This window comes from Pholis gunnellus (genome assembly GCF_910591455.1).
Source record: "Pholis gunnellus genome assembly, chromosome: 12".
In the NCBI taxonomy this organism is placed as follows: domain Eukaryota; kingdom Metazoa; phylum Chordata; class Actinopteri; order Perciformes; family Pholidae; genus Pholis; species Pholis gunnellus.
Genome location: NC_136539.1, coordinates 20,237,314 through 20,309,402, shown reverse-complemented (window position 1 = coordinate 20,309,402; position 72,089 = coordinate 20,237,314). Strand labels below are relative to the sequence as shown.

The following is a 72,089-nucleotide window of genomic DNA, read 5'->3' as shown; positions in this document are numbered from 1 at the left end:
GGTTACACTGGCTCTTGTTTCTGTTGGCTTCTGGGCTTCCTATCTGTGTGAGGACAGCATGGCGGTATAGTGTCCCGTGTATCATTGTGTATCAAATACTCTGGACTGCACATAACATGGAACTCTTACTGCACTTGGCCCCAGTGTGTGCAGGTCAATGGGCATGGCCTCTCGTGGAGCACAGGACTCACTTCAAGTCTCATTTAAAGTCAATGGTTCTCTGAATAGCCAGCATATAATACAGTGAACATGCGGCTTTTAAGCCCACTCAAAAATGTGTTTTGCTGATTGTGACTTGTCATGTTTGGCCTTCACGGTTCAGGATGATGAAGTGGTGTTGAAACCCGCAGCGCGCAGACACTGAAAATGGAGTGTTTTTGTCAAACATGTCTTTAAATACGTTATTCTCCTTCCTATGGACTTATTATATCTATATATTCGGCTCCGTCCTCTGCCCTGAATCTCATCGTCTTCTTCTTCCCCTCACGTCTTCCCTCATCTGAACCGGATGAGCCGCTGCGCTCACTATCTGCAGCTCTGACGTCGAGAGGAATTCCCAGATAACATTAAAGCACCCACAACCTAAAGTTCAATTATGCCTAATAGTTTCACACTAAAATGAAGTCATTCTCCTTCATCTGTTAAGATGTAAATAGTGACAAATTATATTTTATGCTTTAACTTGTGTGCCGCATCAACACCAACAGAAACTAGTTTTAAAAGGCAATATGTTAAAAATAAAAACTCCTCAAACATTGTAAACCTGCAAAAACATGCTGATTTAAAAAGTCTTTTAATAAATGAGGTTGTCTGTTACTCTCATAATAAAAATCATTTAAGGATTCAGTACGATACTCACTTTCTTTTAGTCTAAAACAACTCGTTCACCAGCTACTCACAGACTTTGTCTCCCAGCTGCTGGACACGTAGACTTCAGTGGATTTTTCTAACAACAACAAAACGGCAACAAAAACATTAATATTCTCCTGCAAATGACAAACCCAGAGCATTAACACATTTTTGTTGCAAACTTGAACCTCATATGCAAAAGGAAAAGGATTTAAAAAAAGAAAAATGGAGTCCAACTGCGTCCTACCGTTAGAAGCTGTGTCTCATTTATAAAACACAGAGCGGCCTCAGCACCCAGCTCTAAAATGTTCTTAAATGTCAGCAGCCCCCCCCCCCCCCTCCTCCTCCTCCTCTCATTTTTTAGGCAAGTGGGGGGAAAAAAAGTGAACCTGAAAATTCAAAAGAGCTCGTGAATAAATTAAAGGCGTTTTGGTTGAAGTGGTTGTCAGTCCATCAGACCGATGCAGCCACCTGTGGTTGTGATAAGGAAATATAACTGTCGAGCACAAAGCCTGCAGGCACCGCTGAACGATCCCACACTCATTTCGCACAATGGATGTCAAGCGAGCACAATGAAATCCTCCATCAAATGCTTTCTAAAGTTTAGAAGTTGTCGAATGATTCCGGCACCATAAATGACCAAAGAATTTCAGTGATATTATAAGCGTCATTAGTCTCCCATTTCACACCCGGTGACCAAGTGTTCATGGAAAAGGTTTTCACACCAACTCAAATCTGCATATGACAGGTTTTTTGGGTACATGTGCTCAAAAACTGCACCTCAGATCAGTGAAACACAAAAACTGCCTTTCTTAATGTTGTAATCTACGTTGGGTTGATTGGTGGATGTCTCCGGGACAGGTTGTAACCACAGACCGTGTATATAAGAAGTGGACGTAGTCATCGTGATGTCACCCGTTGGTTTGTGGACTGACGTTTTGAAGCCTCGAGTTCGGGGGAATTCGCCGTCGCCATCTTGGATTACGGTCGTCACCGTGTTGCTTTACCCTATTTGGAATAAGGAGGAGTGACGTAGAGACGCCGTATACATGTCTATGGTAGCGTCAGCGACCCGTCAATCACAGAAAGACCACCCTAAAGCATTATGGTCTGTTTGACTCTAGATGGACCATCATTTACTAAATGAACATCATGCTGTATTGAAGAAGACTTGAAACTAGAGATTGAGACCATAAACTCATGTTTACAATGTTTACTGAGGTAATAAATCAAGAGAGAAGTAGAGTCATTTTCTCATAGACTTCTATACAAGCGCAGGAGTCGCCCCCTGGTGGGCACTAGAGAGAATGCAGCTTTAAGACACTTCCACATCGGCTTCACTCGGCAGAACCAGAGGTTGCCGCCTGTTTGTAACATCGGGGTGAAATGTTTCGTGGGGAATCTGACATTTGATCTGCAGTGTCGGCATCCGTGTCCTTTCTGTCTTCTTCTTCGTCATACTCCTCATCTCTTTGTCTACAGGCGGGAGATGGTGAAACATACAGGCTGCTGAAACTTTGTCTATCTTTTTGCTTCCTGTGGAAAAAGCTGCAATGGCCATGAGGATGAGAGACAAACATCTGGAAGATGAAGAGTCTCCCTGTGACCTGAGCGAAAAAAAGCTAGAACTGAGATCTGACGGTTCAGGTTCAATTAAAAGCATATGGAAATATTCTATATTATTATCATTGTCAATGAAATCCATGAATCATTAGTCCATCCCTCAATACTTTCTAATATGCCCGTCCTGTCTGTGGCTCTCAGCCTGAAGCAGTTTGTCATGTTTGTCATGTTACAAATGGGCTACAAGTGAATTTCTGCATCCCTGTGTTGCATAATGACAAAAGATAGTCCTTGAGTCCTTGAATCCTTGAATCCTTGAAATAAGTTTCTAAAGCTTTCTGCTTCATCTGAATACAAAGAAACATGGACAGTGAAAACCAGAAAGCTGGACTGAAAAAACAAAAGAATCCTGCTGTCAGGTGTTCTGGTGTGAAGCAGCAATTTGGGACTGAACGCTTTCCTCCTGCTGTGGTTTGAGCGATGGGCGAGATGCATTAACAGCTTTAATGGAAAGCACTCTTCACACATGTAGAGATAAATAACAATCATTTACATACATTTCTCTGAGCCCAGTTTGTACAGCACTTTTCAGTCAAAGAGATTTACAAGTATTAAAGTAAGAGGGCTGAAGGAAAAAGCATGTTATATTAAAGTAATACATTAAATAGTCAAGTTTAAAAAGGAGTTTGAGAAAGGATGTAAAGAAGGAAACCGATTTCCTCTGTTCTACAGCTGAAAGGCCTCATCACTGCACATTGTACCATCTTCTTCACTTGTCTATTTTAACGTACAAGGCCATCGGCAGGTTACCCATATGCTTTAAGTTTGTACAAAATACAATATCACTCCCTCCAGTAAATACACGACGCCTTGGTTCTCTCAACTGATGGATTTATTCTTCCTCCTACTTCTCCGTCCACCGTCGAACTGTTTAAATCACATTTAGACATACAAAACAATCAGACGTTTACATTACATAAAAACACAGTTTGCGCGCGAATGTGCGCAATGGCGAATGTACATAAATAACGTACCTCACTGGCTGCACACAACTGAGAGGGAAATGAGTCCACTTGAAACACGAAAGATGATCCCTTGAAACTTGAACTGAAAACTTAGTTGACTTACTTTACTTTGTTTACTGACTGACTTACTGACTGACTGACTTAAGACGCTTCGCGCCCTTCTGCTGTCACTGTGCCACGGTCAAACACGTCCCGGTACAACACAGCAAGCAACAATAGTTCCCCCCCTTTTATACAAACAAAAACCCATTCGCATTAAAAACAAACCTTACAAATAACGACATGTAAACAAACATACTAAACAATGACATAAATAACCTTATGGCAGTTAAACTCCCACCAAATCAAAATTTTTGGGATTTAACCTCACAAAATAACTATCAAATCTATTCTGCTTCAAGCAGTACAACTATCTTTTGTACAGGTCTATCAAGATAGACTGGCTTAGTGGTGCGTTTACCCTGGTTATCTAAGGTTGAGTCACTCATAAAAAGTTTCACCTTACTGACTCTTCCATCAGCGCTAGGGTACACCGTTCTCCCACCATAAGAACCTCAGGTAGTCTTGGTCTTCAGGCCTTACATGGAACTGATGGAACATTCGCTCCACATCACACATAATAGCAATCGGGCCCTTGCGAAACCTACAAAGAACTCCCACCAAGGTGTTGGTGAGCTCTGGCCCAGTAAGAAGGTGGTCATTCAGTGATGTGTCTCGGAACCTTGCTGAACAATCAAAGACGACACGTATCTTCCCCGGCTTTTGAGGGTGGTACACCCCGTGGTGGGGAATATACCAGACTGGTTGATTGTTGAGTTCTTCTTCTGGAACCCTCTCTGCATCACCACGAGCAATGATATCTTTCATGAAGTTCATGTAGTCTGAGCAGTATTTCTGGTCTCTCTTGAGCTTCCGTTCCAAGCATATTAGACGCTGAACAGCACATGACTTATTATTTGGTAGATTTGGTCTGTCTTGTTTGAACGGTAAGGGCATTTCAAAATGACCATCTTGTTTGTGTTTGATTCCATCTCTCAGCTTAGTCATGAAGTGGAGATCTTCCTGAGAGACGGTTGCCTCTTCTTCAACCTTTTCACTGAAATCAGATTCTAACACCTTAATTACATCATCAGGACTGATCATTTCTTTGATCTGGGTCTTGTAAACATAGTGAACTTCACTTTTAAGCTTGACTGTTGGTTTGGGTTCAGGCGTTACTTGCCTTACAATGATGCGGTGACTTACTCCAATTGCATCGCTGTAGTGATCTTGTGGTTCGCCATAACTCACGATGCTCCAACCTAGATCTGTTTTCTGAGCAAAGGGTTGGTTTTCTTCCCCACACACAACTTCTCGTGGCATTAGTGCTTGTGGGCAATTGTACCCAATCAGCAGACCAATTTCACACTCTTTTGGCTGCGCAATGTGTTCTGCAAGATGCTCCAAATGAGGCCATGCCTTAGCGGTCTCTGGAGTTGGAATATGTGTCCGATTAGCAGGGATAAATTCACGAGTGTAAGTTGTTGGCACTGTGATCTTCTTAGAGGAGAATAGCCCTCTTATTTGCAGGTTGTTTAGTCTTTTACAGGTTACAATGGTTGCTTTTGATGACATTGTAGATAGTTTTAGCTTCACTTGTTCTGTGTTCGTATCTAGAACGTTAGCCACTTCCTCAAGAATGAATGAAGAGTCACTTTGTGAATCTAGCAGAGCATAGACAAGAACTTCTTTGCTTGAATCACCTTGTGTTGACACGTAGACAGGTACTATCGCTGAAGTCTGTGTACTATTGCCTTCTTGCACAACTCTGTTAGATGTGGTTTCCTTGATAACTTCTTGTCGTTGTGTTGACTGTGGCTTTCTTTCTTTGACAGAACTTGGTTGCTTAGGATTTTCTCTCCTTGTTTCTTGATCTTGGTTTGAACGATCTTCGTGTAGGCATGTGGGATGGCGTTTTGAGCAGATGTCACAGACCATCCGGCTACTGCAGCTCTTGGATTGATGGCCAGGACTCAAACATCCAAAGCACAGTCTCTCACTCAGAATAAACTTGACACGGTCAGCGACTGGTCTTTCAATGAGTTTGCGACACTTGTGAACACTGTGTCCAAATTTCTGACAGAACACACATGTGACTATGTTTCTTTCACTGGTGTTCGTTGTGAAGATCTTGGCACCTACAGTTTGGTTCTTGAAGACCACTGTGGTTTGGTTCTTGAACTTTGCTTTATCAGATTCACCTTGTCGTAATGCATTGTAAGATGTTATAGGGTTGCAAACAATACTAGCTTCCATTGATAGGAATGTTACAAAATAACTAAAGCTAGGGAACCTTCTGTGTTCCAGTTGGTATTGTGTGGCCCTTCGGTTCCATCTGATACTTAACCAATCGGGTAGTTTTGCAGTCAGCCTTTGATTCTCCATATCGTCATTAAGAACCTTTAAACTCTCATTGTGAGCAATAGCAGATTCACAACTACGTAAATAGTCCACAAATTCTCTTAACTCAGCACTCTCCCTAGAGGCTATCTTTGGCCAAGCATGCAATTTGTCTCGGAAGGCTTTGGCAATGACGAAAGGCTCGCCATATCGTTCGTTGAGCACGTCCCATGCTGTGCGATATGAATCTTCTGAATCAATCAGAAAATGACCTTCTATAGCCTTTTTAGCTGCTCCTCCCACGTACTTCTGAAGGAAGAAGATTTTCTCTGACGTTGGAATGTTTTTCCTTTCAATTAGTGTCTGGAAGGAAGACTTCCAATGATTAAACTTGAGTGGATCCCCACTGAAGATCGTAGGCTCTGGAATGGGCAGCCTATTTGCTGATATAGCCTCAGCCAGTACTTTCACAAGCTCTCCCATGTCGTTTTGAAGCACACCTCTTGGAGCCACATCTCTTAGTGGTTGTGGGTACTGATACACAGGGTTCACCTGATTACTTGCTTTCTCAAGCGGAGGCAGCTCAGACTTATGTGGTGTAAGCCTTTGGTCTGGATAGAAGTCCTCTTCATCATAGACGTGAAGCCTTGCTCTGGCTGCATTCAGTCTTTTTAGCTCTTCCAAACGCACAAGCTCTCTTTTCAAGTCCTCTTCAGACTCTTTTCTTGCAGCATTTTCTTCTTGCTGTTTCCTTAAGAGAGTAGCTTCTTGTCTCTCCTTTTCTATCCTACGCTCAGTCTCTTCCATCCTACGCTCAGTCTCTTCCCTTCTACGCTCAGTCTCTTCCCTTTCTCCTTGAAGACGGCGAGTTAATGCAGCTGCTTCTTGGTCAGCAACTATCCGCTTGTTCTCAACTTCAAGTCTTTGCAGGTTCTCTTGGTGGCACTCTTGCTCAGCCATAATCTTCAACACAGCTTTGGTGGCTGCATACTCGGCAGCAGCTTCTTGTCTTTTAACTGAGGATACATAAGAGCGAGTGGAAATAACCTTGGAACACTTGGAGTCTGGAAATGAAACACTGGAAATTGTAGATGCAAATACAGAACTTGCATCTGGCCAAATCAGCTCCTCCTCTGTTCCTTGAATTTGAGACTGAGCGTTATGTACAACAATCTTGGTGACTGATATGCATTTGTCCAGCTTGCGGCGCATTTCGTGAGCTGGGCTGGCAATCCTTCGATGTTCATCATAAACACTATTCAGTTCAGATAACTCTCTTTGAATAATACTCGTGTATTCTTGTAGGATGTTACTGGGATCCCGTTTAGTTACAGATTTTTTAACCACTTTAGTTAAAGCTTTCCAGCGTTCGTAGATGCTGTCAAAGCGAAGTAGTAGCTCTTTTGTCTTGAGCAGGTCTTTTGTAGCGTTGTCCAGGTCCTCATCACTGTCAAGTGAGCTGCTTTTGATTCCCATCTGCATCGTCTTCTGAAATTCTTTTCCTTTTTCTGTTAACGTGCGGACTCTCTCACTTCGTCGAGGCTCTTCAGACTGTGCTGTCTGTTCTACAGCACTAGACCCATCTACCTGCTCTGTTTCTGACACTTGTTCTATGAGTGCACCTACATACTGACTCCCTTTACTTGTTTGTGACATTTTAAATTATTTAACGTGAACTGTACACAGATCAAGTTGTCCCAAATAAGTAGTGTAGTTCACAAAAAACATTTTACAAAAGGCACTCAAGATATTAAGTCACTTTCTCTTAAATAGACCCCTTAAAGTAAAGTAGAAATTGTAAAGGTCCTTAGTGAAACACTTAAATGAGTTTGCATTGAAAGATATTAAACCATTAACAGAAAACTTCTCTCCTAATGCTAGGTTTCTTATATTCACATACACAAACCCTTCTTTTTCTTAAGTAAATTAATTACCTCTTTTTTAAATGATCAGCAGTAACAATAAATCACTTACATTAATGCCTCTTAATATCTTATGGAACACTGTTATGTTAATAGGCTACACACAGCCCCTTATAGTACTTTTATTTTATTTTTTCAATCCTTATGTCACCTTTCAGAACACGAACTTAAGTGTCTGACTTATGGACGTCTTCATGAAAAAACAGATGAACTTGTGTGTCCTTTAACGCTCAACAGTGTCTTATCTGTGATTCCGTCTTGACGAGCTGTCGGGCACGAGCAGGTCCGGGAAATTCACGCAGATCTGAGTTCGACTTTCACTCCCTCCAGTAAATACACGACGCCTTGGTTCTCTCAACTGATGGATTTATTCTTCCTCCTACTTCTCCGTCCACCGTCGAACTGTTTAAATCACATTTAGACATACAAAACAATCAGACGTTTACATTACATAAAAACACAGTTTGCGCGCGAATGTGCGCAATGGCGAATGTACATAAATAACGTACCTCACTGGCTGCACACAACTGAGAGGGAAATGAGTCCACTTGAAACACGAAAGATGATCCCTTGAAACTTGAACTGAAAACTTAGTTGACTTACTTTACTTTGTTTACTGACTGACTTACTGACTGACTGACTTAAGACGCTTCGCGCCCTTCTGCTGTCACTGTGCCACGGTCAAACACGTCCCGGTACAACACAGCAAGCAACAATAGTTCCCCCCCTTTTATACAAACAAAAACCCATTCGCATTAAAAACAAACCTTACAAATAACGACATGTAAACAAACATACTAAACAATGACATAAATAACCTTATGGCAGTTAAATACAATCTTATATATCTATTTATTAACCATCTGTGTTTGTTAAACCTCTTCTGTTAATACGGGACTTTTTGTTTATCGTTTTAAAGTACTTCACCTGGATGAAAGTCGTGTGTTTTTGGACTCTTTTGAAACGTATTTGTGATGCGTCAAAAGCAAAATGAATCCCCTGACACGTGAATGACGGCGCTCTTTCGCTCTATGGGAACGTTATTTATAGAGACCAGGCGGGCTGAATGAGGGATTCAATGAGGTGGAGGAAAACAGCAGTGGGTCAGAGTCCTCGTACTGCAGCATGTTGTGCAGCAGAGAAAAGGAAATACTCTGAACAAAATGAAATGTGAAATGGTTTGTATGGCTGCTGTTATCCGAGAGGAGTTTGTGTGGCAGAGAGAGAACAATATCAGTTTATTGAGTGGACGTTTAAAGGTTGAGCACTCTCTAAAAATCTAGCATGAGATTCAAAGCCAGACAAGAGACCTTGCCTTATTTTTCCTGGCAATGTCTTCAGATAAAGGACTTAACCTTGGGGAAATTGTTGTGCAGCAGTAGTAGTACAATGTCGGAAAGACTGCAAATAAGACAAATTGCAACCAATAAAGATTGTGAATAAAGTGCAAAGAACAGAAATACACAATGTCATAAATATAAACAGGTCAACTGAAAGTGGTGGACTCTCGCTCTGCTTGGAATCACTGATCTTATGGTGTTCTTCGCCAAATAAAATACAAATAAATTCTGTATAGAACATTAATTATTTTTGCATATGCAACAAAAATGAATGAACTGTTTATCAATAACAGAAGAAATATCAGTAAATTGTCTGCTGTCAGAGCTAAAGAGTACTGGAATACATGGATAAAGAGTACTGGAATACTTAGATAAAGAGTACTGGAATACATTGCTAAAGAGTACTGGAATACATGGATAAAGAGTACTGGAATACTTAGATAAAGAGTACTGGAATACATTGCTAAAGAGTACTGGAATACATGGATAAAGAGTACTGGAATACTTAGATAAAGAGTACTGGAATACTTAGATAAAGAGTACTGGAATACTTAGATAAAGAGTACTGGAATGCATGGATAAAAAGTACTAGAATACTTAGATAAAGAGTACTGGAATACTTAGATAAAGAGTACTGGAATACTTAGATAAAGAGTACTGGAATACTTAGATAAAGAGTACTGGAATACATGGATAAAAAGTACTAGAATACTTAGATAAAGAGTACTGGAATACATAGATAAAGAGTACTGGAATACTTAGATAAAGAGTACTGGAATACATGGATAAAGAGTACTGGAATACTTAGATAAAGAGTACTGGAATACTTAGATAAAGAGTACTGGAATACTTAGATAAAGAGTACTGGAATACTTAGATAAAGAGTACTGGAATACATGGATAAAAAGTACTTGAATACTTAGATAAAGAGTACTGGAATACTTAGATAAAGAGTACTGGAATACTTAGATAAAGAGTACTGGAATACATGGATAAAGATGTTTTCTTTAGCTCTTTTTTTTAACACGTTTATACGCTGATATTAATTTATTCTATTAATTCTTCCTGGTTATACCTGTGATTTGCTGAGTTGTACTGTTCCATAAAGGACTCCATTAAGCAGCATTAGCAGTAATTAGAGACCAATCAGCACAGCTAGTTACCATCATTATTCCAGTGCATTAGGAGCATACAGAGAGGGGGAATGTATGGAGCTGCGGGGGAGTGGTTTTCATGAAAAGACATGAATAGGGCTACTGAGCAAAGATATGATGACGTGATTGGCATGCTAACATGCTGATGTATAGAATTCTGACATAAACCAAAGTAATGGACAAATTAGATTTTTTGATGGAAAGATGAAAAGTCGGAGGATCATCAAAGGTATTAAAATGTATGCCGAGGGGAACATGTTATCACGATCCACCCAACTGTTGTATTGTTTTACACAAAATCCCAATGTTCAACCTCTTGGTGGCGTTAGAGGATGCACCCTGATGATGTTTGACTTCTCCTCTGAGAAAATGTCTCTACACAATGATTTAATGGCAATCCATCCAGTAGTTGTTGAAGATGATCGAGTCTGAACCACCCAACATTAGAGCCCTGCATGGCCAACAACACTTTCATTACGACTGAACCCATGTCTCCAGTTTTTACATCACAGCATGCTGATATAGTGTCAGACCAAATCCAGCATGCAGAGGACTGTTACAGTCACAAAACAATAATCCCTTGATTATTTATTATTCATTAGGCATGTTGCATTATTATTTTTGTATCCACTCAACCACGGAGGAAGTAAAATGCTTTCTGTTCCTCTTTTACAAACCGACAATTTTCAGAGTTCCTCTTTTCATCTCCCGTAAATCGTGGCATCACCGGGTCTTTTTTTAGGAGGCTGTGAAGTAAAACTGAGCTGCACACTGTTTAATAAGACGACCCACTGAGTTCCTACACAGCACATGCATTGATTACAGTCAGGAACATCAGGAAAGTTTTTGATTTCTCACAGCTACTTTGTTCCGATTCATTATTTTTCTCCCCAAGATTCTTTTTTTTCCTCCGCTGTGCTCATGGACTTCATTCAGATAAAAATAGTCCCCCCCGCCGCCACCGGGTCAACTGGATGCACCATGTGGGCCTTTAATGAGGCATTATGTCTTTGTTATGGTGCAGGGATCAGACTGTGGTGCGGTGGACTGTGGTGCAGATTCAGGGCACAATTTGCAGAGATAACAGGCTCCCCAGAATGCACGAAAACCAGCGAATGAGACGCTGACTGTGTGGATGAAACAACGCTCCCATGAAGAAGAGAAGAAACGTGAAAACCACGTTCTTCTTCATTATTGTAACATTCACCCATTACAGCTAATGTTAACTCCTTAATAAACCAACAGCGTGCAAACATTTTTAATCTCAAGCGGCCTGAACATATAAAACTGCTTCCATAACGACTCGTTCATCTGCGATCTGCCATCTGTATTCTTCTCACTTGCTCGGTAGCCCAGAACTGTTTCTTCCATTCGCTTCTGGTTCAGATCCAACAGCAGTAGACTCTGATTCTTCTACATTTTTTGGCCACAATCAAACACGAACTTGTGTAGTTTGGGATGTCAGTTACTAATTATACATTTAAAGCTGTACCCTGACTGATGCAGTGCCAAGATATTTCCAGAACCACTTGGACCAATGGAAGAAAGATCGAAGTACTCTTGTGTGAGAAAGGAGTTTTAATGGTCCTCCTGGTGATCCATTTGGCAACGTTTCCCCGACAGCCTGCTGAGGACGAGAAGACCAACTGAGACGGACAAATGGCAGCCGCGAACACGCCAGAGCTCCTCTGTGTTCTTCACGCAGGACAGTTGTACATTTAATAATGAACCTCTTTGTCGAGACGACCCAGTTCTAAAAATGGCTACAAAGTTTGTTTTTGATCCACTTGTGTGAGGTAAATATAGGAACAAAAAAACGCCCAAATAAAACGTAACAATCCAAAAGTTGTTTGGAGACCTTACAATAAGGTGTCAGTCGCCGAGCTTTAGCTTTGAAAAGTTTATCTTGCTGCTTCAGTTAGGCCCCAAAAATCAGGACAAATCTCTTCTTGAATACAGGCAGCTCACAGAAATTACATTATAATATATATTTAAATCAGAAATATGTACCGACAGTAAATCCATAAGAGGATCAAAAACCACAATTTTAAAGCATGAAGTTGTGAATAAAATAAATTAAACGCGATAGGAAAAGTCTGTCGTGTGTAGTTTTGGTAAAGTATCTCATGTCTGACTATACAGTGATTGTAGGTTGTTGTTTTTTATAAATGTGGCCGAAAAATACAGTTTCTGTGAAAGAAAAAGAAAAGATTAGCGGCCATTTAACTAGTGTTTTCACAACCTGTGCGCTCGTAAATCACACTGAAGATGTCCATCTTTTTTAAACCCATATACTTTGTTCATCTTTATGTTGGATTGACTGCATTTTTATTGTACTTTCTGCATCGCTGTTGTTGGATTATCATCATGTTGTTTTCTACTTTTGACATTTAGTGTAATTGACACGTTTCCACAGACTTTCATTTTAAATGTTCCTTCCCTTCGGTTGAGCGAGCGCCGATCAACACCGACCTCCTGGCTCATGTACAAGAAACAATAAGTGCAACGGAGCTGCAGATGTAAATAAAGACAGTTCTTGTTTATTGACTCATAAAACATCCTTCAAACAATAAACCCATTTCAAGGTAAAGGTCTCTGTACAATGCTTACTAAGCAGTTTTATGTTTATAGAAAACGTATGAGGGGCCGAGCTTAAAATCACAAGGCTCCTTCAAATTTAATGGCAGGTACTCTGGAAAAAATTACAGCATTCCATCAACAAATATTTTCAAGCAATAAATATGCATTTATAAATAGTGTAAATTTACATCAAAATAAAAAAACAAATTAAAGTTCACTCTTTCGTCTATGTGCAACCCTTTTTCTTTGTGACTTGGCTGTTTGTCTACACGACTTCCTCTCCCCCCAACATAAAGCAATCAAAATATCATCGTAGTTCCATAAAATCAAAACGTTTTAATAGATTAAAAAAAAAAAAAAAAAAATGGGGGGGGGGGGGGGAAATGTTGCAAATGTCTCACTCAACTTTTCACATTACAAAAGAGTTTTTCATGTGGTTTTCCTGACCGACGAGGCGTCTATCTATACAAAAGGCCGGCTATGCTAACGACTCATCTCATGGAGGGAGGGAGCAAAGCTCTTGTGTCAAACTCACAGACGGAATACAAAAATGGAAAAAAGAAAAACTATCAAGTCAGTAGTCTTTGTGTGACGATGTTGCCATTTAAAACAATATTATGTACAAAACCGTAATTCATCTTTTTTTTCTTCTTTTTTCTTTATGTGGGATTTTGTGTATTTTCTAGTGGAGTCCAGCTCATCCAGCAGTAGAACAGTCTGGTCATGACGACAGGAGGAGCTGCCACCCCCCTCCAGTCCACCGGGGGGAGGCAGGTTGCATAGACACACAGCTTTCACGCAGCTGCCTTATGGGATCGCTACAGAGCGCCGTTTGAGGACCGCCGGCTTACTTCCTGAATATCAGAAGAAAAAAAAAAAAGAGGTTTCCGGAGAGTTTCCGATTAAGTCCATTGAGGATCAAACTGTCCTCAGAACAACAGTGTTAGCATCAAGAGGAAGAAGGCTGGGGACTCGCCTGTAGACAGATACAGGAAGAACACACTAAATATTGCAATTCTTTCAGCAGTGGGTCATAGACCGTCACCTCTTACAGATTGCCGCTTTAAAAGTCTCCTTTGAGTTTGAACTGATCCACTGTGGTTCTGAATGAGACTGGTACAGCCGGTGGCTTCGTGCGCGGTACTTACCAGGGTGAACTGGTCATAAACCTGCATGAGGTCCTCTATCTTGTACTGCTCCAGCACCACGAAGTTGTCCAGGTTAGCGCTCCCCCTACGGGCGCAGTCCTGGCAGTGCACCACATACGTTTTCCTGCTGTTGCTCTCCGTGGTTACAAACAGCAGGTCGAACACCTCCACCTGGACGAGAGGTTGACAGAGTGGGTTTCAAGTGTCGCGGACACAAAATGCAGCTAAAAAAAAAAACACTCATGTAGGCGTGGTGGTTTAGGATACGCGTGCTTACCTCACAGATGCTGCAGTAATGCGCCGGCTCGCTCTGGGTCCTCCCGTGCCACACCAGCTCTTTCCCAGCAGCCAGCAGCAGTTCCCGCTGCATCTGACACTGCTTCAGAGTCCGTAGCAAACAATACCTGACATACAGAAACACACGTGTTGGGGAAACAGTCACATCAGCTACTACTGGGTTCTGTGGTTGCAGAGAGAGAGTCCTCACTTGATCATCTCAAAGAGCCGGTGGTCCGACACTTTGATGTTCCTGGCCATGTTCCAGGAGAGGTGGATCATGGGAACGATGGATTTGACGCTCTGCAGCTTGTTCCACTCGTAACGCTCCACTGCCAGCTTGTACTGATGTGCTGAGGACAACAAAACAAGAGAGGACTCTTCATTTAATCCGTACATCAGGGGGAGTTTACAAGTTCACGCATCCTGAAAGTCTGGAGGAATTATAATCTCAGCAGGTAATCACCATCCATGAACACTCGCATAACGTCTAATATATTTCCTTTTCTCACCTGTGAGGGGTCCAACATTCCACGCAATATTGTTGCACCAGCCAATGGCCTGAACCCAGTGAATGGTGCCTGTGTTGAGCCACACCAAGTCTCCAGGTCGCTGGATGAACCGATAGACAGGCACGTTGGTCTCGTACAGGTCCTCCAGGTTGGGCCACCAGGAACCCATCAGGAAGTTGATGTTGTTCCTGCAAGAGGAGGGTGAATTGAATGAAAAACACATCTCCGGAGGGCTGGCTAAGAAACTCTCGAGTCGTCATTTCTGGGTGACGTACTTTTCGCAGAAGTCGTTGATGACGCCCCAGTACGTTTCAGGCACCGCGAACCACTCGCAGTCCCCAGGACCGATGTTGATGTTGACCGAACAGAAATTGTTGTTCTCTTGGTGACCTGCGAATAATGAATAAAAAAGGACGGGATTACTAACAGAGTGAGAAAAATACAATGTGGTATTTATTAGGATTGTCAATGAATAATCAAAATGTGAATATATATTCAAATTGAGAAAAAAAAGCCATATTTGAATATGAAAATGTATTCTGATTGTAAAAACAAAACAATAAAAAAAAAAGCACCGCCGAGGCCGTCTGCATCGCGAGCACAATCTCACTTTCATTAATTGAAAATGAAAAGCTCAACAATGAATAATTCAACAGCAGCCGCCATGACGGCAGAGAACTTGTGTCCTAACAGCGAGCGCTGCGTTACATCAGGTAAACAAACCACGTACCCGTCCCTGGAGACGTGACCACTTAAAAAGACGGCCGAGTGGGATCCTTCGACACACATTTTATATATCGTGATCTTTACTGCAAATGCTTTACAGTAAAAAACACCAGCAGGAAGGAAACTACCCGCTGTAGTGCAATGAAGAAGTACCCTTTAGATTAATCTTCTTCTCAACTTCTGGAATCGTTCCTCGTTTCTAAGCCAGCGACAGGAATAAATAGAAGCAGGGCGTGCGACAACAGTTCTCATGCAGTGTTCCGTCGCTCGCTGTCAGTTAAGACACGGTGTCATGAACATAATGCGTAAAAAAGATTTTCAAATAGTTTGAACTTATGTGTTATTTAAGGGCAAATACTCAAATGTCATTATTGGCTATTTTGTGACAGCCCTAGTATTTAATCTGTCCATGTGTACCTGGTGTCCTGCTCCCTGGAACCTTCATGTAGAGCTGGACGGTGTTCATGCCCAGGATGGTGTGCCCCACGTGGCTGAGCAGGTTACCGGCCGACACCACTCGGGCAAAAGCTGGCAGTTTGGACAACTCCTGAAGCTGCTGTTTCCACCTGTATCAGGGCAAAGGTTGCACCAATATTAATATTATATGAGAAGATGTGTGGTGGTCTATGCATCCAGATGTTTGTGTGTGGAGGGAAATACAGTGCACTCACTTCTTCTCATCAGAGAGGTCGATGTTGGTGCCAAACTTAATGTGTTTGAAAGACCCCTTCCTTCGACGCATCGCACTGAGAGCGCACGAGAGTTGAATACAGTTAATAACAGGAAAAAAACAAACATGCACACACTGAGAATTTAAAAATCGGAGGAGACGAGAAGGAAAAGAAAACTCACCTGTCTGAGGAACCTGCTTCCGTCTCCGGCTCCTTCTTCTTCTCATTCTCCTCCTATCACAAATAAAAAGCATCGGAAGAATTAGAAACTTTTAGAGGAAGTCTTTAGAAGCTCGCCAAACAGCCATTAAGTCAGAACAGTTTAATCTGCTGACAGGAACCCAAGCTATACACAATTGTTATCACACCAACAATGATGGCTGACAAAACATTTATCAAAATCAAGTGGTAAAAATAGTCCTCATGTATTATTTCAGGTCATACAATCTCTCTCTGGTAACCCAATGTGTGCCCCGCATCGTGGATACAACATGTCAAAGGTCTATGGTTTCAGACACACTTGTTCAACTCTGGTTTATCTGTTGCACAGATCAGTTTTCCAGCACACAGTATTAGTGTGTGTGTGTGTGTGTGTGTGTGTGTGTGTGTGTTACTCTCCCACTGACCCGCAGAGACTCCTGGAAGGACGAGGCCTGGTACTGGGCGTACTTGATGACGGTGGTGTGGGATCGGCTGCTCTCGCAGCGCCACATCTTCCTGCTGCCACTGGGGTCCCAGTTCTCGTCTGTGGGCTGGGCCAACTGGGTCCGCACCTCCACCAGATGGTCTGGGTTGGCCTCCACCAACGTCTTGGTGGAGAACAGGCCCAGATCTGTGCGCGGAGGACGGGAAGAAAGAGGAGCCAAAGAAGGAGTATTAGTTTCAAAAGTTACCTAAAAGAGAAAAAGAGATTTTTGATTCAAGCTTTCATTCCTTAACATTCGTATATAAACTTTTTAAACACTTTGTTGTCTTCTTATTAAAAGAAGAGCAAGGGGAGACAGTAAGATTCAAGGTGATCTGTAGTGCAGCAGGGTTAGGCGCCTCATTGTAGGCTGTGTGGTTCTATGTTTATTTGGTATTTTTTCAACTTTGGCCACATAACCGTTTCACAAATAAGCACGGCTTAATCTGCCAGATGAGAGCATTACATAACAGGGCAGCAAGTCATTATATTAGAGGAGCAGATGTTTGTAAATTCTTGGCAAAGCCAACTAGTTCTCTCAACAGCAAACACGTGCAGTAACATTTTCCACTTGCAGGTGGTGCTGTTGTAATACACGTCAAATTCCATCCACACACACACACACACACCACACTCATGATTACAGAGACACACCCACAGAGCCATGTGAGAGTGGAGCAGACAGCAACATCCAGTTGCACATCCTCAAAGCTGCCCGTCACCATCGCAGTTTAAATCAAATAACGGCAACGATCAAACATTTAGACGCAGAGTGTGATGCACAGCCTCGTACCTAGCTTGAGTGCTCCAGCCAGCCCTCTGATGACGGTGACCGGGTTGGACGGGTTGGTGCAGAACTGATGGAGGGGGGGGAAGAAGGCGTCCCTCTTGTTTTCGAGCTGGAATGTGAGACACGGGAGCGGTCAGACATCGTGGACAGACTTCCTGGCTTTATCGTAACATCAAAACATTAAAAGAGGAGCCGAGTGTTTGCATTTGGCTCCGTGTGGCTGAGGTGCTGTTAATCTGACATGGCACACAATAACAGCATGGCTACTTCTCCTTCTACGGTGCGGCTGCACTCACATAAATACTGGGTGTCGGGGGATTGAGTTTGTCCTTTGGCAGCGGAGGAGAGGGCGGGCGAGGGGGGCGCGGCGGGGGACACTTGTCCAGGAGGATGCTGCTCGTCGACAGGCCGTTCTTCCCCAGGTTCCTGCAGCCGGAGAGAGAGATCAGTCAGTCCATCAGCTAAAGGTAGAAACAAGCCACCTGTCGCTGACAATAAACAACTAGACACACTGTGCAACACAACGTGGTGTGTGAGGAACAGGCCACTAAAGAAAACAGAGCGTCTGCAAGAGAAAAACCACAGTGCACAGTTTGCCCCCATGAACCCGCCCCCCCCCCCCCCTTCAGCAGAACACTGAACTATGTTACGTCACCTCACTGAGCTTCAACACAACACAACATTAGGGAGAAGATTCTAGTTCACAGAATCAGGACCTGGAGAAACACTCGGAGACAGAGGTTACCCTCTACAGGCAAATACCACCGCAGACAATCGTTATCCACCAGTAAAATATGTGATCAGCACGTCGATATTTATGCTTTTCTAGTCACCGATCTCTGATAATGTTGCACTGTAAATAACCACTCCGTGTTTAAACTGACAGGAGGAGAACGAAGGGCCATGTTCAGTGAAAATGAGTATTGCGTGAAGGTAAATTATAAATGTAATTATGATCTCGTAAAATGTGGTGTTGGTGAGAAACTTGAATAAATCCAGATGTTTGAAGGAGATGTTTCACCGCAACATAAAAATATATTAGAGAGGGAATGATGACCTGTTTACACTAGCTCTAATTAGCTTATAATAAATGACTTTTGGGACGGTGGCAAACTAAATGAGTGTGTATTCTTGTAGACCAGCTGATCAAACAACAATATGGATCATCAATGATCGGTAATTGGCATCGGCAGCACAAAAAAAAAGAGATCAGGGATCTCTGAAAGTTATATTTGCTCCCTTTTTGATCCGTGATATGATCCGAACAGAGTTTTATGATCCGTTGCATTACTACCAAACAGTGAGGCAGAGCAGGAATATTCACAGCTGATTAAAGCTTTTTTAAATGACTCAGTTCTGCTAAATAATGCCTGATTTACAATCCTGTGTTTATTGTTAAACACTGTAGTATGCCAGAAGGGGAGAAAGCTAAATGTTTGTATTCACGGCTGCTGCATAGTTTCAACTCGTGCAAACCAACAGGTGCCTAAAGCTACATTCATGCAATGTCTGCAGAATAGAAACACTTCTGGTTGTCCCTGCTTAGGACTGTCCACACATTATCTGCAAAGTGGTTAACATTGTATTTACACCATTTTAAAAAAGGCCTGTTTAAAGTGGATTGTTCCTTTTAAAATCAGAACCGATTGTATTAAGAGTTCATATTTGATACATTAGGATGCATCTCCCAGTGATGGAGGCTCTGCAGCCATTTCTCCAGCAGTTTGTTGGCACTTCTCTATTTATTTTCGCCAAGTAGCAGAAATTGTATCTGGCCGAGTCTGAATTACAACTAGAAGGCTGGCTTTCTGACTTGGCAGCTCATAATGATGGTCTGAATGATGAGATGTGAACATGGCGGAGGAGAGCGCTCTGCATGAAGAGTGGCCTGCAACTAGTGACGAGACCAAGTCTAGAGCAACATGACAGCTCCCCACTGGATTCAAAACACAAGTAGCTGCACACACACACACACACACACAGGGAGATGAACTCCGGCTCAGGGCTCACGATGGCACGGTGGCAGTTATGCAATCCAGCCTCAAAGACACAACGTGCCAGTTTTCCTCCAAACAAGATGAGGGTGAGAACAACCCGGCACACGGCGTGGGGTCAACATGCCGCGTCACTTTCCCGAACGCAGCGAAAGCATCAACACATTACTCACTTCTACGAGTCGCTGCTGCGTAACCGCCACAAACATTCAGTGTTGCGCGGCGGCGGCGTCTTTCTCAGTTGACAACAAGCCGGCGTGAGCAGCGTTTCGCAAACGCCTCATTCAATTACACAGCTTCTGATTTAACCGACTCATTTTTCAAGCTGTGATCTCAACCACATGAGCCAGCGGTTTACGAACATTCAACGACAAATATAATGTGGGGGTTAAAAAAAAGAAAAAAAGACAAGCACAAAAATACCAATAAAGGATTCAGCACACTGATCCCCAATCTCTCAGACTCAAACACAAAAGAGTTGCTTTAACGAGTAGTTACCTGCATGCTTTGAGCACCTCGCTGGAGCTGGGGTAGATGGAAACTGAGGACCAGGGTGCCAGACCAGCAGGGACAGCGGGTTTCTGAGCTCCTCCAGAAGGCTCTACCTTCAGTGGGCTCTGGGAGTCCTCCGGCCCCTTCCCATTAACCGTGGGCCCCTGGCTGTTGGTGTTGGACGGGCTGTTAAGGCAGGAGAGGCTGTTGGTGCTGTGAGGGTCTGCTGAGAGCGGAGAGGGAGTGGCGGCGGCGGCGGCTTGCAGGGGCGACGACGACGCCAACTGCTCAGACGTTGGCTTGGCGGCACCGTGGAGACCCGGGTGGACGTTGTTGATTTTCTCTGAGGAAGGCCCTCCGTGGTTACTGTTATTGTTATCGTCGTTACTGGTAGCATTGGCTTTTCCCTTTAGCAAGGCGGAGAGCTGAGGATTGTCTGAAGTTAGCACGCCGGGGGCAGGAGAGCCGGGCAGAGACAGGCTAGCAGAGCTGTCCGTCACCCGCGGCTGGACGTGATTAGTCAATCCCTGCGCGGGGGTGGTGCTGGGACTTAGGGGCGTCCCTGCGGAATGCCTGACAGTGGCCTCCGGACCTGATGGCAAAGCGGCAGCGGCACCGTTGCTGCAGCTTTTGCCCCCTGAAGGCGTGGCGTCTTTGGTGTGGACCCCTGAGGTAGTAGCGGCGTGGGGGGGCGAGGACAAGTGGTTGGGTGTGGTCTGGGGGGAGGTGGGGGACAAAGAGGAGGCTGAGGAGGAGACAGTGCAGGGCCCGGAGGAATGTCCAACCTGATTCAGAATCCCAGAGGAAGAGAACGAGGTCTGAGGAGAGGAGGAGGAAGAGAAAAGGGGTTCTCCATTGGGACCTGCCGAATGTGAACCTGGACCTTTGTGAAGCCCCTGGACCGAGAGGAAGAGCAAAGAAATACACAATGACCAACACGTTCAAGAATAAAAACAGATCTTTGTTACATTTCAACATCAAAAAACAAAAGCAGTGACTTCAATTGAAAATAAGACTTGCACATAATCACACCTGAGTGGTAGTGTTGCGTTGTTGGCTCCTCCATGTGTCGTCTGCGTGACTGGGACTACTGGTAGTGCTGCTGGTGCTGGGGTGACTGGCGGCTGTGCAGTTGTGAGGTAGAGAGTTCTGCTGCGGGTAAGGCACGTTTCCGTTGCTCGCGCCGCCACCTCCCAGTCCCAGGGTGTGATTTTTGTCCAGGTGTCCCAGCGGCCCCGCCGAAGGACTCGAAGAACAGGATCCGTTGGCTGTGGGCTGCGTGACGCACGGGGGCCGGATGGCTGCGTGGTTGAGGGGGGAGGTGCGGTGGAGCCCTGCGTGGTGGTGGGAGGACTCGGCCAAAGGACCATTGGGAAGGCCGGGCCGCGGCAGGCCGCTCTCTGCTGCCTGCTGCCTCATCTGACACAGAGGAGGAGAGAAGACTTGAACCAGGAGCTTTACGTAGCATACATACTAGTCAGAGGTAACTGCGGTTTGGTATAATCTAAATTGTGTGTGTGTACCTGCTGCTGATGCTGCTGCATGAGGGAGAACTGCTTCTCTAGCTGCTCCAGCATTTGCACCTGGGGGGGCTTGAGGTCTGCTCGATTCGTCCGCATGTGATCCAGGTGCTGCACATTCAATAACAGTGTTGGAAGTCACGTAAAGGGAAAATTGTGGCACTTTACAACCTGGACCCAATTTTCCCCATGTTTTTTATGTCTAGATGACTAATAAGGGGACAATCACGTGAGTTCAGTGTTGAAGGAGAACACTGCGGTGTGATCAGAACGTGTAATTCCTCGCCGCCAATGTAAAAGCACTTTTAAGATCCTCCAGAGAAATGAAAGCTTTTTTCTTAGTTACCGTGTCATGTTGCCTGAAGTCAACGTTGGAAACGTGAGTGAGAGTTGGAGAGAGGAGCGGCGGTGTTGTCAGTTTGTATTTGTGGAGCACGGAGAGCATCGCTTAGTGTTATCTGATAGATTTTCAATGTCATGGCTGAATATTTAGATGATTTCAACGATGCAATTTCAGACCGAGACTTCTCAGAGTCTTTTCCATCATGTTGTCAGACCCCTATAATAACAATTTCTGCAAAACGAGCAGTTTCAGTAAATGTAAATTGACTGTGAGGAATTGCCCGATAAGATTACACCGCAGCACTTTTAGCCGCTGGCGTCTGCAGCCTTCTGCTTCAATACAGGACCAATATAAAAAATTTTTTAAAAATGTGGTCCCCATAAGTCACAAAAACGTAGGGTCCCAGTTGAAAAATACCGAAGTTACTCCCAAGACACCAACCAACACCCCTGGTTCGTTCCAGCTAGGAAGCTTTGTTGAATCTCTTACTCCTTGCTCTAAAAATAAAACCATAAAATGACCCAAAACTACATGCTAACACGATAATACATAAACAAAATAAAACGTGACATTTCCTACCTGAAGCTTCTGTGGCGTTAGGTACCAGCTGGGGATCGGCGGCTGATTGGTGCTTTCTGTCCACGAGTCTGCCGCAGCCTGTAAGTAGGACAAAACAATGTGGACCACGTCTCGGCTTCTCAACTGTCCCGCAGAATAGTACTGTTAAGATTCTCAGCCGTACCTTAGCTGGGCTGGCGGTGCGTTTCCTCTTGGCAGGACTGGCCTGTGGGTCTGTGTGATTGCTGGCGGGCTGGCCTCCCTCCCCCTTACAGGCCTAGAGAAGCCAGCACAGAGACACAGCTCGTGAGGACACGCTGGACTGACAATAATAGCAGCGCTTTGTTGTAGTAGAAGTACAAAATGAGCCCTAACGTAGTACAAACAAACATTAAGTCAAGCTTTTCTGCACAGTGACGGTGGAGGATTAACTTACTACAATAAACATGCACAACAATTTGTGCATTTGAATGTTGCATGTAGGACAATACTCCGATTGAAATACGATTCATGTTATCACCTTAATCCAATTCAAAAGGAGGTTGATTAAGGTCATAATCAGAGTATTCATGCTGTGATTAGGATGTGGGATAATGCAACATCAGTTGCATCAGTGGAGGGTTGTTTGGACATGCGGACCACGTGTTCTGGTCTCCCACTGGTTGTTTACACATTCTCATCATCAATTATGCTTACAGATGTGGTTACGTTACTCAAATCACACCTCAAAATGCAATACTGAATGAGCAAAGATTTAGGTTTATTAAAAACTACATTTCAGTTTGTTCCCGTTTCTCTGTGTGCAGATCAAGCCAGTGCTAATGAGGGATATGATGCTCTTCATCAGAAGAGGATGATGTCAATGTTAAAGCTTAGAATACACAAAACTGCATGAAAACAAATTGGAACGAGGAAAATAAGAGGACTAAATAAAACTGATATGTTGATGGTGGGGTCAGCCTTCAGATGGAATGTGCATGACTGAGATATGCCTCATTCTCAAAGATGTAAAAACTATCCGTGCCACTTTTAAAGCCTTTCTTTAAAAAGGAAAATTCAGCTACAAAAGTGTCAAATACATGACATGCAAAAGGAGATGCATTGTTTAGACTTAAAACTGTATCCATTAAGCATTCATTCTGCCAAATACATTTGAAATGACTGCACGAGATTTGTGCTTCTTCGAGAGCTGTGGGACATAGCGAGCCCCTTGGAGCTTTGCTTTGTAATTTCCATACTTGTCATGTGACACGGGGAGGCACAATGAAGGACGACTACACTCTGGTAATTAGATTAGCGTAATATGGGCCTCGCTCCAATTCCTTCAGACTGCATCCCCTTTTTTTATCTTTCGGCCCAGAAGTCCACGTTGGCCACGAATGCAAAGTTGCAAACCGGGATTTCGGAATAATCGATATGGTCTGATGCAGATTTAAAACGTCTGAAAGTATGAGAGCGAGGCCTCAGCTTCAATAGTCCTCATAAAATGTTTTGTTCAAGTAATTTCCAAGAGGCTGTAGTCTCTTGTATGAACTGGATCTCACCTGCTGTGCTTGTGCAGTGTTCAAGGCCCCCTGCCTGGACGTGAGCTCAGCAGGAATGGGTAGGCTCCATGCCTCCTCAATACTAGGAAGCATTTTACTCTTATTCTGCAGACTACCTGGCTGTAGGTTACACAACTGAGCCTAGGAGAAATTGTGTAAGACACAAACTTTAGTGCTGAGCTTGGGTTTCACAAGAAAGCCACTACAAAAGACTACTGCTTACTTATTAGGCGGTGCTTAAGGTAACTGTATACAGAATATAACAGAAATGTTCAATGCCATGAAGGTATGCTTTACAATTACAAGTGAGAAAAATGTGTTTAAACACCAATATGAATTAGCATTCATATCTTAGTGGTCAGAAATCAAAATGACAAAAGCACAATCTGCATTTAAAAAAAAGCTGATCGCTTCGGCAATAAACACAGCACTTCAATACACGCACACATACACACACACACACCAAAATACTGCACAACAGCAGGGGGTTGGTTGATGGGTGTTAATGTAGAGGCCGGGCCTACCTGCAGCAGCTTGATGCGTTGTGTGAGTGCAGCGGTGTTGAGGCAGGCCTTGCTGCGCGTGGCGTTGATGTAACACTTGATAGCGTCGTGCGGCTGGCCGCAGGATTCGTAGAGGGTGCCCAGGTCCATCCAGGCGGCCGCGTGGCTGTGGTCCAGTTGAACTGCACAGATGTAGGCCTGCAGTGCATCCATAGGCTGGTTCTGCTGCTGGTAGAGCACCCTGGAGGCAAAGGAGGAGGAGGGGGGGGGAGATTATTCTCTTGCCATCTTCCTGGATTTAGGTCTTTAACTTTCAGAGCCATCCCAACTCTCACGAGGACATACGCCACCCTTCATACATCTATCTATAGATCCCGTCTGAATCCCCTACTGCTCAGTTATCCACCCTCTCCCTACGTCCTCTGTCGCACTGCAGCTGCTGCACATTCACGAGTCGCTTTGACAGCCACCGACACTCTGAGCACAAAGCAGCTTAGAACAGACGAACTGTTATGAACCAGCGACTTCTCCCTCTTTCACAAACTCACAGACGTAACGAGAAGTTAAGATGTTAGCACCCTTATCAGGGCTGGGTATCGTTAATAAAAAATCACAATACCAGTACCTCTAAAGTGATACCGATACTAATAGAGTGCTTGATTTGATACTTTTCTTTTTCTACTTTGTGAATGGAAGCATTCTGTTGCGTCAGATGCCACCACAATTAATTTATTAGATGCCGCGGGCGTGTAGTACAGCCATACTTTTGAACGTTTTGGTGGCATCTCGGCCCGCTGAACTGCCAATTCTGTCAAATACAACCCGCTCAACTTCCCCACACCACAGACTGTATGCGGTGTAGACTTGCGGCGATTGGTTGTGAGCAAAACCATACAAATGGTGTTTTTTTCCTTCTAGTTCAGGGTGCAAAAAGTAACGTTTGTAACCGTTTGACTGGAGTATTGATACTACTTTGTACTGGGTCTCAGTATGAAAATACACTGTTCTTACCCTATGGAGCACCAGGTGTCAGCGCTGGCCTCTGACTTATCAATGGACTGACGGTAAGAGATGAAGGCATCCTGCACCTTCCCAATACTGGAGTAGCACCTGGAGGGGAGAAGACGGACAAAACCACGTGAGGTATTAGAGACAAAAGCAAAGTACAAAATCTGCTCACATGTAAAAAAAATAATAGACTATATTGAAAAGTGGACGTAGTCACCGTGACGTCACCCTCTGGATTGTGAGTTTGGCATTTTGGACACGGCCAATTAGATTTTTTGAAACCAGAAGTGACCATATTTGGACAAGAGGGTGGAGCCTGAGAGGCCCAGCCGGTTCTGTTAGCAGCTAACTCTACCTAGCTAGCTTAGTGAATCATGTTAACCGTGATATTAAATGGGATGCTACTTTTGGTTAAACAGGCTTGAAATAAAATGTGCTTCTTCATTTTGTGCATCAGATTGATTGGACTTTAAAATTTAGCCTACAAAATTAGGGGAGAATATTTCTGCAACTTTCATATTGAAATCAATGAATAATCATGTTTAACAATCAATAAACCTGATCCAAATGTAGAAATAACAGAACACTGACATGGTTCCACAAAGACAGCTTTTTAATGGCCAGGATGTAGCCAAGCCTAGCTTACAACTAAAGCGACAGCGTGGATCTTAAGGGGGGGTGTTGTATGCTCATCCGCTCCAACGCCTGTGTGCTTTTAGGCTGCCTATTTGGCCCAAGGAGAAACCACTACAGACTGTATTCAGCCAACAAAAAGCTCATGTAGCCAAGATGATTATCATAGCACACTGGCAGATGGCTTCTGGGTAAAACAAACAGTCTAATCTGGACTCCCAAAAACGTCCCCGGCTCCGACAGGTTAGAGGCTAGCCCTACAATACACACACACACACCCTAATTTGTCTTACCTGCCGAGAAAGTACCAGGACTGGCCAGAGTTTGGGTCCGCTTCTAAAGACTTCTGCAGACACTGGATGGCATAGCTGTCCTTGGTGCCTTTATCCCCCAGCTGCTCCACCGTGTGATGCATCCAGCCTGGAGGAGCAGAGCAAAAAAAGTCCAGGGGTGAGTCTTCCGGACACAACAGCTGGCTTTGCCCTCGCTGCTGAGCTAGAGCACCAGAGAAGCAGCTGCTACGTGCAGCCGCAGAATTAGGAAAATGGTCAGACTTCTGTGTGACGTGCAAATGAGAAAAAGACTCAAACAAAACAAATGGCTCGTCCTTCCACAGTTCTCAGTCGAAGAGAGGAAAGAGGCAGACAATGAAAGGGAGGGGGTGTTCTTCTCGCTCTCTCTCTCTCACACACACACACACTTTAAAAGCTCTCATATGAACCAGCATTTACAAACAACTCCTCCCCATTCGACAACTTGCAAAGTGCACACACACACACACACACACACACACACACACACACACACACACACACACACACACACACACACACACACACACACACACACACACACACACACACACACACACAGTGATGGGCAATTTACAGCAAATAAACAATCTCTCAGGCAGAGCGACCCAATCACAGACCTCCCTCGTTCGTCTCCTATACACCTGTGGCAAGCTCCACAGCTCACCATGACAACCTCAGCAGGCTACACTGGGAATGGTTTTTACAACTGTGGGGGGGGGGGGAAGGGGGGGGGGATCTCTCCGTGTTTCCACAGAAAGAAAAGAACGTGTTAAAAGGGCGTCAATCTAACGTTCAGGCTGCCGCTGCACGTTCAATGCTGTGAACTTGAAGGTGATCTTAAAGCTTCATTAATTAAAAAGAACAACCCCGTTCTTTCTGAAAGAATGTTTCCGATACGAGAGCAAGCAGAGCAGGAGATTATCATGTGATGAACAACAGAATGCAGGTACATTTAGCCTGGAGGTGTAAATTATCTGCATTATTTACTGTGTTTGAAAACAGGTACCATAAGGCAAACCAGACTTTCTTGGCAATCAATCACTTTTTATGAATAAAGCAAAAAAAACAACTGTAGACCAATGCCATTCCATTTCTATTTTATGTGAATATGGAAAGCTACACTTTTGTCACAAGAGCAGAAAGTTCTTCATAGATCTAGCCTCTTACGTTTAGCCCTTAAAGTGCACCAGATTGATGCATTTAACTTTAAAATGTACAAAATAGGACTTGAGGTTCAACCACCATAGTCTCACAAAATCCTGTGGGAAACACCGATTTCACATTTGCAATACAGATGTTTTTCTCCGATTAGCATTGCAGCAAAAAAACTTAACTCAACTTGAAGAGCGTGTAGTAGAACTCCAAACTTTTCCAATTCTCTTTAATCACACCGGTGGGACTACAGAGTGACATTTAGGTTTCTGTTACATGATACAAAGCAAAGCAAAATAGTTTTCTATCCTCACAAACGCGGCATCATTTTTGCATTCGAGTGCACGTGTGCGTGTACGCCCGGGTGTGTGGGGGGAAGGGAACGGGAGAAAACATTGCCCTCGAACCAGCACTTTGAAAAACAGGTAGAAAGTAGCAGAAAACAAAAACATGTATGCACATTTCAGCCAGTGTACTCTGTTGAGATTCCACATGTGGAGATGAGAGTATTAGCAAGGGACACTCACCAAGCTGTTGCAGTGTGGTCGCCTTCACCTGTGCAGGAAGATTCTCCGTCTGCAACAGACTTTCATACGCTTCTTTCGCCGCTCTGTATTTCTTCTGCAGGCAGAACACGAGGAGAGAGAGACAGAGAGGTTGTTTCAGCCAGACAAGAGGGGTCAGTGTGTTTTATGGTTCTATCTGGACAGACACAATGAGTCTTAAGACCTCCTCACACTCGTAATGGCCAGCCAGCCAGACAGACACACACACACGCACATACACACACAAACACGGGGGAGGGTCATTGTGGAAGAGGACAGGCCGGACTCAACACGTCTGGCAGGTTTAAGTGCTTGTGTGTGTCTGCGTTTAGGTCTATGTGTGTGTCCACCGAAGTGCACGCTTTGTATTTTTGGGAAACCTGAGCCGGCTGGTCGGAGGTGAGCCCGCTGTTTGTTTTAACTTGACGACCTTGCTGACCTTAGCTCTGGACCCATACGTGTGTGTGTGTGTGTGTGTGTGTGTGTGTGTGTGTGTGTGTGTGTGTGTGTGTGTGTGTGTGTGTGTGTGCATTGGCCGACTGTTCTTATCAGCTCAAACACAAGTCTTCTTGAAAGCAACCCGCCCACATCTCAGATCCTGCAGTTCCAAATGCCCATGTGAGTGTGTGAGGAAATACATACACGCACGCACGCACACACACACACACACACACACACACACACACACACACACACACACACTCCTTGTCTGGTCCTGGACTCTTCCTGTCTGCACACACTAAAGACACCTCAGGGTAAACACCGACACTTGGGGCACATAAAGGAGTGAGGCTCTTAGTGGTTCCTTCCTGCTTGGATTAATGATCGTCATGAAGCCAGACGACAAACACTGATATGACTGAATACCTGAATAGCTGCTCGACTCCTCACCAATAAAGACTCACTAAAATAAAGACCCAAGTAAAGAGATACAATTCTTCTAGCGCACAAAACCACCTCAAGTGTTCAGACTGTAGTTTAGAGTAGCGCTGCTGCTGCAGACCTTTCATGGATGTCACATGACCACAGCAAGGAAAGAATGTGCATCAAGACGTTTGAATAAAGCAGAATAACGGACGAGGTGCAAAGACCGCCTGCTGTGTCCAGTGTTAGTTTCATATTGGGAGACTTTGTAATACATTATTCCATTCTATGTGTGAATAGTAGGGCTGCACCGAATAATTCAAAGCTTCATTCATAACGGTGATATAAAAATGTGTCAGCTGAAGCTTACATTTCCCAGCATATTTCCAAGCATTGCAAAGAGAACCAACAAGAAAAGAAATACAATTGTGCCTGTAGCAACATGCTTGCTGTAGAATCCTTTCACATAAAAAGCTGCTCTTATTCACAAATAAATAATATAGACTTCTCTTCAACCAAATCCTCCCGTTACGGGCAAAACGTAGAGATGGAATGTTGTATCTCGGTAAAGCTCTGGTTCCTGATTCGCTTCGCCCCTTTCTAAGTCGGGTGGAAGAAGAAGAAGCACAATGCTTCAATACGTTGGCTTGTAAGCCAGGGGGGGGATTGTATCCTTAGCTCAGCCACACTCGCTCTGCTAGTATTTAGTTTAGAGTGTAAACAAGACGCTGGTGTTTTACGTCTGCTGCGTTCAGGTGCAGCCGTAAGGAACGGAAAGCCCGGCGTCACGGAATTATTACAGGAGATCATAACGGTGAGGTTTGAGTTCTAAATTTCCCATTATTGAGTTTTCTGCATCAAGACATAATCTTTCAAGAGAGAATCGGGATGCATCTAAGAATAGAAACCCCTAATCTATATATATTTAGCCTTTTGTTTTTAATATAAAAAGACATCGGGTACAGCCCTAGTATATAATCATTCATTCTACACCAGATGTGAAGTACAAGCAGCACGTCAGCAGCACAACACCTGGATCAATGTGAAAGAGACGAGGCCGTGGGAGAGACTGCTCGTCTCCCAGTTATCAAAAATATTAAATGACCGATTGACACTCTTAATGGACACCTGCCAGAATCATTTCATCCTTCTCGATTAAGGATTTACATCCAGAATTCTTCTGAGTTTCATTCATAGTTCTGTTTTCTAACAACTTGTTGCAAATACTTGCCGATACAGTGCAACACTGGCGAGCAGCATGGCCCGGCTGAATAGTCTAAATGCAGCATTGAATGTGTGTTTACAGGCAGTCATAATAAAACAGAAGTGTCAACCATCAACAGCAACTCGCTGGCTGAACGTCACCTGTAGACTTCATCCGTTCGCAAGATTTTCATTTGATCAACGCCCATGAAAAGACAATTAATAATCTTCCCTTGTGAACGATTTAAACTTTACGTCAACTCAAAGAAAGATGAGAGATCAGAGCGCAACAACAGCTCTAAAGGGTCCTTTCACTTGAACAACAAGAGACACTGAAGAGGGAAACCACTGGCCTTCATAACATAAAGCTTTTATGAATAATGATGACATCCATGTGCTTCAGAAGGGCACTTCGAAAATGAATGGAATGCAAACAAATACAAGAACTATATCCAATCAATTAAACTCGGGCAGAATTGAGCGTATTTGAAGTAGTAACCTCATTCACAGACTACTTATTGTTTGTTCAAAGAGGGGAAGCGACGGCTCTTGCGCGTGAGAGCACGTCTGTATGTCTGCTAATAATAAGCAACTTCTTCAAACATTCAAACACAGGACAGTGAGCATTTTGAAGATACTATGAGATACTATGAGATCTACACCATCTTGCTCAAAAGCACTAATAACAAAATAGAATAATAAGCCTCGTCAGAGCCCTTCAAGAGAAAATGTGAGCGATGCTTGTTTTAACCTCCAGAGCCGTCTACGCAACAGTTTGTACAACAACGTATGCAACAAGGTTACACTGGCCTACATTTAAAAATGAGGAATTGTAACTGGTTTCTTACCTGGATCTCATGTAAATGAGCAATGTGGAATTGAACTGTGGAGAAAGAAGCAGAGAAAAGAAGAGTTTGTGATCGGCGATATTTCAAAGTCACCCCGTGGACCTCAGTGGGTACAGATTGCAAACAGTGTGGAGCACAGATGGGAAAGGGGGGGGGGGGGGGGGTACATGTAATCTGAAATCACAGTGTGTATGTGCAGCACTTCCACATCTCTCTCTGCATGTGCTGTCTCCTAGGCAACCCCAGTCTTGGGCAGAGTCAGCAGGGAAACGGCAGCAGAGAAAAAAACACTGCTCCGTAGAAATACTCCTTTAAATATGTACCGACGAGCTGCTACACACAATCTAATGATCTAATGACAGCATGAGCCAGCAGCGTGTGGCTGGTCTAATTATAACAATAGTACTTACTTTGGTTATTATAACGATAGTATTTACTTTGGTTATTATAACAATAGTACTTACTTTGGTTATTATAACGATAGTATTTACTTTGGTTATTATAACAATAGTACTTACTTTGGTAAATATAACGACAGTACTTACTTTGGTTATTATAACGACAGTACTTACTTTGGTTATTATAACAATAGTACTTTGGTAAATATAACGACAGTACTTTGGTTATTATAACGATAGTACTTACTTTGGTTATTATAACGATAGTACTTACTTTGGTAAATATAACGACAGTACTTACTTTGGTAAATATAACGACAGTACTTACTTTGGTAAATATAACGACAGTACTTACTTTGGTTATTATAACGATAGTACTTACTTTGGTTATTATAACGATAGTACTTACTTTGGTTATTATAACGATAGTACTTACTTTGGTAAATATAAAGAGAGTACTTACTTTCAGCTTTGGACAAAGTGCAGAGATTGGAGTCGATCAAAGTCAGCTGAAAGTGCTGCGGACGGAGTGAAAAAAAGAGGATTTTATTATAATTACATCAACTTTTACACGATCAACTGTCTGCCTTTTGCATTGTACTTCTACAAAAGGTGATGGCAGGATAAAAATAAACATCCCCTAATTCCTACTGGCAATGAGAACATAAAGCACCGCAGGTTTTGAGGCTTGCAGAGAAATCAGAAATTCTTAATCTTCTCCATCAAATCTGCTACAGATCCACAACAAACCACAGATGAACCCTGCTGACCGTAACCTGAGAGCACAGCGATAGCTGGAGGGGCTGAACCTTACATGTTCCCGTCTGTGGGTCACTCATCATCTTCCTCCTCTTCCTCATGTGCAGCCAGACGACACAGTGTCCTCGATACGAGTCACTGATGTCCAGTTGTTATGCCGGCATCCTGCCCCCGTCATGTGAACTACAGACAGTGTTGCCGGGTAGGACAGATGTCTGCAGAGGCTAAGCCGGTGCTGCCAAGGCGTGGCACGCTACCAGGCAGTATCTCCATCCAGGGTCACTGAACAGATTAGCCCACAAGTGGATCACACACTCACAGAGACGACACTCTGGGGCTTTTTCTTCCGGTTTTACCCTGACCCCCCCCCCCTTTAGGGCCGCCATTCAACTCCACTGCTTCCCTCATGTGTTGACATGTTGCTAAGCCACCCGTGTGTTCTGACCTTATGTTTCATTGTATTGCATCAGAAATGTGCAGAGCACATTAAGATACCCCTACCAGCAGTTTAAAAAAAGAAGGCACCCGAGCGGTTAGAGCGGGGAAATATCAAATTCCAAGCGAGGTGTCTGATCCTGTCAATCTACTCGGGTACCCATAGGTAGCTTCAAGGTGACAGGTTCCAGTGCAGCGCCAACACAGTCACACACAGCTTTGTGCTTTAAAAAAAAAAAAAAAGACACCAGCAGTATCTGGGTCAGTTAAAAACTCCCAGCTCTGGTGCCTCCTGAAGCAGGAACTGCACACAAGGATCTAGCACACAGTCAGAGAACAGACTGTTCTGCTGGTGCTGCCGTACTCCACTGGTCAGCTGTGGTGGATTTGTTAGAGGGTAAAAAGAAATGGTGGAGTCTTATCGCTAAATATCAATATCTGCTACACACAGACAGTCAGGAGATTGCTGAGAGCAAACTCATTTTAAATCAGAGCTGTGAGCCACAAAACATCACAGACACTCATCACATCCATTTGCCTAAATGTCAGAGAAAGTGTACACACACACACACACACACACACACAAATGCGTTACCTAGATCGCTGGCACACCACACTCCTCCTGGAACCCCACTGCATCCTCCCGTAGATCTCTCCTATCCTTCCCTTCCTTCTCTTTCACACTTGCTCTGCCACCAGGCAGATAATGCAGCAGGATTGTCAGCTTGGCATTCCACCTCCCTCCCCATGTCTCGCCTTCCTCACTCTCACTCTCTCTCTCTCTCTCTCTCTTTCCGTCTCTCTGGTATCTTTCTCTCTCTCTCCCCCCCCTGCTCCTTCCCCCTCTTCTATCCTGGTGTCACTGATTACTATTCAGCAGACGGCTGCAGTGGAGAGTGCAGAGAGATGACACACAATACCTCAAAGCTGGAACAGGCAGCACACACTACCTCTCCCTGTCTCCCCCCTCCCTCCTTCTGTCTCACCTCTTTTCTCAGCTCTTCTCTATGGCTACATGGCTCTACGGAGACCGCCAACTCATCACCTCACCAATATGCAGCGCACAAATCTCATTTCCTCTATCTGTCATAGGCTAAATCAGCAGCCACTGGTGGAATGAAGTTGTCTGTGTACATCGCTGGTAAAGAAGAGCAGTTTGGTGCGATTATATGAATGCAGCGGCTGGCTCCGAATTTGGTTACAGTGTATTCTGAGAAACTGCGGGCATCTTTCCATCACTTCGCTGCCTCTATCCAATGTGCTCCAAAAGGAAAGGAAAGGGGGGATGAATGGAGAGACGGCACCAAGAAACATGCATCCTTCATAGAGACCTCTACGTTCCCTTTATCCCGACACGCAAACGGTCTTTGCCGACGATTTCCTGTTTTTCCATTTCCCTTCTCACATTTCTCCCTCTCCTACCGTCATTCAATCTCAGCTCCTTTAAACGTGCACCCACCCCTCCCTGTGGATATCTGGGGCAGTCATGTGTGCGGTGTGTGTGTGTGTGTGTGTGTGTGTGTGTGTGTGTGTGTGTTGCTGGCGACGAGCCAGGACCAAGAGGGAGGGAAGCGTCCAAGACGGAGTGAGGACGTGCAGCACGTGCAGCTCAATACTGAACCACCTCCAGCATCGATACACACACAGATTTACACACAGCGCATCGTCTGCAAGGCACAACACACGCTTTTCATTTTTAATTGTGAGAAGATAAAAAAAATCATGAACACTTGAAATCCACTATAATAGCTTTGCAATGAATACTACCTTTATGCACCGATACAGAATCAGATATATCGACACAAATAGCTGGATCGGGGATCGATTTATTCAATTCACTTCTATGTTTGTGTGCTATACACATGACAGACTGGAATCCTGTTTTAGGTTTTGACCGGTTTGTTGCCGCAGTAAAAAGGTTTACACTTCAATTGTAATTCTAGTTTGTCTTGAAGATTCATTTTTCCCCAAGTAGCTGGTTTGCGATTTATTGTTTTCTGAATAAGTAACAAGTCAGTACATTTTATATCTATGTATTTATGTGTTACAGTTTGTTTTACAAAGTTAGCAAAGCAATACTGAAGTCAGACCGGATGTTGCCTCCCACAAAGTGAGGCGTAGAGCTTATTAATTAAACGTTTATGATCGGTCCTCGTTATTGGACAACACCTAAACACCAGGGATCAACACCGGGACTGAAGAAGGTGAAACAATACTTTGAGAAACTTATAGTATTTAGTTTGCTTGTTTAGACTGTGTCAGAAGTGCTGATTCAATTAATAATATTACATACTACTAGAATTCATGAGCAGAATTGGAGAATTAACCATTCAACGCATAGCTCAATTATACGACAATGCATTTAAATGCATAATAAAACCTCCTGTGACAGAATGTCTGGAGTAGCACAAAGCCCAGGATCTGATCGCAGTCTGTCCCCGAAGGTAACCAGCACTCTCAGACAACAATAGATCCATAGGCTCCCTTCAGAAAGCCCTCCGTTACCGCCGGGCCATCTATGGCTCACAGGTGTCAGGAGATAGGCTCGTAGACGGGGTTTAGCTCAGACAGACGGGACAGATGATCCACCAGCCTTTGTTAATCCGAGGACTAGGGAGGTCAAGTCTGTTTAGGCAGGGAGGAGGCTTCTATCAAGTACACGATGCAGACGGACACACATGGGAAATGATTCCACGAATCATTGCATGAAAAAATAAATAAATAAAAGAAGCTTACGATCAGGCCCTGCTTGACCCGACCATGACCTGAACCAATGTAAACATCAAGATCCACATTTCGGTCTATTACACACTTTGAGAAGATTTACCTTTAAGCTCGACTCGTAGTCCGTGTTGACTTTAAACATGAGTCCCAGTCTCAGGTGAATCTCTTTAGCTCTCGAGAAGCCGGGGTCGATGTAAAGCACCTCCTGGAACGCCTTGATCGCCCTGGAAAAAAAACAAAAAACAGACACGGTGTGTTTAATGAAAATAGACAAACAGCAAATCTGAAAATAACCCATTTTATTACAGTATTATTATCATCATGCCTCATTCTTCTAATTCTTCCAATTCGCCACATTACAGCATCTGGAAGCAGATTCTTTAGCAATAAAGCACGTTGATGATAGTTGCTAGCTAGTAGCTAAACCGTAGGTTGTACTTTAACTGCTGAACCTCACAACGTGTTCTTCTACTGCTGTTTTTTCTCCTTCAGGTGCATAACCACCAACCTCTGAGCTGTAACCCAGATTACCATGCAGCACGCGAAAAGCAAGACAAATCCAATCAGACTTGTGATTTGGCTAACGGAGACGCTGCACGCAAAAGAATATTAAACCACACCCAGGAACGTATCCGTACATGAGCCACATTAAATGTGTTGAGTACATGTTATTATCGAACATTAATACCAGAAACTATTACTTGGGAAATGTAATCATTTGCGCTCAGGAGCCTTTGACCCCCCCAGTTACACCTGGTATCAACATGTGCTCTGTATCTGGAGGCTTTATATGGATAATGATATTAATCATGGGCAGTTGCATTACACCTGGTACTAAATTGTTGTCGTTATTTCATTTGTTCTTTCCTGTTTAATCTAAACATGCAAATGCGGAAGGTGGAGCTGGTTGATTTAGCACAACAACCACGGACCCAGGTACAGTATGTGGGTTCTAATGAGACAATTACTTTACAGGCCTGAATCCCTGAAGACTTGATTCAGGGCTTTTCAGACGATAAGCTTAGAAAAGTGCGATGGTGTGCTTAAAAGTTTAACTGGAAGAGTCCCCTACCGACCAGCTGTCAGTCATTAGAGATGCTCCACACGGTGTGAAACAATCAGATAGATTGCTTAGAAACAGATTCACTACGGCATCGCTTATTTTAACAGAGACACAGTCGACAGCAAACAAGGAGCGCATTAACTAGGAGTTTGTGGATGTTAATATCGTCTGCAAAAATCAAGTCACCTGATAATCCTCTCACAGCCCGTTAAGAAATAGTTAATGTCTGTTACAGCGATCCAGTATCGCGCTGACATTTCAGCAAAGGACTCAATTTGTACTTCATTGGTTGAACTAAATGATCCAGCGTCTGCAGAGGGCTGCTGTCGTGTTAGCAATAAACTCTCCAATCCTCTCATAACAGTATTAAAATAAAAAAGGGTTCATAAAAACAAAAACAAACACGTTTCCAATTGAAGCCACTCACTGTTTAGCTATGACAACAATAGCAAATGCATGTCAGCATGAAGCCTTTTCCCTGTAACGTAGCAGCAGAGCTCTGAGCTCACTGCTGACTGGGTCACACACACACACACACACACACACACACACACACACACACACACACACACACACACACACACACACACACACACACACACACACACACACACACACACACACACACACACACACACACACACAGCGAACTCATTGCCCCTATTCCCGTCTTCCTGCGCCTCCTCCCCGTTTATCTGGTCCCTCCCTCCCTCCCTCCCTCCCTCCCCTCTGCGTTCACCCTTTCCTCCCTCACTGACAGAATCCAACGTGAATGCTTGGAGAGCTCAGCTCTTCCACAGAATCGCTTGTGACACACAGCGTACGGCTGACTCCGGCCAAAAGATGAGCAAAGAGCGCCTCTCTCCTTTAGGAAAAGGGCACCTTGGGTTCATTTGAGATTTTATGGCATAAATGTTCCACATTATCTTGCAGCGACTCTCTTTTTGGATACGATTTTTGATTATGGAACAAACAAATATTCATCTTTAATACTCTCACAAGCTCCTGTGGACAGCCTGGATATTTGGGCCGGTGTTTCAGCCCCGTGAGGTAACATGCACCATTTGACAGCTCAGCATTCCTTTTGGGCCTCGGCCTCAGGGTGACGTAATCCCTCCTCGTGAACCCAACTTGACACGCTCCCATCCCCCCATTAATACATTCCACAGGCCTCAGTGATGGCGGCATCCAAACTTGGCAGGGCAACAAACACTGGAGGCCTTCAAGGTCATGGATGATGTAGCGGGGCAGCAGTAGGGGAGGGAGGGAGGGAGGGGGCGGGGGCGGGGGGGGGGGGGGGGGGGGGGGGTCATCGCGAGCCAGAGGAGGTGAGGGAGGTGCTGCTCCTGGGAGGTGAAGTGGTTGGGTTCAGAAACTGAACTGCTAGCTTGTGACACCTGCCGCTGCAGGAGCAGCTCAAAGTTTATAGTTTACACTCCCTGTAGGAAAGCTGGTGCAGCAGAAGATGACGTAATCATTTGGTCGTGGACCGGTGATCAGAGCTTTTCAGACGTGACTGTTGCAAAAAGTTCACTGATAAAAGCACGAAGAACATGTTGGAGGGTTTTACAAAGAACGCCAATTTATTGCTTTACAAACTGGAGGTCTTAAATATATTGCCAGCCAAAATGAAGTTTACAGGCTATTCAACTTTTGTTTTATTATAATGCATTTGACACTTGACTCCTTTCTTAACAGGACTAAATAGCAACAGTATGTTCATGAATATGAGATACGAGTTTACTGGTAATTACAATTCCTCCTCTGCATTGTAGAGGTTGGCGCTATGGTGCCAAGTACGAGTTTAAACAAAGCTCGACACAGAAATGAAATGGTGTGTGTGGCCTAAAATGTGCAGACTGCGCCCAATCCCAAGGTGTATAATAGAGTTCAAGCTACAGCCTTCAAAAGTGCAATTGTCATCATTAATCCAGCCAATAGTATACACACAAGAAACACAAAGAGACACAGAGTTAAGTAGCAAACAAAGTAAGATTTCCATTTATTAAGCAGCTGGATTTCATCAAGCCTAGTCTAGCCGTTAGTGGAAAACGAGAAAAAAGACGTTAGCGATGCTCTGCTCCCGATGGGGCAGAGAGATGAGGTTCACTGCACTGTGGTCCCAAAATGGCCTCTGAAACTATATGATTAACACGTTTGCCAACACAGTCCTCTCAAGAAACTGAGTCCCAGTGGGTGAAGCGTTCACCTGGGAGTCTACTGAAGGACGTTAAAATGAGCGGCATGATTTTAAATCTTAAAAGGCTTGGACTAAGAAAACGTTGTGTTTTAAATGTTGTGGTTTAGCTTCCTAAAGCGGAAAAATCATGCTCAACAAGCACAACAAGTCCAACAGTCAATCTTGGAGTCCTGGAGAGCCGTCTCTTCTATCTCTACTACTTTGGCTGCAGGGTTGATTTGAGGAGACTTCAGTACGCACAAAGCGTACCACACGATCGGCCCTGATCAAAACACGATGGCTACCGTCACACTAACGGATCTCCCTGATGCCGCTTTGCAACCAGCTCTCATGCGATGGATGTCGAAGCGTCTCACGTCTTTGTAAAACAACGGCAAACCCCACTGCACTCTATAGGGGGACCACCAAGAATACGCAAAATCCTCAAACAGTAGGAGACACAGAATGACCCTGTGTCTCTACTGACAAGTCATAAAGACACCCAATAAGGACTCTCATGTATTATGAACAGGACTACTGGTTTACTTGGTCCCCACAGATAGGGGAACCCATGAAGGGAATCAATATCAATTTAATTATGTTCGCTAGTCAGATATATGTTTAACCTGGCAGACTGGCGGGGAACCGGCTTGCCTCGACCACAACAATAAAATACATCAGCTCCAAATGCGTTGTGTTTAGAGATTGTATCTTGTTAGCTAGTAAGCTAGCACTTCATCTGACTGCTAGTTCAGAAATTAACACATATAACTAAAGAGAGCTTCAAAGTAATTTCAAGGCATCTTTTTGGAAGCAGGGCTAGCAGTTTCTCCCTGTTCACAGTGTTTGTGCTAAGCTAAACACATTCTGGAGCCCACTCTGTACTGAACACACAGAGATGAAACGATGATACCAACGTTCTCACCCTACTAGAGGTAAGAACGCAAACGTGTATTTGCCAGAATCTCAGTATTTCTTCAAGACAAACTAAATCTTTTACTAACCGTTACCAGAGACCATAATCACGGTAGAAGTGGCTGACGCCATGCATGCAATGAGTGTTATTTAAAGCACTTACCACTGAAATGCGTTGTAATGGAAGTAAACCATGCCAAGGCCATATAAAAAGGCAGCATTCTGGGAAAAAGAAAGCGTTGGAAAATTGTTACAAACAAGAATAAAAACCTCTTCAGTACATTGTAATGATTATTGTTCACAGCTTAGGGAGCGAGCAGTTATAAACTTGATGGTGTCATGGCATAGTCATATAGTGTATGTTCATTACATATATCTGCAGCAATTAAGGGCTACACCCAAAAATATATATTCATTTATTTTTTATGCTTGATAATTTCTACCAAGCTTTAAATTCATGCAAGAAACGGTTAAAAAGTTAACCTATTTGAGAATTAAACTCTTTACATATGCAGTACAGGTGCATTTGTTTCCCTTCAGTGCAAACCACTTAAAAACAAATGTTTGAACTAATCAAACAGAAAGAAGTACATATGTTAAGGTATTGATGAACATGATAGCATAACTAAAAAGACATACAGCAGAATTATATTATACCCTATAACAGGCATAAAACATCATACAACGATCAGAGTGTGTACACAGAGAGATTCAGACAATGAGAAACACCAACACACTGAGCATAAATCAATGCTTTTTCCATTATCAACATTATTATGTTGACACATCTTTCCGGACCTTTGAGCATCACAGTTAGACCCCCTATTTGGTTAACCATCCAAGTCTAGCCCCGGCCAATAAAAGCCCTGCGTTTGGGCTCCAAACTCTTTTCTACATCACTACTGCTACCAAGAGAAGTCTGCTCCACCACCCCATCATCTAGCAGAGGGTAGGACCTCACACCCTCACTTCACCGTGGCAATCTGTAATTCAGAGGAGCCCAAAGCTGTCAGTTCAAATCCCAATCCAACCCTCGGCACCTCTGTTTAACGGCCATTCCTAACACTGAAGCGTCAAACTAAACGGGCTTATTCACCCACAGAGAGAGCACAGGCTGGACGCCATCGTGTCACAGCTGATTGGACAATTTAACTCCAGGCCATGAGCAGGAACTGTAGGCAATCTAAACCGAGGCAAAACATACTTAAACAGTGTCTCATCCACAATTACGGTTTCACATCCTCATAAAAGTCCAATGCAGCGAAGCTCATTGGAATGACACAAGCTCCATATTAGTGAAAGTTAAAGACCCACACAAGCGTTTTCAGTTATTCTGGCTGATTAGACCTCTGCTCAGGTTGACGGTGGAAGCTTTGATGGGAATTCATTAGGTCACAAATATTCATCTAACCAATAAGAACGATAAAAGTGGTAATTTGTCCCGACCCAACAGGTTCATCAAATCTAACAGGAAGAAGTCACACAATTAGTCTCAGCCAGATAAACTGAAAACCTGTATGGGTGAACGCCCTGATACACAGCCCAGTTTGGGGAAACACTGATGGATGATGTGACACTTTACATTACGCACTTAATGCTTATTACTCCTATCAAAAGGCGGAGCTCCGGTAGTGTACAGTCACTGGTTGAAGTGACTGTGGATGTGGACGTTGCTCGCACCACGGCTGCAGTGGTGGTTCAATCTATGGTGCTATTATTATTATTATTATTATGGCTGCAGTGGCTGTACTGTGACTACACTCACAAGAATACATAAACCACAGTAGTTCAGCAATTCAGTAGCTTCAATAAAACGCTCAGCTAGCATGACCATGTCAACTACCAAAGCACAGCCAACGGCTGCAGCCACAGTTACAGCAACGGGCCGTCTCAATCAGCAGCAGTGAAAGAGCTAGTTATTATAAAAAAATAAAATAAATTCCATTGGGACCCTTTGGGGTCTTTGTAGGAACAAGTTTCAAGGCAGCAGTATCAACGTATGAACATGTAACAGCATGTAAGAGAAACAAGTAGAGCCTGACAGACCAACTGTCAAATAAGCAGCAACCTGCAACCGTCAATGTGGTCCATTCTTGGGAGTCCATATAGGCGGCTCTGTATTCACTGTTTTACATCACAGACGGTTGTTACTCTCCGAGGCTCTCTTTTACCGGTAACCTGAAGATTTGCATTATTCTGTATGCGCTCGCTGATACAAATGTGCCACGTGTAAAGCCGTAACACGGAGGAGTTTACAGCCACTCTTGAGCATCTGTATCCGTCCACCGCACCTCACTTCTTACAGTGTCTCTCTGGCACATAAAGCCCTCTCAGCGACCTTACATGCACTCAACAGTACATCACGTCCATGTGTCCGAAAGAAATCAAATACATAGACCAGGCTGACAAGCAGCTCAATCTTCTTGTGTGCACAGCACTCAGGTTGCAGTACAGGAGTCCGCTTGGTCTGCATTCCAGGTGTTGTTGCTCTTACATGTATTAGGACATTGTGGGTAGTGCAGTACTTCTACATGACTTTGCGAATAAAACGCGTTTTTCTTAAAACATGGTTAATATTTTATTGTAAACAAATAGTGCCTGTAACATTGGATGTTTTACAGCAAACTCACCTTCCAGTAGTCTGGCTGTAAACTGAAGTACCTCTGGTATGCAGATAATGCTGAGAAAATGGTGTGATGAATAAAAGAGTGTGACAATGAAAGAGGGAGAGACACAGATGAGATAATGAACAGTTAGTGACAATGTTACACGATCAAGATATTCTACTCAGCTACACTTATGAGCAGGAAGGTTTTCCGGACAAGCACACAAAGTGTAAATCAGAATAATCGTTTGTCAGCAGCTTTTAGCCGTGTTAACCAAAAGTGTGAGTGTAGAAAAACAAAAGCAACAACGACGCACATCAAATGCCCCGTCATGAAAAACTAGTTATCAATTCTTCATTCATTTGGATTCCCATGAGCTTCCACAAAGAGGTCTTAAATCTCACTGGGGTCCACATAGAAATAAACTATTTAAAATCACACAGGATCAATAAAACAAGAAGAGGCGTAACAAGCCAAATGATATAAAAGGGCAGAAAATAATCAAATGATCCTACAGATTTGAAAGGAAGAGAAAGATGCTAAAAAAATAAAATAAAAAACAGCAGCCAGGAGGATGTACACATGGCGACACTTACCTTTTGGATAGTCCTCCAGCAGGAGGTTGAAGTGGCCCAGCTGGCAGAAAATGTCAGGGTCCACTTTCCCCTCTGCTTTCAGGATGAGGGCATCGTAGCAGCTAACAGCCTAAACGAAGGAGCAAGAGCAATGTAGAGTTAAAGGGGCGCTACACGGCTGCAATGAACGATACAGATTTAAATGCATATTACAGAAAAACTATCAACGATTAAGTTATAAAGGGTCGATAAGGCCAAGAGGTGATGACCGCACACAGCTGACGATATACTACCAAAGTCTTCCAGGGCTGTTTTGCATAAAACCAACTGAATACCCAAACACAGACCTCGCCAGTCCGCATTTAAACAACATCTAAACAAATTCCTCTTGCTTGCCCACACTGCAGCCACTGAAGAGGAAGGATTAGTGAGCGTGTGGGACACAAAATCCTTATGTTGAATGCGATACATCATAATAATAAAAACTAATATTCAGATGAGTCAAAATTTTGGGTATTTTAGTGTTGAACAGAGCATCGCCTTCAGCGTACGCTATTCTTGTTGAGCTTTGCCATCGCCAAAACAAAATAGACACCAACTACAAGTTTCTCAAATCAAATGATTCAGAAGTGGATTTGTCATAGGTCTGAAAGCCTAAAGCAAAGGACCGGGTGAAATGAAGTCATCGTGCTGTGACATACTGATTCTAGAACAGTTCTGTATGTCCTTGCATTTCTTTTCTTGCACAGTTCATTCTGAAGACACCCAGACCCATTTTGGTCTGTTTGTAGCATTAAGAATATGTTTGTGTTCGTAACATGGGAAGTGATGAACTTGAGTATCTAGTATCACAAAAGAAGATGAAGACCTCTCTCTCAGATGGACCCTGCAACATTGGCACGTCCAGTTATCTGGTTATAGATGTCAGCAATGCTAATGCAAGAATAGCTTAGAAGCAATAATAATAATAATAATAATAATAATGTTTCTTATATTTGCTTCTTGTTTTGAAGAAGTTGCAAGTAACATCTGATCTTTCTGAATGACACTGTATCTCTAGAACAAACCACCGTTAAAATAACACAGTAAGCATACTGTTAGGGACGTTTATTTGAAGCACATGCGAATGCTCTATGGCTCAGTGAAACAAACAAAGCGTACTTTACCTCACAATGTCTGTTCACAACAGTTTAAAGGTTTGTTTTTTTCCAGAGATTTTGACAAAGCATCTTGTCAGAAAATTTACTCTGGACATTTTTCCATTTGGTGAGCAAGAGAGGTAATTCTGATTAAAGTGCACAAATCTTTTGTAGCAGAAAAACTAGTAACTAACATCCCTCACTGTACAGTCCCATAGGTAGATATCAGGGATCTTTATTTACTAAGTAAATGGTAATCATCTCCTTTGTGGACTGCAAAAAACATTTTCTAAAGCTTCATAAATGACGTGGCATAATTTTATCTTTACGAAAAGATTCTGTATATAACGGAACAACATATTTGTAAGTGACGAGCTGAACCACAGTCGGGCTTGTAATAAAACATGCATCACTCATCACTGGAAAGCCTACAACATTGAATTAAATGCATAAACATCAATGTTGCATTTGTTTAAGTTTATTGAAATAAATGTCTTTCTTCAAACAAGTGCCATGGTGTAACATGTGTACAACTGTTAAAGTGTTGCTAGTTTCATGATCGATCCAATTAGAATTGTAGGTAGACCATGTTATTTAACTCAGCCTCAAGCTTCTCGTAGGGAGATGCATATCCTCACAATCACAGAAGGAATCATTTACACATGTGCCTTTTCCACACACGTCCATGCCATGCAGCACATAGCCACCATGCATTATTACACACACACACACACACACACACACACATCTGAAGTGCTGGCATGATGCCACGCTTATGAATTTGTGCCACAGGGGTTAGCTACACCCTGCAGAGACAGTGTGATTCAGCAAATTAAAACAATACACTTACACTTATCCTCCAATTGTGAAAAGCACAATATTGGGATGGGACTTAAATTAATGAGCGTTCTTATCTTTAGCTGAGTGGACTCCGTATCAGTTTAAACAGTACCTCACGCTGAACTAATACTCTCCCTTCCCCCCACATTTTAAAATGGAAGAGTCCACAGAGAGGGTGTAAAGGGAACTTGGCATCAATATTGATTTATTCCACAAAATGATTTCATGTGAAACACACAGCCTTATACATGTGAACGTTATCAAGAAGACAAGCCCCACAATCAGATCTTATAAGTGTGTTGTTATCATATGGATAGGCCTGAGTATGGAGGACACTGACAGCAATAAATGAGTGCACGGCTGAGCCTAATCTGGAAGTACACCTGAAACAAAATAACGTTACCAGCCAGCCCTTCCATAAGAAACCCAGAAGCCACATGTTGAAGACATGGTAACATGGAGTACATCTACCCGGTGGCTACGTGTGCGCCTATCGCCACACACACTTAGTTAACTTCCGCTTGTTATAATTGGTCATCTTTGTTTCAAACACTGAACGCCTTCGTCGGGATATGGCTTTTTGCAAATGGTGATTAGCCTAGCCACCGCTGCTAGTTAGCTAGCATAACGTTTGCTAGGTATTTTTCCTTCCCACCCCCGCCATCTTGGGGCCAATACTACCAGACATTATTTATTTTTTAATGCGACCCTTAAAACTACCACGTTTTGTGTTTATATTTCTCCCCCTCGATAGTGTCATATGAGATGCACATATAGTAGCTATGTGTGCTAGTGGCAGTTAGCCGCTACATGCTACATGCTACCAGAGAGTGAGCTGACGCACAACCCAAACTCTTAGCTGCCGTTATTGAGGATGGGACGGAGGGTTTAGTGGGATATTATAATATGTATACAACTTAATGTCTCTCCTCTCCGTAAGGGCGTGTGCTTTTACCCTATCCCGAGGCTCGTTGTCATACTTATAACAGTTGGGTGACAAGGTGTTAAAACATCAGCTTAGTTTAGCTCGACCAACGTTACACATCAGATGTAACAACAGTTGTAACAACAACGTGCGCCCCCCAACACACACACATACCTGCCTATACAGGCCCAATGTGTTTATACCGATACCTTATTTATATACATCATATGTGTTGATAGTATTCATATCGTCCTGCAATTGTACCGTTTGGGACTCATTTAATATTGATAAACATCACAAGAAACGTACCGGAGCCGTTTGTATTCTGTGCTTTAGCGGTGCAAATGTTGCCTAGTTGGGAGGTCTGTGTCACTTTATTTCAGGTGTGTTGTGCACTAATCAGAGGAGATATAACCGTGAGAGGAGCAGACACTGCGTTTCCTATTCTGTGGCATACCTTTAACAGCAAGGCCTTCGTTCTGGCGCCATCTTCTTGAAGCCTATGAAATCCAAACAGTGAACTGCAAGTAGAGGACAGACAACACACACACAAGCGGTTCCGTGTTACTTGAGGGGGGTGGAGGGGGGTATTCGTATTTGTTTATTTAAACATGTATTGCCAAACATTAAGAAGTGTATGAGACCGTTTACATAGCGGATCGTCTAACCTGTCAGTTTCGGCCAAGCTCTCTTTTTCTTGCGCTGTTAGCTTCGGAAAGTCCTCTTCGATATCAGTCGCTGTTCCCGACGCCATTTTCTCCTCGTCATTACCAGCAACGCCGAGGCTCCGGGCGGCAGCAGTTGCGGCGGCGGTGAGCGACACTCCGCACGATTTCATGGGAAAGAAATGGGAAGATCGACGGGACCGAGTGACTCCGGGAAAACGCAGTAACAACGAAAGTGTTGCACACCTAACGTTATCCAGGACTACAACGGGGCGTAGCGGTAATTCTTGCCAAAATCCTCAAGGAAATGATCCCTTCAAGTTACCTTCCACACTCCTCATTGTACATCAAAACACAGCGTGTATTCCAGTGCCAATTTATGCATGAAGTTGATGTAATGTTGGGTTTTAGGAGTGAGGGTTTACTTGGTAATGTCGCAAACTTCCCCAACCATCGGCTCAAAGTTGTTGTAATTGTGTCACATAGGCAAACGCACGCCGCCGCTGTCGACACGCCCTCCGTCCACTCTGGCCAATCAGTGGCCGGCGTGTGCAGCCACGTGACGGTCTCCAGTTGATGTGTTGCGAACACGCGGACGAGCACGCGCACGCACACATCCATATGCACTTCACAAGACCCGCCCCAAACGCCTGCGATTGGCTCCGCACGTTATATTATGATTACGTAACTGTATTGTAAAGCACAGCTATTGGTCAAAATAGCTGTCACGTATGTTTGTTGCAACGTTGCACAGATAGATAGATAGATAGATAGATAGATAGATAGATAGATAGATAGATAGATAGATAGATAGATAGTGTTGAAGTAATTCAAATTAAATATAATTTTGTTTAATTTATTTTAACATTAAGAGGAAATGGTTATTTCCATCACGATACACTCAAAGGTGTTTTCAAAACAAAATTACGAACGTTTTAAAAAAATATCTAATGAAATTGTAAACACAGATGTAATGTATAAATGTATTTATTTTCAGGATTTTACAGAAAATATTATTACATTATTTAGATGAAAGTTTTCAACTGTTTAAGTCTTTCAGTTAATTTCTTACATGGTACAATCATGAGTTTTTCAATTCTATACATTAATTGTATAAGCATAACTGCACAAAACTACAAAATATTAGTGTGACTGTTATTTTGTTAATTAATTTGACTTTAAAATATGTGATGAAGATTACATTGTTTGGCGGAAAAGACTGCATTTATTGCAAATTACATGTGACAAACAATGTTCACTTTTATTGTCCCCGACACAAAGTAACATTCATTTTGAAATAGAACTTTGTTATCCAAACTTAATGCACATTAAATTAAATGTCAGAATATTGCTTCTTCCTTGCTCTGATGTTCTGAAACCTTTAATCAATTCCAAAGGTTGGACATCATAAAATGCAGGGATGATGGATTTTTGTAACACCGGATGTTAGCATCGCACTTGTTCCCTCGACAGATTTCAGAATATTGCAGAAAATAAACTCTGTTGCAAAAACAAGTTTATAATACTTACGCATTTTTGTTTAGCAAAGATAATCTTCACAACGGAACGCAACTTTTATAATTTTTTAAGCGTATTGCCAAAGTAAATATCTAACGTTAGGCTTGAGAGAACTCCACGGTCGTATTAGCACGAGTACACAACTTAAATTCAGGAGAGGGGTATTAATATGGATTGACTTTGATGTAATCTGATTATGTTGTTGTTGGGATGGAAAATGTCGCACGACAGATTTTAAAGCCCTCTGAAGCAAATTTGTGACTTGTGATATTAGGCTATATAACTACAATTTATTTGAATCGATCTGCTGATGTATTTTGTATCGTACAACAAAACTTTAAAATCTCTATAGCTTGTTTATAATTATATTATTTAATTATAATTTCTTATCTAATATGCCACTAATCTAATCAGAGACAGTAGCATCTTTACTGTCGCCTCACAGTTCATCTCTAATAATCAGGGGTAGAGAATTGGAAAAACTCAATGTTGTTGATTGTCAAAGACCCCAAAGCAGGACGGTGTCATTTGATTAGGATTAAAAATGGATTCAATTCAAGGCTGGTAATCTGCTTCAGAAATGTTTTTGTTATATTTGTTGAAATTCTCATTACATCTCCACTGCAAGGACTCAAATGCTCTCACATAAAACAGAAATCTGGTTTCTGTGGCTGGACTGTAATAAGCCTGAAAATAATAATCATTACTGTAAGCACGAATGTAATGATGCTATCTAAACAGCTGTGAGTACTAACACTAGCCATGTCTGTTGTTCACGTTCATAATCATAATTTTGGCTTTGGAGGGAGGCCTGAAGAGACGGGCTGTCAGTGTTGCCGACTTGGATTTAGCCGCTGTTGGAGCTAGTGCTACTTGCTACTTTCATTGGGAAAGAGTTGGCAACACTGGGCTGGGTTTTTTGGGTCGGATAATTCGAAAAAAATATAGTGTCCTCTTGCTAGACTACCAACCCTAGCTTTAAATTAAAATAGGAGGTCCCACCCTAAGGGAGGACAACAAGAGGAAGGCCTCAAAATAAAGAAACGCGTTGGTTGAACTAAACCATCAACAAATCTCAATATCGTTGATCTTTTTCTCTCTTCTGTGGAATCCATTATTGAAATTCTGATTAAAATGCTTCAACAGCGACACCTGCAGGCAACAAAGTGGTGGTGGGAGGCAGACGAGGACAGGCTCCTGCTGTCCTCTTCCGGGACCGGATCCCATCAGTTTGCTGACACGCACACGAGGTTCATTCCCACCCAGAGCCTGCAGAGATTGTTTGTCAGAAATATTGTAGGCAAGTGGTTTAAGGTTTCCTTTTGAGGAAGTAGAGCTAAGTAGCCACATAGAGTAATAACAACAATTGTATGTACAGAGCACTTCAAAGATTTACAGAATAAAATCAGAAACCCATGTACTTCAACTAGGAGCATGAGTGCACATATATCAAGCAGCAGTGACAAAAAGAAACACATAAAATATAATATTTATTTTTTGAATCATTTCTGTGACTCCTTGTGTGTTCTAAAGCTTCACTCACGCCGCCATCTTGGCCTTTGTGTTTCTGGCATAAAGTTTCAGTCTTTGATGGCCGTCTCGCTCGGTGGACAAAACGGGATGTAAAAGTAATTTTACTTCCTTCTATCATCAATCGATTGTAGAATACCAAACTTTAAACATATATTTTTGATGATTCTTCCTAATTATCTCAACCAGAGATGTTCTGCCTCCCACCATCAAACATGTGACAGGGCCCCTTTGGGTGGGACGTGTCTCAGGGGCCCCGTCTGTTGTATCAGAGAGGTCAGAGGTCAACACAACTGGACTCCCCTTTCTTTGTTTGTCGAGGGGCAGCTGCCATACATGATCAGCGGCTCAGTTTTCATTTTAAAGTATAGCTATAAATAACTTCAGGGAGTCATCCTTAAATACCTCTTTCAGAATCAATAAAAGTATTTATTCTTTATCATTTTCATTACTTTGGACAGAACAGAACAAAAGACCATAACCATCCACTTTGGTTGGTTATTACATTTCTGATCTGGCTGCCGTCTTTCAATAAACCACAATGATCGACTTGCTTTTAATCAATAAAAAGGATTAAAAAAGGATGAAAATAAATGAAAAGGCTAAACTAGAAAGCGTACAAAAGCGTGACTTTTGTATACTTTTCATATATTTTCAGAAAGTACAATTCTTTGAAAGTATATTTGAAGTGTACTATTGAAAATGTTAGTATATTTTAAGTACAAAAAAGTACACTTATTTTTCGCCTTACAGATTAAATTAAACATTTCTGTGACTTCTTGTGTGTTCTATATGAGCCTTACAGACTCAACCCCCCCGTTGTCATCTCGTCGTCTCTCCAGGCGAGGCGCACTTCATCTTTGGAGAGATGGTACCTCCTCCTCCTCCACCGGATGGCATCTGAGGACACAGTAGCGCACTCCAAAATGGCGAACCGCGACAAGGGTAAGCAGGCCTGTGAACTAAAGAATTCTTCATCCAGTTCAGGACATCGTCTAATCTGAGCAGTGAGACATTCGAAGCGACAGTTTTAAACTTCTATTTAACAGACTTTGGTATCTTTATTTAACGATTCCCTCCCGCTGACAACCCTTTACCAGCGCGTAACCAGTGTGATGCTAACTTGTAGTCAGGCCTCAGAACTTTACTAAGTTCGATTTGTTGCTAATGTATGCTTCTGTCTGTTCGTATTGTTCCGTTGCAAGAGCTGGAAGAGGAGATTTACGACAAGGTCGTGGACCTGACGGAATACGCCAAACGTCAGCGATGGTGGAACCGCCTCTTCGGGAAAAACTCCGGCCCCTTAGCGGAGAAGTACTCCGTGGCCACACAGTTAGCCATAGGGGGAGCTAGTGGATGGTAAATATTCTCCTTTTAGAAATGCATTGTGTTGCCTTCAGATGCTCCTTATTTACTCTCGTACTTAGTTTTCTATGCACCAATATGATAAACGTTGCAAAAAAAATCATTTGGACTGGCTCGGACATAAATAAGATGGATTCCGCATGGTCCCTGGAGCCTTGGATTCTTTTCAGATGTATCTTTCCCTGATCTGGGCCCTCCTCTATCACCCCTGTTCTTCCTTCTGTGTGAATGGAGAGGCCTGCCTTGTGCTGCAGGAATATACAGGCTACACATTACTACTGAAACTAAGAAAGATAAATCCCTGTCTGTCCATCCTTTCTACCCTTACATTACATGATCGTGCACTTGGTGTATCATACTTAACAATGTGTTTGGTAGACCTTTTAAGTGTTGGGCCATTCAGGGTCATGCAAACTTTACAGTTTTCGAGATAAGCTAAAACTTCATTTGTCCAGAGGGAAATTGCTGTGCAGCATTTGCAATGCAAAGTGGGAAGAGTGCACATTTACAGCGCACACACATGCCAGTCTAAGTTAACAATGAGGTGACAATCTAAAATAAGTACAATATTTAATATGCCAAAAATAGTCAACAGTATAGATCGTAAAAATATAAACTTGTAGGTGGGGTTGCATATAGATGTGTATTCAGTATTATTAAGAGTACGTGGTTAATACAGAATGCTCATGATTCATTTAAAGGCTGTTGAAGTCATTCATTATGTTAGATTACCCATCATGCTCTCTGTCTCGATTCATTTTAGGTGTGCAGGATATCTCTTCCAGAAGGTGGGAAAAGTAGCTGCTACATCTGTCGGAGGAGGTCTTCTGCTGTTGCAGGTATTCTTGCGACACTATAAAGAAATAAGGAAATCATTGTGGTGAAATCTGCCTCTCGTCTATGTTTCATTTTGCCGTGACTCTTTCTCCAGATAGCTAACAACAGTGGCTATATCCAAGTGGACTGGAAGAGGGTGGAGAAGGATGTCAACAAAGCTAAGAAGCAGATAAAGAAGGGCACCAATCAAGCCGGCCCAGAGATCAACACATTTGTTGAGAAGGTAAGACTTGTGTGTGTTGGTTTTGATTGTCGCACAAAGGGAGATCAGAACGTCATTATCAGGCCTGAGGGATATAGAATACAGTTGGGACGTCCTGGTGGCCTTGTTCTCCAAATTCCTGCTGTATAACCGCGATGTCTCCCGTTTGATTTCATTTCCCTTTCTCTATTTTGGCAATGTTTCCTGTCAGTATTTACATTAATTACACTCAAAATTGAAAAAAACAACATATCTTTTAAAAATTAAATAAAGTAACAACTTTATAATTTACTCAGTGTGTCTAATTAGATTGAAACATGTTTGTACTCTCCTTCAAATGAGTTACTCAAGCTGATCCCTGCTTTTGAAAATGTGGTGTGGAATCAGAAAACCGCTCAATAACTGAAAAGGTTAAATCCACTGTATTGCATTTCAATGTGAATTAATGTCGGTTTGTAACTTTACTTTATTTACTGAAACCCGTTTTTCTGTCTTCTTCAGTCCACAGTGTTTGTGAAGAAAAACATTGTTGTCACAAGTGGTTTCATTGGAGGATTCCTGATCGGCCTGGTGTCTTAGGGTCTGCCAAAGAACAACAGTCTATTCCTTTTAAATGTTGTGAGAAGCTATAGGGAAACATGATAAACCATTGCTGGAGGGGAGGAGGAGGAGTTAAGTGTTTCGACAGCAAGCAACCTATTTAAGATTAGCTTGTAGCTCTGTGTTTCTACACAAGCTGCACTTCCTTTTGTCTACTTTAATACTGTACATGTGACAAGCACCGTCAATTTAATGTGGGACTTCTGGGATAGAATTCTGGAAAAGTAACGCACACCAAAGGTTGTAATGAGGTGCTGATCACTGGACGTAAAGTAGGGAAAACGTGTCGCGCACTCTGCCTCCACATGCATGTCTATTTCATTCAGATGACGTTTCAGCAGTCAGGCCTTCTTCAAGATCCACAATGGTTGAACCCTCTTAAAATACTCCACCTTCCAGGCCAAATAAAGATGCATATCGTGCTAAATTATGTTTAAAAAGAAAGTGTAGAGGCTATCAGAATGTTTCTATTTATTTATTTTTACCAAACTGTCATTGTGAAACAATGAAAGAAGAAGAGTATCGTTATCGCTGCCTTGTTGCGCGCATTTAAGCCGAGCGTAATGCAGCTCAGAGCAAGTAGGTTTAAATTCACCCTCACACGGCAGGTGGTGTCCACAGGATTCCATCAGTGCCCGCGTTATATTTTCCAATTCCAGACATTGTACTCGATCATCTTGCTGATGGATAAGCGATTGTTATGCCTTTTTTTGAGAGATGCCACATGTTTGATGGGTTATGTCTGCCTCCCCTGCATCTCTTTTTGTTTATGTAATTTGTGTAGCAATACATTGATGCTTTAAGTACCAAAAGCTATGGTTTGTCTACAATGTAAGTTTGATGAACAAATAAAAAGAACCAAATCAGTTGAAGTATGTCTTTTCCCTTTTAACCTTGAGTCTTGGATGCCTTTAGAGTAATTGCATGTTAAGTGTTTATTATCTGAGCTTCTCTTACGGTGTACCACAGATGTATAGTGGCCATAATCAAAGAGTAAGTGAAAGTATGCATGCCTCTTTAGTTTACAGCAGTGGAGGAAATAGTATTCAGCGCTTTTGCTTAAGTAAATATAGCAATATTAAAGTGTGAACAAACTAAGTAAAAGCCCTGCATTCAAGTAAAAGTACACAAATAGTCTCATTACTCTTAATGCAGAATGGCCCATTTCAGAATTGTGTACATCGCTTTAAGGTGATTTTAATAACTTCAACCTATAATGATATAATTATTTGTTGGTTTATATTTAGAATTTATAATCTGCATCCGCAAAGTAACTAATCTACAATAACTGCAGTTAAAAAGTACAATATTTGCCTGTAAAATGTGATCCCCCCCTATTCTGAACGTCGCTTGGAGACTTCCCGAAACAAAAAGGTTTCCATGGTAAACAACAACAGCCCGTTGGATGTCCGCAGCTGCTCCGATGCATGAAGAAGTGACTCGACCCGTTTTAAGTGTTACAGCCATGGCGTTACCGTTTCTACCCGGGAATTCTCCCAACAAACAAGTAAGTGTACTGCATTCAGTGCGCGCTGTGGTTCACCCGCGTGTTTTCACTTCAGCCGAGGTCTCTTTGGGAAGCGTTACTGCATTCCTTTAGTTAGCTAGAAGTTAGCGACTATGTCCGCTAGCCAACGGTACTGATAGGTAGCAGGCTAATTGTGCATTCAGCAGTTTAATCTTCTATATTTACTCTCACAGGCACACAATCTACACAATTACATTTTTTTTGTTTGTAATGTATTGATTTTATTATCACATTTCATATCTTGTAAAACATCTTGTCAATAATATTCTGCATATCGCATATTCATTTGATGTTCTCTGTAATATTGTAATATTATATAGGTGGAGGCTTCAAATAAGCCCAGTTGGCTTTTTGCCTCTTCCTGTACTGCGATATTAATTTATCTCTGTTATGTTTGTTTATTTTTATTTTATTGTTTGAATCTTGCAAAATAAATAAACTAAACAAAACCAACTGCCTTAATGTAGCGTTGTGTAACGGTTAAAGTAACTGTTAATGTAACGGTGGGTATGTAGCTGATACAACAAAAATCATTTTAGATATGAGTTGAAGTCTCAAACAGACCCGTTACATGAAGAGTTTTCTTCAGCTTGTGTAAACTGTTAAGTAGCGAGTATTGCAACGTTAAGTACTATTTTGACATAGCGTTACTTGCAACGTTACTTCACTTGAGTATTTCCATTTATGCTACTTTATATTTCTACTTCAGTTCAGAGGGAAACTTTTTACTCCACTGCATTTCTTTGACAGTTAGTTGACGTTACTTGTTATTACTTTCCACATTGAAGAACCAGTAAAGCATTACATATTTAGTAATCAGAGACTTGGCTGCAGTGGAGTTGAGCATTCTCAAGCACTTCAAAGTCTTGAGCTTGATAATAATGCACCGCGACTGAATGTAATATCAGAAGTGTAATTTCCAGGTGAATATGTCATGCTAGGCTATGCAAATAGACTTTATTGTAGGCAGCATTTAGCTCTACATAAATGCCTGCTTTGTGTGCACTTGACCTGTTCATAGGTTAGTTAATTATAAATGCGTCAAGTCATTAGTTGATGTAATGATTGTATACCATAGTAAGCCCATATTACAGTACGTTTTTCATAGAAAGCGATCATTCCTTTAAGGTTGACAGCTGAGTAGAGACACCTTTCTCTGTTCTGTACTACAGCTGGGGAAGCAGAGATTCCACAAATCCCAACAGTTTGAGTATTACAATGGATTACCTATGGTGGGATTCGAGAAGCCCGGCATTGGAGGAGAGCCGTTAGTTGGCCAGAAGATTAAACCAAAGTATTCTGTCTACCCCAAAGGACAGGGCAGGGATCTGCCATCATGGGTAGCCTTCGACAAACAGGTGAATTGATCACTTTTACCTTCCTGGTTAAACACACACACACACACACACACACACACATATATATTTCTGTCCCTAACAGTTGAATGGAGCACTGGTTATATGGATGTCTAATTTAAACAACTTCAGCAGTGGCTTTAAAAGAAAGTGAATATATTGCAAACAGCACAGCTAATGTTCTCTATTGTTTATTGTGTCTCTTAGTACAGCACAACACTTCTATTGGATTATAGAATTGATAAGTTTAGTTTGAAGCACTTCCACCAATGCGTCACTTGAATTTACATTTGCATATTTCTGTTACATCATTAAAGAAATCTTGAAAAATCAATTTGTTGACTCTCTCTCACAAAATGCCCTTTCGCTCCTCCAGGTTCTGTGTTTTGAAGCATTCTTCAAGGAAGCTGTGCCTCACGCACAACATGAGACAAACAGGATCAGGAAGTGTAAGATCTACTTCCACCTGGAGGATGATACCGTTCAGGTGGTGGAGCCAGAGTACAAGAACAGTGGCATCCCTCAAGGTGTGTGTCATATCACAGGAAAGGTCTAGTCAATGTAGCTCAAATGAAAATCTATTTTTTATGCATTCAAAACTCCAATTGTCCAAATGATCCATTACACAAATCAAACAGCCAATGCACGTCCCTGTGTAATGTAATACCTGTCCCTTACCACTGCTGTGTCGTTGTTCCCTGTGATAGGAATACTTATTCGGCGCCAACGTGTCCCGCTGCCGCCCCCAAATGATGACCAGTTCTACCACATTTACCATTTCAACATCAACCAACAGATGGTGCTGTACTCGCGCACATTCACCGTGACCAACTGTGACTCTTTTACCAGGAACTTTCTCACAAAACTTGGGGTGCGCCTCAATTACCCCACCACTGTACCTGATGATACCTACAGCAAACTCCGGCAAGAGGTAGGAATCAGGTTTTCTATTGTCTTTAGAGGATGAAGAGATTTATAAAAATAACAAAGATAAAATCCAGCGTTGCATAGAGGGGAGTTACTTATGTGTTTGCATTTCATATTATTTGGATGAAGTAATCATTTACTCAACACTGCTGCCCAGTTGATGGTACTGGTGCCGACGTACAAATCACTGATACTTACCCTTGAAGAATTTAATTGCCAAAACAAAAATCTCTCTCTTGCACGTGTAGATAATATGTATTGTTTATTTTTACCACATGGTCCCTCGTCCAGATTGAGAAAAACATGAATCCACTTCGGCCGTACGAGAAGCGTGACACACTGAAGCAGTTCCTGGAGCACGACCACAGAGTCCTGCGCTTCAACTGCTTGTGGGACGAAACAGAGAATGTGTTCACGGACCGGCGGGAGCTCATTCTGCACTACTACCTGGGTGATGACACCGTAGAGATCCTGGAGACCGCTCCACCAAACTCTGGGAGGGACACTGTGCCCAAGTTCCTACACCGCGGCAAACTACCCAAGGTGAGGCACCACGATAGTATAAGTTCATCGGGTGTGTGGAAGTCTCGGGCCGTGGGAGAGTAGACGAGGACTACATTTGTTGTCAGAGGAATAAAGAAAATACACAGATCCTACAGCATAATGGAAATTGCTGAATTTTCTATAATATAGAGAGAAACATGCTTGACAGGAAACGTCAGAAAAATTGATAAATTCTCAAGGGTGGTAAGGAACATTTAGGGAGTACATGAATGTAGCAGAATGTGTTTCACAGCTTGTCTCGTCCATTTAGTGTGTTCAATTTCCATGTCCATTTGCACGTTTTACGTGTAGATAGTTATTCCAAAGCTAAAGGCTTGCAGTGACTCTCTTTCTGGTTGGGTGGCTTCTTTTCATCTTCCTCCCGCCATCCCTCCCTTCACCCAGGCCTCATTCAGTCTGACAGGACGGCTGCAGCATCCAGTCTCCCTCAAGCATTTTGGCTTTCTCCTCCAGTTACTGACTGAAGCCTAATTCAACTTGAAAGACAGCCAGGCCTCAATCATGTGTGTGTGTGTGTGTGTGTGTGTGTGTGTGTCTGTCTGTCTGTGAGTGTGTTTTCAGTCCAGTAATTTTGTTTGTTCTGATGCCTTTTATTAAATGTCAGCCCTAAAGGTTGACCAGAATCCTCCATCCAATGGGATTCCACCACATCCTTAAAGACAGATCCCTTCTTTACTCTGTCTCTTAATTCTATTAGACTGCCCCCCCCCTCTCTCGCTCTCTCTCTCTCTCTCTCTCTCTCTCTCTCTCTCTCTCTCTCTCTCTCTCTCTCTCTCTCTCCTCAGATGTGTGCATCAAGATCTTGTGCTGTACAGTGTGTTTTGTGCAACAACAGTTTCTGCATGTGGTTGTTTGTTATCTCTCTGTAGCATGCGGTCCAAATGGAGCAGCCTGGACAGATCACGGACCGCATAGTGCTCAATGTGATCGTCCCCATGAATCAGGAACAACACTACCTCCTGGACAACCTGAAAGTATGTCCTGCCTCAGCCACGCTCACGTCACAAACATGCTGATATGACAATAAGAAAAATTAGAATTGAAAAGTAAATACTCACAAAGCGGCGCTGCAGTGAGGGAGACTGTCGTGTGTGTAACCAAGAGGTTGCAGTACTGACATGGCAATAAGTTAATATCAATCTTAACACTAGAGCATATAATGATATTTCAACAGTTCGTGGGAAGGGCCTTTCCTGTTTTAGCAAATTGCTGCCCTCCTGCAGAAAAACATGAATCCATAAAGTAATGTTTTTCTGCGTGTGGAAGAACTTGACTCGCCAGTATGCATGTAGTGTGTGGTTGTGCACATATTTGTGACCATATAGTGTATTAGGTGAGCTTGTACATGAACACCATTCTGACGGAGACAGTGTGACTGCACCGGGTTCAAAAGTAATGTCTCATTCGTGGTCGTTCTGTCATCTCATTCTCCCTTTTATCCTTTCTCTCTCTCTCTCTCTCTCTCTCTCTCTCTCTCTCTCTCTCTCTCTCTCTCTCTCCCTCTCTCTCTCTCTCTCAGACTGGAGCTGTTCATGATGACTTTTATAAGGACTGTGATCTGACTTTGGGTGGAGAAGTGAATGTATGGGGCAGGAGAGTGATCCTCACTGACTGTGACAACTTCACCAAAGACTACTACCGCTCCAAATACGGCATAGGTAACCAATAGAAGTGTTTGTTTGTTTTTTGTCGTGCTTCAAACGTGTGAACTGTTTCTTCAGCTGAAATAGGCATCTTTAAAACACTAGTTTAAAGGGCATGTCTTTGATGTTTCATAGACTCAATTATTAATCAAATAGGATAGATTGATTTAGTCTTCACTTATTGGTTGCTCATGCCTGCAGTACATTCATCTGAACACTCAGGGGCAGTAAGAGCAAGCACCAGCAAGAGCTATTACCTTCCTACAATATTGATTCCTGAGACTAATGGCAGACTCTTGTTCAGAGGATGAAGTCTTTTTATCTGTTTAGTCACTATGACTGAAATGTTCTGATTTCTTCTTTAAAAACTGAATGAGCTTACGCAGCAGCCCCATATCATGTTGTGTTTCTTTTGGTCGCTTCTTGGTCGAAGGATATGTAAGAGCCATTTACAGCGTAAAGCACCACTGTCCGCCTGTCATCAGATACTCTGGCCCCCCCAGCACTGGTATTTCTCCATGCCTCCACAGTTAAAGGCACTGGGGACCACAAGCAGGAGAAACCCAAGCTGGTCCTGGATGTGTCTGCCACCTTGGGCAGGTTTTGGGGCTTGCTGCGTTAGTCACGGTAGTAAACCAGGCAGAGCCCCCAGTGACAGGCCACTGTGATGGAGGGTCCTGTCTGACTCTGAGCAGCCAGAGTTCAGCTCAGGGTTACAGTCAGACCCAGGCTGCTGTGCTCCTGCATGGATGGATTACCCGCTGCCCTCTGATCATTTCAGCTCTCGTCCTGCGTTCCTTTCTTCTTTTAAGTGTTTTGTCTTTTATTTCCCCTTCCTCCTTACAGAGGACTTCACCCCAGTGGTGTACAAAGTTCCCCCAGCCCCTAAGCCCCCAAGATATGTGCCCCCCTACAACGGCTTTGGCTCGGAGGAGGACTCGCTAAGATCCTGCCAGGGCCTGCTGCCCAAGCCCTCACAGAAAGATTTGCGCAAGTTTCTGGCGAGGTCGGATGAGTTGTAGTCACAGTCACAATCAAATTACTTACTGAAACGTTTGTGTCTCTGTGTGTGTTAGTGGCAGTCCTTAACTCTGCTGTGTATATGCCCCCCCCCCCCCCCCCCCCCCCCCCAGTTGCAGTGTGCTGAATTTCAGTGCCAAGATGGTCACCACCGATTCCATTGACAGAGACAGGCTGTTCACCATCTCCTTCTATCTCTGCGATGACTCCATCTGTATGTTTGAAACACCACAGAAGAACTCAGGTAAAACGGTTAAACATTAGGTTTTTCAGACTTCCAAACTCTTTTGAAAACAGATGTTCATAGACCCATTTTTTTCAGGGATGGAGATATTCCCTTCATTGTAAATCAGTATTTGACAGTATTTCTTTTCAATGTAAGATGAATAGTATGTCATGGGTTCAAGGACTGTTCAGCATGGCTCCAAAATGAGATATCCAACCCCTGACAGGATGTAACATGATGCAAGAGTATAAGTATTGATTCGATTTAGTATGAAACCAAGATGAAAAAAAGGCCAATGCATTCAAACTGTGGACCAAGTGAAAAGAGTCATTGAAATTGATAAAATGAGTATTGTGTCAACATCTTCCTTCCCTCTCTCACACATCACGCCCCAGGTATGCTTACTGGTAAGTTCCTGCAGCGTGGTCGTGTAAAAAAGCCAGGCCAGGAGCTGTTTAAGAGCGAGATGTCTGAGTACTATAAAGCTCAGGATCTGTACGTCGGAGCTACCCTCTGCTTCAGCGGTATGCTCTTCCAGGTTCTGGATGCGGATGAATACACCTTCAACTACATGGAGCAACATGCTGAGGAGGTAAGGAGGGAACTGCAGCAGGGATATTGCTTTCCTGTGGTTTTCCGAGGTTTATGTGGGGTTTTGTATCAACGGTTTAGGTATTCTAAACAGTGGTGGTCTTTGGAGCAGGTTGCCAGAGCTAACATGATTACACAGCCCTCGTTCCTTGGTGTTACGTAATGCTATACCCCGTTGCATGTTTGTGTGTAAATGTCTAAAGTTCCCCAAAGCCAACGTGGGAAACATCCTCAGCAAACTACGATCCATTCCGGAGGAGAAACAGAGTGAGATCAGGAGGTTTCTGCCTCTCAGTGACCCCAGCAACACTGGCTTCATTTCCTATGAGTCGTTCAGGTACAGTAATACAGCCAATATGTGCAGCACACCCCACGTTGCAATAATATAGTAATATGAGTCTACATGGATGGAGCCATAACTCAAATTTAAGTCCACCTGTACATATTTAAGATCTGATCATGAAGTTTAAATCCTGTTAACATTATAATGGTAACGATCGTGTGTTTAACAAAAGAACAAATCGAACAGGTGGCGGGAAGCTTAGGTAGTGTTAGACTTGCTGAGATACGAAATGCATGTGGTGATTACGATAAAGTTCAAAGGATGTCAATATTACGAGAGGAAGTGACAAAAGGAAGCAAAGAGAAATTCTATACATTCTTGGTTTAATGTCAGGACTGTGAGATGTGGTTACGTCCTATCAGATTGTGTATGTTAATGTATTTATAAGCCTGTATGCGCCACAGGGGCCTGCTAACAGGCCTGGACTGCGGACTGTCGGAGCACGAGGTGCTGGTGCTGGGCCGAAGTTTCTCAGAGCGCGAGCAGCCTGAGGCCGACGTGGGCCTGATGCTGGCTGTGGCCCAGGACTTCCTCAAGAAGAAGCCCTTTGAAGAGTTCCCTGAATTGGACAAAGCCTTCACAAGCCGCGACCTACAAAAGTAAGCGGTCGCACACACACACACACACACACACGCACACACAAAATACTGTAGCAGAAACACACACACACGCAGGCAGCGTCACAACAAGACATCAATCGTGCAGTCAGTGGCCCCATATCTCAGGGCAACGATTAGTTCCAGTAGTGTGAGAGTGGAGCATTGGAACCAGATGGACCCTGCAGACCAGAGGACACACACATACTCGGCCTCTCGCTGTCTTTGTGCCTTCCTTCTTTATTCGTGCACAGCATCACATGTTTAATGCCTGTACGCTCCATGGACCCGGCGGCCATCCATACGAAAGTAGACCTTTAACTTGGGTGAGGTCAGCGGAAATGGATGGTGCCACACAGTGCCACAAGGTTAAGCTGACTTGTATGTCCATGTGGCTGCGTTGACACTCTGAGTTAGTGCCAAATTGTTCATCAGCATTGCTGTAATGAAGATGGCACGACAGGAATGGGCCTGTGGGCCGCCTGGCATCACTGTGGAAAACAACTCATGGTCTTAGAGGACAAGCAACTTCTGTTTCACACACACACACACACACACACACACACACACACACACACACACACACACACATTGTTTTCATACAAATTCAGTTTGAACATTTTTTCTACAAATTTATATATAAAAATGATAGCTTTTTAAAAACCCAACAAAGGCCCACTCATGTGCTGCTGATGACATATTTGCTTGTGTGAGATTCAAGCCTCAGCACATGTATTTTGCTGGAGCTCCATTAAAAAAAAGCCACGACAAATAGGCAAGCGGCCAGACATTGACTGTATATATAGGTCCATCTTCACTGTGCAAAAGTAAAGCCACGTCATCCTTTATATACAGTTTATGGTCCTAACCCCTAGTTTTACTTTCGCTTCCCTTTTCTATACGTTTGATACAGATGTCTCTCCTTCTCTTTGTGTCTCCAGGACCGGTCGTCTCTCCACCAAGGAGACGAGGACCATCTGTAAGGGCTTCCACCTTCCTTTGCCTGAGAAGCTGCTCGGAGGTCTGCTCAGCAAGTAAGAGCCCACCAATCGCAGCAGAGTTCAGGGTAGAACTGTTCAAAGGTTCCACTGCATTTTACAGAGTGGTTTGAAATATGTCATTCATTGTAAAGTGAAGTCCAGTTCTTTGCCCAGAGTTCTTTCTTGGCTTGGTTGAAATATCTCTGAATCAGCATTTAGATGGAATACCACTAAAAGATGATTTATTGGAAGTAGAGCAAAATGGCTTCATTTAAATCAAGTGGAAGTTCTAAACAGTATGCACCTGTTTCATATCTGGATGCATGTCTGCTGTAGGTTTGCAGACGGGGACGAGATTGACTACCATGCCTTCCTGGCTGGCATTAACTGGGTAGAGCACCTTGCTCCCACAGTAATGTCCGAAGACGCGTTAAAGGTAAGAGAGGGGAGCGGCAGTACAACATGCAAAACACAAGTAGCAGAGAAGTGGGGAGAGAGAACAACTTTTTAGATGAAAGTGAATCAGCAAAGCACAGTGCAGTGCTTTCTCAGTGTGTGCACAGATTTTAAAATTGAAAATCAATCAAAATTGTACCCCTACCTGCGATGACTCAATGGACAAGTGAGCCAAAAGCAGAACCAAGTGAGTGGGAAGGAATGTTCAAATGGACAGGAGGACAATTTATTGTGCACTGAAAAGGACTTGAGAGAGAAGGAGACACACACACACACACACACACACACACACACACACACACACACACACACACACACACACACACACAGAGGTGGTCAAAAAGGAAGGAAGTAGCTCCTTTGTTCCTCTCTCTTGCATTTGTATCTTTCCTATGTAATGCTGATTTAGCATGCTTTGCCAAAGCCAAATCTAAGCAGAAACAGGTGAGCAGGAGAGATATACACACCATGGCACGACAACAAAGGGAGGCCTGCATGCACAGCATGAAAGTGGACTGAGTCTGTGTGTGTGTGTGTGTGTGTGTGTGTATGTTTGGCTGTGTGAGTGTGTGTGTGTGTGTGTGTGTGTGTGTGTATGTGTGTGTGTGTGTGTGTGTGTGTGTATGTTTGGCTGTGTGAGTGTGTGTATGCCGATGCAGTGCTTACTTCATTCTCCATTTGCCTCTGTCACGGTTTCCAGCTGCTCTTTGCCTTCCCGGATTCTCAGCCCAAACTAGTCTCTCAGTCTCTGCTCAATGACTTTGCCCTCCTTAAAACGTTCTAAGGTGTGTTGTGTCTCTCAGTGAGGACACAACAGTAATGTCATGTTGATGGACCCAGATTGACTCGCTACTCTCTGGGCCTTTCTGGCATTAGCTGCAAGCCATATGCTGTTTAGTATGGCCAATTTTCTTATTACCTCTATTATTTCCTTTTTTTCTGTTTTTTACATTTCACAATCTTGGGACTAAATTCTGGGCCTGCTCTAAAGAAATAGCTCAATTGAATTTGTTCTGTAATGTTAAAAAAACCATGTAATTTTGTTTCCTAGCGTATGAGATTTAATCAGTCTAATGGAGGATTGGGCAACCCTATATTTTGGAACTTTAAGCAAAGCAGTGGTATTTACACAGCAGGCTTGTTACACACAGACATCTTAAGGTGCTTTTCAAGCTGTATAAAGTACCTAAAACAGAGTAAGACAAATAAAGGAGATATCTATCACAGAGAAACAATAACAAAGGACAGCTGTAAAGTGTAAAACCAAAGTGGCGTATAAAAGAATACATTAACAAAATATTTAAATGTAGTCAGACTTGTGCAGTGACTTGTGTATTCCTGTCGTCTCCAGTTTGATGTGAACGCCAGGTCTGGCGCCCCTTGGGCTACGGCGAAAAACGTCGACTATTCTTTCCTTCTGAGGGATGTATTCAGCTTTCCCTCCAACAGCGGCGACCCAACGCCCACCACCACAACATAGGCAACAAGGTGGGAGGTGAAACGATTCTGCCTCTCGAACACACACACTGCTTGTTCTGCAATTAAAGCACATGGTCTGTCGGCTAAACCAGCGTCTGTGTTTTCTCTGTGTGCCATGATGGAGATGTGTAAGAGACTACAGGGGGGGAAGGGATGCAAGTGCATGTTTTGTCTTCTTGTATATGAATAATTTGGCGGTAAAGGTCTCAACACAAAACTGGTAAATGTATGCTTTAGGGGAGGAATGACCTGAGAACACGTTCTGAGACGTTCTGTGATGTGCTCGTGTGTTTACACAAGTTAGCGTGAAGCCCTCTGAGACATGGCAGAAGACAGGTGGCGTTAAAGCAGAACCATATTTCAGCTCTGGGCAGCGTGCGCTCACTCACATTATGATGACAGGCTATTCCACTGTATCCTCCAACACTGAGTAGATAAGTGGGGGAAATGTCCTTGGAATGAGTCATTAGTGGTTTATGTTGACTTAAGTTGGCTACATCTACCAACAAGACAGAAGCCAATAGGTGTGGAAACCACATATAGATGGGCTGTTTCCAGGCCACAACGACCTCATATGTTTATCATCAGGGCTAAATCTCACATGTTAAAGGTTGAAAAATAAATAAAGTTAATTTATGTCCTCTTGGTTATCACTCCTCTGCACCTGTTTGAGATGTGTTGAGGCTTATTGTCAGTTATTATTAGTGGTGTATTGTTGCTGATGGGATTCATTCTCTTATATTAATAGATAAAAACAAACAGTGAGGTCTAATTTATAAGGAACTGCATGTGTTTGACTGTCTGTGTGTGGCAGTGTTAGTGTTATAAAAAGGCACAGGTTGGTCAGGTTGAGGCGCCACTGTAACCAGAGCCTGCGTTGTAAGGGGATGAGTCAAACATTAGGTAATCAACCACCCAATCCTCTCTGTGTAACCAGCACACACACATCATGCACCCGTCCTGCCTCTCCCCCCCCTTCACACGGAGCACAGAAACGGTGCATTACATCACTGCGGGCATTATCTGGTCTTCTCTGTCTGCTCTCACACATACTAAAATATTAGCTTCCCCGGTCACCCACTGCCAAAACACAAAGGGTGACGTCGATGCGGTCGGTGGTGGCAGAGAGCTTCTGCAGTGCGTACTTGGCCTTTTTTGTTGCCTTGTGAAGCGCGGCGTGGGAGAGGGAGGACGGAGAGGGAGGAACTTCGACACCTCCTCGTCCACCGCTCCTTTCCCTCCCGTCAGCCGTCTCTTTGCGCCCCACACATCCCATTTTCTGCCCTGTCACGCTCTGTGGCACAGCAACAGCAAACTGAATGAGTTGCACCCTCATCGTTGGTCTTTGACTGTTATGGTTGCAAGGTATCGTGTGCAGAGCATCCTTTAGGTTTAGACAAATAGTATATTGATTTTCATTTATAGTGGGAAATGGTCACGGAATCTCATGAAAAGACCAACCAAGGACAGCGAGACTCACTGATGTGTTTTCAAAAGCTCTAAATGGCACAGGGAATAAGATATATCAAGCTTTGATACACGCACAATACTTTTAGTTTTTTATTTTGATGAGATTTCTTGACAAGAAGATCTTTATTAAAGGGTGGCTTTATTTTTATTCATTTTTGTGTATTTTTCAATATCATCAGCGATGTAACGGCTTCAGTTCCCTAAATGTTCCCAAATGGCTGTCTGATGTCAAGGTAAAGCAGTGAATATATTCTAAATATAATGTACACTGATAACTGCAGTATTGGGGAGGGCATTGGCGTAGTTTACAGAAACAATTTGTCAAAACGCAACCACCACGTTGACTAACTTGTGAATCGAACGTTGCACCAAACGCAGGGATAAAGCTGTCATGAATCTGGTTGAGTGACTGCTTTCTGCCGTCTCTCTGTCTGTACGCAGCAGAAGCAGAACATGGAGGTTTGTTATAAAGAATCTGGTTCTCTTGTGTTGTTTGCGCTCCACTTTACTGCTGTTCTGCGCGGGACCACTGCACGTTAAAAACTGATACACAGGAAGTTCATAAATGTCTCTGGGGTAGAGAGGACCTGAGTGTGTTTGTGCACTTGCAAGTACGTGTGTGTTTGTGTGCAGGCATGAGAGGGCCTAATGCAAGTCTGATGGAGTCATGGCTAATCTATGAAGTCTAAACAGATATCTGAGAACAAGAGGGGAAAAGTCTCTGTTTACTGGCTGCATGCCTTTCTTGTCTCATGACAACAAATCCTAAAGCTGGAAGCACACAGACACACACACACACACATCACAGAGCACCTGCATTCAGATGTTTTTCTCAGAACTGTTCCCCCAGAGCAGCAGTTTTTGGCCCTACAGTTCACTCTGAATGAGCTTCTGTCAGTTGATATCACGGTGTAAGTCTCATGTTTTAATTTGGCTGCTTCAGTTGATTATTTCACAATTTGAAACCCTCATTTGGGATTGTTTTTGGGCCTGTATATGCAATGTATTTCCCCCTTTCAAAACAGGTTTGATGAATAATGAACCGGACTAAAGCATGATTTAGGCTCGCCGCATGCGCGAGGGTCGCAAGTGACGTCACATAATTTGACTCTGTACTTTTCCGCGTGGTAGGGTGTCACCTGTCCGTGCACATCCAACATTATTCTAACTATGTGGACGCGATGGTTGAAGAAAATGGAGAACTCTGTGGAGCTTTGAGAATGTTGGTTTGCAGCGAGGAGAGAACCTCCATGGGATATAAAAAATGTTTCCTCGTCGTGATTCTATTCTGTGCGACTGTCCTTGCGGAAGGTATAACCGAGGCTGAAGACTCTACAGCCATGCCAGCAGCTCTGTGAAGCACAGTCGTGCTTTGAAATAAATGCTACTATTAGCAGGCTAATATGCTCACAATGACGATGCTAAAATTGTTAAAATTGGTGACTTACCTGCCTGTTGGCATGTCACATAAAGAAGTCAGCCGGTCAGAGCCCTTCAGCGTCCCAGGAGGGCTGTTGAAGAGATGGAGCAGCCCGCTAAGTGTTCTCCATCTGCAACTGGAGGCCCTCTGTAACGGCACTTCTATAGAGATGAAGAGAGTTTAGCAGACTGTTTTTGGCTGCTCTCCCTCATTCCAGTGATTCCTCAGTGCCTATGGGGCATTGGCACGGGGAGAGGGGTGGAGGGAGAGAGGGCTAAAGCTTAGACCCCGCTTTACAGGGTCAGCCACTGCCCCAGGTGCACATGGGGAACCACTTAGCTGCTCTCTCATTATTCCATATCTCCTTCTATCTCTGTCTCTGAATTTTTCACGTTCTCTCTTTCATCCCTGTCTCTCTCCACGAACCCCCCCCCGCCCACCGCCCACCGCCCGCCCGCCCAGGGCTGCTGATCTCATCCCACATGCAATATCATGCACACGGCTCCGTGTGTTTGTGCGTGTGTGTGTGTAAATGAGTGTTAAGATCATTAGCTAGGCTGTGGTCTGCACTCACTGTGTCCTAAGCCTCTCTTTGATGCCGGTGTTTTATTCCTGTACGAGGCATGATCCCCTGATTCTGAGCACTTGTACTGGCTAACTGTGATTCCCATCTGAACTCCAGAACCAGACCTGGTACACTCATCAAACATCAGTTGTCTTTGACAGCTGCTATGACAATACTTTACCTGGTCAAGAGAAGAGAAAGTTATTCTACACTGGCTGTAAATCACAACTATGGGACTTTTTTTGAGAGGCTTTTGGCTCCCAGCGGAGACCATTTTTGAGGCAAACGCCTTTTTCTTTTTGCGCACCGGTCCACATAAATCTTCTAAAATGATCCCCTTTTTCCATGTAGCTTAAAATAAGGTTGGCGATCAATCATCCAAATGAAGACGGAATATGTCTGGTGCAACATCAGTCGGTCCGCAGCTTTGTACCCCTCACAGATAACACGAACCGGCTCGAAAGCTCTCCTGCACTGAAGGAAAGAACTGAGAGCTATAGATGAAAACTGACAGGGAGAGATATTTAACTCTTCAAGTGGGGGACCAGAGTTGTACTATTGTGTCAGCCCAAATTCTCGCACAACGGAACAAAGCTAAACGTGACTGGTGTTGGGACGCCGTGTTGCCCAAAGGCCAGCGAGTGTGTGTGACTCAGGTGTGACTGAGCTGTGATCTGACCCTGCCCTGCTAATCCCCCTTCTGATGAGATGATGACTCGTGTCACGTCAGGTCCAGTCACATCTCAGTTGTCGGTGCACAGCATGTTTGACTGCCTACAGCCAAGGTGGGACTCACATCAAGACAGGGACAACTGCAGCATCACACTCTTTATAGTCACCGGCTTATATACGCCGATGAAACGAGGGTGCAGCCTGACCTTTGGCCTAACCACTAGTGTGAATGGACACTGGGTCCAAAATGCTAACCAGGCAGTCACACATCCCTGAGATGGACTTAAGTAAAGGGGTTTTTATTACATATATGGATGGCATTAATTAGCTTTTTATTGCTGTCCATTTACCCGCTATCGCTGCAGAAAGGGAAAGTGTCCTCGCAAGTTGTCAGGGAGCTGCTTTTGCGGTGGTATGTCCTCTCGGTGAATCCCCTCCTTTTGCTCAATATATCTGCTGTCTCCTGGCTTTTTTCCCCCCGCTCTCCGCCTCCCTTCCCGCCCTTCCTCCCCGCCGCATATGGGATTCACATTTGGCCGCGTTGACCGTTTCCTTAATGTGATATTATGATACATTATCTGAAGCCATTTACTCCCTGTCACCACCCCTCATGTGGACACAAGCTGAGTAAGCCAAGGAGGGGCGGGCAGATTCTGTCCAGGTGAGTAATGGCCGTTTAATTTGACACTGTTCGCAGTGGTGATCATTTACAATGCCTGAAAGGGTATTCAAAATACAAAACTGTGCTTACGTGGATCTCTCCCTCTCTTTCTCTTTAGGAGCCTGTTGGTGGCGTATAAGTTTTCAACCTCTCCTGCTGCTGGCTGTAAATCGCCGCTGTCGAAGGTGTGTGTGTGTGTGTGTGTGTGTGTGCGGGTGTGAGGGAACAGAAGGTGAGAAATTTGGGGGTCAGCCGAGGTCTTTCAGGTAATTGTGCTTCTTAAACTTTTGACCCACTAAGTCCTACTTAGTGTGGCGCTTGCTCCCCTTATTTCCCCCGAGAGTTTTGACTCTGCATACCAGGACGTGTGTGTGTTTGTGTGCGTGTGTGTGTGTTTGTGTGCGTGTGTTTTTGATACAATGAGTGTCTGAACATATGCGGTCCGCCTCACACAGCTCATGTTATTCTTTATCACCTATTTTGGCACGGCCCTCATTGTTCTACCCACACAGTTTGACCGCTCTTTTGTCATTGAATCAGGGCTATAAAGATAAATTACTTTGTCATGTACGAGAAAATACATTAGTTTGTCATGTTGTGCCCTCCCCAACCCGCTCCCCTCTTCTCGTCTGTGTGAGGCACGTTGAAAGAATGCATGCTCAGGCACCAGATGATGTGACTTGTTTGTCTGGCTGTGTGTTCTTCTTTCCGCAACTCAATTAGAGGATTACACACCTTTGCCATCAGTGTCAGTTTTTGATATCACTCATCTCATGTTGGTAACTCAAAACTGTTTAGAATAAACCCACCAAAACCTGCAAAACATTCCAGAAATGCTGAGAGGGAAGCAAAGCGGCTGACGTAATACATTGCAATAATTTGGCAGCGGTCGTGCGCGCAGCCTTAGATAAAACGTATCGCTCATTGTCCCGGGGTTAACGGTGATGCCTCCCTCGTTATTAGCTTCCCATTCATCATGCTTTGTCCCCTCTCTATCTTCAGGGTGTCTGTCTTCACGTTGAGCCATGTGAGAATGACGGATGAGGCCGTTACAGTTTGGATCTACTCCGCTACGCTGCTGGGCTCTATCGCTTCCAATCATACAGGCACAGCACCGTCATATAATTGTTTACAGATGAAGACAAATAATCCAAAATGAAATATCCACCGAGTGAGTAGTGTACTAACAGTTGACCCACTGGGTCTTGTATATTTTTTTTAAAAGTGAGTGATGAATGCAATTGCTTCTTTTTTTTTTAGTGTTTGAGAAATGACCTGTTCATTTGGGTGTAATTCTGAACATTTGTAAAACTTTCATGATGAGTGAAGTTGAACATGCTGTAAGCTGCTTGCTTTTCTTATGATGATATATTTAACATGTATATAACTTTAACTTGCAGGTGGAGGATATCCCAACGTCACAGTCTCAACCGCATTAAAACTACTTAAGGCACAGATGCTCCCATCAGGAGACGATCGCTGAGGTGAGTTATTTAACTCCTCTCCTTTTCTTTTCTCACTTCCTTCCCCTCACCCACCCCACCTGCACGCCCCCCCCCCACCCCCCCCACCCCCCACCCCCCCCCACCCCCCACCCCCCCCCCCCCACCCCTCATGTCATGGTTGGAGAAAGCGCGTGAAGAGGAAGGCCACGGGGGCCAGTTGTTTTTAAATAAACCAAATCTGCTAACAGTTTTATAACCCTGACCTCGTAAAACTGGCTGCAGCTTTTGGTCAGCTCTCTCCTGATGGGACCAGCAGAGTCGCCCAGGGCTGGAATTCCCATTTGCCGCTGTGGAGCGTGTCGGTACGTCAGCTGGTGTGTGTGTGTGTGTGTGTGTGTGTGTGTGTGAAAGAAAGAGAGCGAGAGAAAGGGCGTATGATATATGATTGCTGTGTCACGATCCACATGTGACGACCGTCCTCACAGGCAGAGCATCCAGGCTGCTCCCTCTTTCTGGTGATTTCCCTGTTGAAGTGAAAGTGAGAGAGTGTGACTGTGGGACAGAAAAGAGAGAGAGAGAGAGGAGGTGAGAGAGAGAGAGAGAGGGAGGAGAGAATAGCACTCAGACAATCTGTGTGTGTGTGTGAGAGAGGTAGAAACAGGAGGAGAGAGGAGCTGGCTGGGAAACAATAGTTGAACAACAAATCCAGTGTTGCGTGCAGGATCTCAGCCTCTCTCTGGATACCTCTGCTGTCTTTCTGCTGCCGGGCGCTGAAGGTAAGACCACCGGCCTCAGTGACACAAGTCAGGATCGGCACATTTACAGCTACAGGAGGATCCTGTCTTACTGTTTTTAATACCCAATTTGCTGAAGATGTATTCTATTATCTAGCTACTTCTCTGGGCCGTAGAAGAATTCAGAGTAAACTACTTGTGTGGGAAATAATGTGTTGCATGTTCATTTTACATTTATGCATTAATACACTGCAGTACTTGCATGATACACACAGAGTTTGAGCTTAACTTCTGCTCACTATTCCTCGGCTGCACACGTCCCTAAGCTCAGGTGCACATTCCTCTTTTATTGCAGGTTTCTGCTCCGCGTGTGTCCAGAAACTGCAAGTGGTTGTGATTAGGAAACAGCGTGACATGATGTGTAATAGGAGGAAACATGTTTGTGTTGGCGCCGGTAGATTCGCTAATCAGGCAGTGACAGCGATGCTGGAAGGACATAGCGGAGCTCGCCGAGCTTGTAGGGAGTGTGTGTGTGTGTGCCGGAGCACGAGGTTAATAGCGGGTGTGAATAACTTGGGATATGTGTTTTACAGGTGCGTGCGTTTATGTCCGTGAGTGTATGATTGACTTGGCCTGTTCTGTTGGACCCTGAGGCTGCTGGCTTATGCTAGAAGGAGATGATGACAGATATAATAGGCACTGTGGTAGGTAGGAGGAGGAGGAGGAGGAGGAGACGAGCTACCACTTCCATCTAACTGAGAAGGAAAGGCGTGTGTGTGTGTGTGAGAAAGAGAGCAGGAGAAAAGGTGTTTAAATGAAAAATGAAGTGGCTGCAAAAGAGTGGGGGATAATGAGAAGGGGGAAGAGAAGGATGTCCAAGTGGGAGGAAAATAAATACATCTGAGAAAGAGACAGGAACAGTGAAACCCTTCGGAGGACAGGCAGTGCCAGAGAAGGACACAATAAATAGGAGAAACAGAATGAAACTGAGATGTGTG

At 43.5% G+C, this 72,089-nt stretch overlaps 3 protein-coding genes across 3 annotated transcripts; 2 read left to right on the top strand and 1 right to left on the bottom strand.

Annotated features, from left to right (window-relative positions):
* Nucleotides 1–12,752: 12,752 nt before the first annotated feature.
* kdm6a (lysine (K)-specific demethylase 6A) lies at nt 12,753–46,826 on the bottom strand. Its single transcript, XM_079170717.1, has 30 exons — nt 46,368–46,826; nt 46,157–46,220; nt 42,817–42,925; nt 42,245–42,294; nt 39,778–39,836; nt 35,561–35,681; nt 32,003–32,057; nt 31,142–31,176; nt 28,209–28,302; nt 26,509–26,635; nt 25,586–25,684; nt 24,596–24,815; nt 24,072–24,212; nt 22,712–22,804; nt 22,549–22,626; nt 21,630–21,737; nt 21,139–21,525; nt 20,113–21,002; nt 17,917–18,046; nt 17,624–17,729; nt 16,772–16,977; nt 16,327–16,379; nt 16,146–16,220; nt 15,892–16,040; nt 15,024–15,138; nt 14,749–14,936; nt 14,448–14,589; nt 14,238–14,364; nt 13,961–14,131; nt 12,753–13,666 (listed from the first exon to the last, which is right to left on the bottom strand). The coding sequence occupies exons 1-30, from the start codon at nt 46,535–46,537 to the stop codon at nt 13,631–13,633; spliced, it is 4,398 nt and encodes a 1,465-aa protein (XP_079026843.1). The 5' UTR covers nt 46,538–46,826; the 3' UTR covers nt 12,753–13,630.
* Nucleotides 46,827–50,286: 3,460 nt separating this feature from the next.
* fundc1 (FUN14 domain containing 1) lies at nt 50,287–53,283 on the top strand. The gene is made up of 5 exons (XM_079170718.1): nt 50,287–50,357; nt 50,618–50,771; nt 51,541–51,616; nt 51,709–51,837; nt 52,318–53,283. Exons 1-5 carry the CDS (start codon nt 50,306–50,308, stop codon nt 52,393–52,395), a joined length of 489 nt encoding a protein of 162 aa, XP_079026844.1. The 5' UTR covers nt 50,287–50,305; the 3' UTR covers nt 52,396–53,283.
* A 580-nt stretch (nt 53,284–53,863) lies between these two features.
* On the top strand, nt 53,864–64,125 carry efhc2 (EF-hand domain (C-terminal) containing 2; the record flags this gene model as incomplete). Its single annotated transcript, XM_079170288.1, has 15 exons — nt 53,864–53,923; nt 55,117–55,302; nt 55,676–55,826; nt 56,007–56,230; nt 56,518–56,769; nt 57,660–57,764; nt 58,310–58,448; nt 59,280–59,451; nt 59,573–59,697; nt 60,075–60,271; nt 60,474–60,607; nt 61,018–61,212; nt 62,151–62,243; nt 62,526–62,625; nt 63,997–64,125. The coding sequence occupies exons 1-15, from the start codon at nt 53,882–53,884 to the stop codon at nt 64,123–64,125; spliced, it is 2,244 nt and encodes a 747-aa protein (XP_079026414.1). The 5' UTR covers nt 53,864–53,881.
* Between the last annotated feature and the right edge of the window lie 7,964 nt (nt 64,126–72,089).

What these genes read in the sequence shown, in the direction of transcription:
- kdm6a (XM_079170717.1), bottom strand. Translation starts at nt 46,537, where the DNA reads ATGAAATCGTGCGGAGTGTCGCTCACCGCCGCCGCAACTGCTGCCGCC. An exon ending in TCCTGGTACTTTCTCGGCAG is followed by an intron (nt 25,685 to 26,508) that starts GTAAGACAAATT and finishes TCTCCCCTCCAG; the next exon opens with GTGCTACTCCAGTATTGGGA. An exon ending in CGGCTCTTTGAGATGATCAA is followed by an intron (nt 14,365 to 14,447) that starts GTGAGGACTCTC and finishes TCTGTATGTCAG; the next exon opens with GTATTGTTTGCTACGGACTC.
- fundc1 (XM_079170718.1), top strand. Translation starts at nt 50,306, where the DNA reads ATGGCATCTGAGGACACAGTAGCGCACTCCAAAATGGCGAACCGCGAC. An exon ending in GAGGTCTTCTGCTGTTGCAG is followed by an intron (nt 51,617 to 51,708) that starts GTATTCTTGCGA and finishes CTCTTTCTCCAG; the next exon opens with ATAGCTAACAACAGTGGCTA. An exon ending in TCAACACATTTGTTGAGAAG is followed by an intron (nt 51,838 to 52,317) that starts GTAAGACTTGTG and finishes TGTCTTCTTCAG; the next exon opens with TCCACAGTGTTTGTGAAGAA.